Below are 72,089 nucleotides of genomic sequence, written 5' to 3'. Positions count from 1 at the left end.
TGCTCCAACACGGGGCATTATGCGTCCTGGAAGAGCAGACACAGAAACGCTTAATTCTCCTGCCTGTAAAGCCGCGTAGTCAAATAAATGCGCGGCACACATTTAATATTACCGTGTCTTACTAGAATCCCTACTGAGCACAAATAGGTAGTTGCAACGGTGGAGGCTGTCCCGCACTTCTACCGATACCTGGCAAATGACGGGAACTCTTTCGGATTGGCAGTGTGTATCTGGAAACGGATCTGGACGGGATCTGGACGGGAACACTTTCGGGAAACACAGCTTCTTTCTTCACGCTGGAATCCGGTGGGGAACACCATCCGCCATTCCTCTCTCAGGTGAAGATTGTCAAGCACCTTCCCATTGAGGAGGAGGTGCTTATAACCAGACAGCCCCGTTCCTTCCTCTGATTCGCCCCATGACCTTCTGGTAGCTGTAGTTCGTTAGGCCATTCAGTTTATCGAAATGGGTATTTACTGCAGGAAAGGCATGAGAACGGGACAAGGTTTTTATCACTGAATAGGAAAATGTTACAGTACCCCCTCTCAAGGACTGCCGACTCGGCAGTCGTCCAGGCTTGCCAGGGTGTTCAGCATGAAAACGTTCAAACTAGTCAGGGCAATGCAAGTTGGATTCGGGTTCCCATGTCCTATCCTCCAACCCGAATCCATACCAGTCCACTAGATATTGGATACGACCTCTCACTAGTCTAGAGTCGAGAATAGCCTGTACTTCATACTCCTCCTGACCATCCACCTCTACAGGAAGGGGTTTCTCAGGTAACCTCATACTAGGGGGACATGGTCGGAGCAGGGAGACGTGGAATACAGGATGGATTCTCCATGAAGTGGGTAAGGACAACTTCATGGCTACAAGGTTGATAACCTCTTCAATACTATAGGGCCCTACATATTTGGGTTTCAATTTGTTTACCCCCCTCAGATGGAGATGTTTTGTGGACAGCCATACCTTATCCACCTCATGGGAATCCGGTTCCCTTGACCTTCTCTTGTCTGCAAAATGTTTCTGTGTGGTTTGTGCATTGGCAACAGAATGCTTGGCTGCTAGTAGGACTGCTCTTAAGTGTGCATGATGCTCGTGTACACTGGGTAAGGCTGAACGGACAGGCCATTCAAAAGGAAGCATATTCGGGTGATAGCCATTTATACAAAAGAAGGGAGAACAACCCAGCATAGAATGCGTAGCATTATTATAGGCAAACTCTGCCATCCATAACAACGAAGTCCAGTCCATTGCTTTTTGCAAGGTGAAGCAACGGAGATACTGTTTTAACGTCTGGTTTAGACGTTCTGTTTTCCCGTCCGTTTGAGGGTGGTAGCTGGAGGATAGTCGAGCATCGATGTTCAAGGTTTTACAAAGAGCTTTCCAAAATCGAGAAGTAAATTGGGTGCCCCTATCCGTTATCAAAACACACGGTATTCCATGAGCTCGGACCATGTGTTGGAGAAAAATCCCTGCCAATTCCAATGATGTAGGCAGATCGGTTAAGGGGATGAAGCGTCCCAATTTCGTTAAGTGGTCTACCACCACCAGTATGACAGTTTTACCTTCACAGGGCGGCATCTCCACTATGAAGTCCATTGATAGGGTGTGCCAAGGACTTGGAGGTATGGGTAATGGCTTTAGAAGTCCTGTAGGTTTTGCATGGATAGCTTTCCCTTGGGCACAGACTGCACAATTCTTGATGTGTTCTTGGACATCCTTACGTAAACCGGGCCACCAAAAGGAATGCTCCACACAGGCGATAGTTTTGTATATACCCATATGTCCGCCCAACACAGAATGATGGGCCCACTTCAGTGCTTGTCGTTGCAGTGTTTCTTTAGGAAGGTATAATGCCTGACAATGGTATGCGAGGTCGTCTTTTTCAAAGCGGTGATCTGGGTCTTCTTGCATCCAACCTTGTACATCCTCCTCCGCCAAGACGATTTTTAGGTCTTCCAAGAATTCTTGTGATGTCAGCAAGGCTAGCGTCTGTGTAGGAGTTACTGCTTCGGTTAAAATGAGAGGAGGGTCCATGGGAAGAGACTCGTCCTGTTCTTCAGTATCTTCCAGACGAGAAAGGGCATCAGCCTTTCCGTTTTGTGGTCCTGGTCGATACCTGATTACGAAATCGAAATCTGAGAAAAAGAGTGTCCACCGCAATTGTCTAGGAGTCAGGGCCTATGCGGTCTTCAAAAACAACAGATTCCTGTGGTCGGTATATATCTCCACAGTGTGCAAAGCACCCAGAAGATAGTGTCGCCACTCCTCGCATGCTCTCTTTATAGCTAGAAGTTCCTTGTCGGAGAGGGTGTAGTTCACCTCGCAAGGGATGAGTTTCCGAGAGTAAAAAGTAACAGGATGGAGTTGTCCTGTTACAGGATTACGTTGGGATAGGACCCCTCCCACAGCATGCTTCGAGGCATCAGTCTCAAGTACAAAGGGGATCCGAGGGTCAGGATGGCGAAGGATTGGAGCCTGCGTGAACTCATCCTTTAACATCTGGAAAGACTTACCTGCCTCTACGCCCCACACTGAAAGCGGCGTTCTCCCTGAGTAGACTGGAAATGGGCTGGATGATTTTTGAGAAATCTTTTATGAATCTCCTGTAATAGTTAGCAAATCCAAGAAAGCTTTACACGGATTTGACGTTATGAGGTGTCTTCCATGTGGTGATAGCCTCAACCTTCTTGGTGTCCATTTGAAACCCATGGGCGTTGATGATGTAACCAAGGAAGGCTACCTCCTGGACATGAAAAAGGCATTTTTCAAGTTTGGCATATAAGGAGTGTTTATGTAGTTTGTCCAAAATGGTTCTGACGTGTGTTACATGCTCCTGTAGGATGGTGGAATAGATCAAAATATCGTCAATATAGATGATGCAAAATGTTTCCAGGCATCCTCGCAACACCTCGTCCATAAAATACTGAAAGGCGGCAGGGGTGTTACAGAGCCCAAAGGCATAACCCTGTATTCGAAGAGACCCAATTTTGTTCTGAACGCCGTCTTCCATTCGTCGCCTTCCTGTACCCGAACCAAATGATATGCACCACGGAGGTCAAGTTTCAGAGAAAATAGGGAGCACCCTTCTGCTGGTCCAAAAGCACCGGTATCAATGGAAGAGGGTAACGGTTCTTGATGGTTACTCTATTGATGGCCCTATAATCGATACAGGTCCTCAATTCTTCGCAATCTTTCTTCAGTATGAAGAAAAGAGGAGAGGATGCAGGCGAGGTAGAATGTCTGATAAATCCGGTAGCAAGGTTGTCATCAAGGTAAGTTTTCAGATATTGAGTTTCCTTTTCAGTCAACGCATATACTCTGCTGCAGGGAACGTCTGCGCCTGGTATCAAATCGATTCGACAGTCATAGACCCGGTGAGGTGGCAACTGAGTAGCCTTCTGTTTATCAAACAGTGGTTGATACATGTGGTATTCCTCCGGTAAGACAGTGGCACAGCAGTAATGTTCTTGGGGGCATGCAGTTGCCAAATGCGCCAAAGGTGTTTTCTCTTGATTGTCGAGAAGGAATGCTTCCTTGTTGCAATGCTCTGCACAATACTCCGAAGATATGGTGACGGTGCGGGCTGCCCAACTGACTACGGGATCATGGAGTGTTAACCAAGGCATTCCTAGGATGAGTCGGAACTGGGGTGCATCGATGAGATTGAACTGGATGTGTTCATGGTGATTATGGCCATACTTTATCGGAAGAGAATGGGTGTGGTAGGTCACAGGACCCGAAGACAGGGCTGTTCCGTCCACTGCTTTCACCATCTCAGGGGTCTCCTTCTTTTCACAATTGATCCCTATTTTTAGTGCAAACTCCTGGTCTATGTAATTACCGGTGGCGCCGGAATCAAGTAAGGCATCCACCTCTACTACTTCCCGGGAGGATATCCAGAGAGAAACACTGATATTGAGATGGGCCACGGCGGGGTGGAGAGTGTTGGCAAGGGTTGGTGAGATCATTCTACTATGTTGACCCAACTCAGAGACCTCTTCCTGACTTGGGCTCTTCAGTTTCCCGACGACTCATCAGGTATCGTTATCGCTTGTATCAGTGGAACAAAGGGTCTCCCTGGTAAGGCATTCCTAGCCCGGCATTCCTTTATGAAATGTCCTCCTTTTCCACAATACAGGCACTGCTTCAACCTTCGCCTTTTTTCTTTTTCTTCTGGGGTGAGGGGGCCCCTTATTCCTCCAATTTGCATAGGTTCGACCCCGTCAGTGGTCCTAGGGTTTTCTTCCACAGTGTTTCTTGGTCTGGGATAGAGGAACCGATGTTCTCCTCTGTTACTATCCCCTTTCCTCTCTAGTAGTCGATGATCCAACTGGACTGTTAAATCTATTAGTTCCTCACATGTCTGTGGCAGCTGGACAACCTGGACGAGGACGTCCTTGAGTTCTCCTCGGAGCCCCTGATAAAACAAGGTGATCATTTTTTTGGAAGGCCAGTCTGTCTCGACCACGAGCCGATTAAAAGACGTTATATACGACAATAGATCTTGTGACCCTTGGCGGAGGGTAAGCAGTTCTCTATCCAAATTCATTATATGGGATTTCCTATAGAAGAGCTTCCTCAGCTCCAGACAGAAGTCAGAAAAATTGTGCAATACAGGATTGTTTCTTTCCATGAGGGGAATGGTCCAACTGGCTGCATTCCCCCCCATGTAGGACATCATGAAGGCAGTTTTCGAAGCTTCATCGTGAAACACAACAGGATTGCATAAGAAGTGAAGCCTACATTGGTTTAAAAAAGTCTCAAATTTTTTGGGATCCCCATAAAAACGTTCAGGGAGAGCCAAAGGTATACCGGTATTTTGTACCACATGGACCGTAGGTATGGTGTTAGATCATGTAGGAGACGGAGAAGCCGCAGCAAAAAACCCACCCCCTTGTGTTCCTGGGGAAGGTGTCTGAGTTTCTGACCCAGGTGGGGGCAGTGTAGCTGGCCTAATATATGAACCCCCTCCTTGACCCCTACGGGGAGGCCTGCTACCTCACGACATAATGAGCCCACCTCTCTCTGTAAATTCTGATTTTCCAAACATGAGGTCTGGACCTCTTGCTGCAAGGCAGTAAGGCTTTCCAGCAAGGAAGCCAAAACTACATTTGTGTCCATCGTCTGGGCTGGGCGTTAATCTTGGGCTTAACAATCTGTCGGGATTGTCAGCAGTGCAAGAATATACAACGCCACTAACCTTTTTCTTGTGACCAGCAGAGACGATTCCTGATGTAATTCCCCCCGATTCCCCTCAACACAACCCCCTACAGAGGAAGGTAATCCATCTGCGTGACATTGTGCCAAAGGGGAAAAGGGAAGTGGATAAAATAATAAACCAGCCGTATGGTCTGTACTCCCTTCAAGGTCTGGTCTAAGGAGCTGCACGGCCTCAGGAGGGATGCTCATATACTGCAGTACAGGAAGACAAGACAATAGACTGTAGTATACTCAGGGACAGTAATGCCTTTTAACATATAACAATATCCTTTTATGCACTCACCACAAACACATACGGCTGAGAACTTAAATGTGGTGGTGCATGCCTGATATGTCCAGGGTTAGATGCTCCCCAGAGTAATAGGCACGTGATGACCAAACATAGAGTGAAAACATTTGTACCCAAGCTCTTTTATATTTATAGAATCCAGCAATGGGAGTTGTTAGCATCACAACACTGCACTCGTAGCGATAATGCTGAATGTTCAGTCACAAAACGTAAGAAATCATAAATACTCTCCTTCAACGTCGGAAGAAAAGTCAGGGTGAAATATCTGGAGCTTTCCAAGATGAAGACGACCTGCACACTGAGTTCGTGTACAAGAATAGGCAAGGGCAAATAGAATAATATTCAAGCCTTCAGGAATATTGCTCCAACACGGGGCGTTATGCGTCTTGGAAGAACAGACACAGAAACGCTTAATTCTCCTGCCTATATAGCCGCGTAATCAAATAAACGCGCGGCGCGCATTTAATATTACTGCGTCTTACTAGAATCCCTACTGATCACAAATAGGTAGTTGCAACGGTGGAGGCGGTCCCGCACTCCTACCGATACCTGGCAAATGACGGGAACTCTTTCGGATTGGCAGTGTGTATCTGGAAACGAATCTGGACAGGATCCGGACGGGAACACTTTCGGGAAACACAGCTTCTTTCTTCACGCTGGAATCCGGCGGGGAACATCATCCGCCATTCCTCTCTCAGGTGAAGATTGTCAAGCACCTTCCCATTGAGGAGGAGGTGCTTATAACCAGACAGCCCCGTTCCTCCCTCTGATTCGCCCCATGGACTTCTGGTAGCTGTAGTTCGTTAGGCCATTCCGTTTTATCGAAATGGGTATTTACTGCAGGAAAGGCATTGGAACGGGACAAGGTTTTCATCCCTGAATAGGAAAACGCTACACATCCTTGCACCATGGTGCAAGGGTGCCTGCGCCAGCGCATGGCAATTGTTTGTGCACCAGCTCAGTGTTGATATGTTGCATTCCTGTGCTCTGAAAGTGCTGCAGGATGGCGCAATCAAAGGGCTTGCGGTACCGCGCTGAGGCACTTTCTTGTAGACCTGCCCCTAAATGCCATTATATAAGCTCCTGTGATTATCTGTCCAAAAAAATGCCTACACTGGGATACAAACCTCATCAAAAAATAAAATCCTATAAGGTTGCTAGACCACCAAAGCTAGTGGCTGCGGCTCGACTATCCTTTTATTTCTGTGTGTCGTTAGATTAACTATGCACTGTTCCTAATGCTGCTATAAGCTATTACCCGGGGCTTCTGCCCAATGTGACTGTTTTTTGTGTGTGTGTATTGTTTATACATTACATTTATTTCAAGCAAGCAGGACAAATTAGCTTATTGAAAAGGAAGGGGGGTGTTGGGGCTCCAATGATGGCAGCCCATGTGACGTGGTAATGGGGGTCCTCCTCCGTCAGATATAAGAGTCCCGTCAACCCTCACCACATTTTGCTTTTATGAGATAGCAAACAAAATTAACGTCATATAGATGATGCAAACAAATAATGTTTCAAAAGCAGGCACTTGTTTGTTTTTAATCTTCTATTTTTACTTAACTCATATGTTCCTGTAATTAAGGGGCAGGGGCAACATCTCTTCTGGAATCCGCGGTCAGTGCAGGTAACAGCGGTTAGGCCGCGTTGGGAGAGGGGAGGGGGGATTTTGAGGGCCGAGGCAGAGAAGAAATTAATAATTTATTTAATTTTGCCTTCGCATTGTCCCTCGAAATCACCCCGCGGCCCACCACTGTTACCAGCACGAACCGCAGCTGTTTCCAGAGCGGCATGACTTTTTTAAAAATCGGTCGAATATATTTTTTGCCAGCATTTTAAAAGCCCAATCTCTCCACCTGCTCATTCGTTCATGTACAGGGAAACCAAAATTGGCTCAGACAATACATGCCTGTGAGGCTTGCAGTGAGGGGCATCACTGTGTAATGTCTACAAGGCTAACCCTCGATCCTTCGAATGCCCCCCCTCCCCAGGACGCGAATTTGTCCTGCCTGTTTGAGACTCTTCCATTATCTAGGCCTGATTGGTTTCTGCAGCCTCAGACCGAGCCGCTAATTAGCATGCGTCGCTCTCGCGCTGCCATACCTGCCTCTGATTTGGCCACTCGCATGCCGCACCTGGGACTGTGCTCGGCTCCATATTGAGCACTTAGTGTGTCCGCGTGATGCCGGTCTTTGTAGATTAATCCTTACACCTGGAGAATGTGGGCGGCTTTCTCAGGAATCCCAATCACTAGAGGACGAGCGAACAGCGCAACACTTCAGGAATAAAGAAGCCATGCCGAGCTTCTACATAACTCAACCGGCAGCAGCTGAAAAGCCACTTGCATAGTCTCATTTTTTTTCTAACAATTTTTTTTTGGCTGAAAGAAGAGGTCTTGTGCTTTCCGAGGCAAACTACGGAAGTCTAATTCCCACTTATGAAGATAGGTGCATCAAGCCGTTTGCCACTGGGAGCAGCGGGCAGTAAGCAAAGTGGATTTTTAAAATCTATCAGAGGCCCATTGTGTCAATGTGTGAATTATGCCGCTTGGCCCTTTCAAAATAATTGTGGTTAGCCGTTACTGTTGATGACGAGGCCGACATCAAAAATGTGCCTCTGCTTATCTCGATTCTGCTGAAATCCAGTAAATAGTACTTAATGTCAAAAATGAAAAAAGTTCCGAATCTGATTTAAAATAACAATACTTCATTTGTGACTACCCAGGTTTGCCGAGCACCAGACACAATATAAAGTAGTTCACATCATATCATATTATTGGCTGTGAAACAACTAGAATGGTCATTTAAGTTGCTAGCTGTACAGGATCTTCTGGTACATACCACATCCACATCAAGAGCCAACATGCAGCGCTCCATGCATTTTTATTTGACTGGGAGTGCAATAGCAGGTGGGTTTAACTGTTGACATATAATGCATAGGTGAGAAGTGTCCCCAATTCTCGTTAGTCATAACTCAACAGCATGGTGTCTCATTGAATTCCATTTAGGAGAGCTGTACTACAAAAGGCATGGATCCAAATGAGTGTTTACCACAAACAAGGGAGTCAGTGATCATAGTCCCCTTCCAAGATCAGGCCAATTGCCCCTAACCCAAATAACCCGATCTTAATCTTTCTATATTATGATTCCCTCAAATTCACTTTCTGAATTATTTTGGTTGTGTAGATCTCCTCTTTGATCTCCTCTTGCTTATGTCTTGAGGTAACTGCTATTATTGGCTTGAAGTTGGATTAAACTGACTATCAATTCAAATAAATATATTTGATTTGACAAAGCAAATATATAAAAGTACAATAAAAAAAGTAAATGATAGCATAAAAACATTTCCCAATACTGCAGTTCAAATTCATGAATGAGTGTGAAACACCTCCGCTAAAAACTGTGCTAAATAACTACACACATTAAGATTCTCTAAAAACTGCGGGGGATATTCTCAAGAACGTGTGACAATTACCGCCAAATTAGCTTAACACAGCTCTTCACATTGCAATCTATTGCGGGAAAATAACGCTGTGTTAACGTCGTATTCTCAACACGGCGGTACCATGCGATAGGCTCAGGATGACGCGTCAAATGTCTGTGATAAAGTCAACGCGATGCCGTAAAAATGCAAAACACGAAAGCAAAAAAGTTGCGATGAGGCAAGCGCGATACAAAAATCAGCAAAAACCAGCGTCAGGCCTGCAATTCCCACGCGTCAAGCGGGAAAAGGCACCATTAAAGCAGAACAAAAACAAAGGGAAGCAAAAAGAAACCGCTTAGCACCATGGATGCACCCAGACCGAGTGCCGAGGTCAACGCGTATCCCACAAACCCAACAGACCACCAGCAAGGAACAACGGGGTCGGGGAGGCCAAGGAGAAGAGGTAGAGGAAGACAGGGTGCAGTCCGCAGGAAAACAAGATCAGCGTCACGGAGGTGCAGTGCTTAATTTGTAAAATATGAAGTGCAGGTGCTGAAATGTTTGCCGGAGGCCACCCCAACTTTTCTCTGGCTCCACCCACTCCCTCTACTGGCTCCACCTACTTACTATATTAGCTCCACCCACATCTTCAACAGGCACTGCTAAAAGTCAGATGTAATACCTGATCTGAATTTCAGAAAGGGAGCCCAGTTCAGAAAGCATGGAAATGTCACACAGAAGCACCCATGTGATAAACCATGGAAATGTGTGTGTCACAAATAAGCATCCATTCCAGGACGTAAACCATGGAAATGTCACACATAAGCACCCATGCCAGAACGCATGGAAATCTCACACATAAATACTCAAGACAGGGAAGCATGGAAACGTCCCACAAAGGCACCCAATCATGAAACCAGCACACAAGGGCACCCAGGCCAGAAAGCATGAAAATGTCAAAGAAAGGCACCTAAGCCTGTAGTGCTGGAACAATTTTCAGAGTGTTGGTGCTGCCCTCAATGTTACATCACTGAAGAAATCATAAGATTGTGAAAAATCTAATATCACACTAAAGACAAACACAGCAAATTAGCCTTGCCCATTCCGGCAGAGGTGGTGAGAGTGTGGTATGTTGCAGTGGAGCATTTTGAAGCCCACTGCTTGTTGTGGTGTTGGTGAACTGTATGAACCAAATCTCTCCACAATCCTAAACTCACCAACGCCTCAACTTCCTGCTCTATCCAGTGCTGTGGTAGAATTCCAGCATATCGGCTGATGCTTTGGACCGCTGAGTAGCTACCAGACATCGCTAGTTGATATTTGATAATGATATGCATGTAGGAATAGGCTAGCTCTATGAAACAGAAGTGAAGCAAAGTTAGTCCTGTGAGCAAGGCAGGTTGTATAGGGACCTACTCCTGCCGTCACATTCGGTATATTTACTTTGGTACCTCTAGTGCTTGGCACTTTAACTTCAAGCAATCGCAGGAATGGACTGGCGAGGTGAGCTCACCTGGCCTCCCTGGAAATGGGAAAACCTCACTTACCCAGATCGGAAAAGCAGACCCGTGCCTTAGGTTAAGCAAGGCCTCAAGGGCACTTTGCAGGCAGCATGTTGGCCAGGCCTGTGTTTAATAGTAAGAAGAGTGAAACTGCAAGCTATCCCAATTCCTGAGCCTATCCCAGAGATGCAGTGCTGGCAGGGATTCTTTGCTGAGCTTCCTGCAACAGCTGTGTGTTGTAGCTACTATTAGGTGTGTATCAGTGAGGGATAACTTTACATCTATGTTCGAGCATGAGCACCTGTACAGACTAATTTAACACATCAAACTTACACATTTGAAAAATAAACTTCAATGCAATGACATTCGGGAGTGGGAATCCAAGGCCTAAAGTATTATAGATAATTTGGACTAGAGTTTTGTTGCGGGCCACACTAGAGAAATATTTTTTCTATGCAGCAAAATAGAGTATATTTTTACCACAACCTTGTTGTCCTAAACATTACAAACATCGCTCAAAGTTGTTGAACAATCACAGACGTGTAACGCTCTGTATTCTTTCACTCTCTTACTTGCTTCTATTTTTCTCTCTAACCCCCACACCCTCTATCTACCTCTTACACTGATTGTCTTTACTTTCTCTCTACCTATTTTTCCCTCAACACCCTGTCTTCCTATATATATTTCCTTCTCTCCTCACCCATCTCTTGCTCCGTCATCTCTCTCTCTCTTGGTATCTGACCTCATGGCTCACTCCTCTTTACCTGTGTGTCGATCTCAGCTGCCTACCCTTCCCTCCCTACCCTCTTCGAAGTTATTTTTCACCTCAACTCCCTCTTGCTACCATGATTCTGCAGCTGTTAGTAATAATGAAGTGAAGACAGTAGAAGCATAAATAAACATCATTAAGCCCAAGGTATTTCCTTAGTAGACACATACTGCAGCTCTGAGGATCTCCGCAACACATAAAAGCAAACAATTCTTAGGAAATCTAAATCCGCACAAACTACTCAAGTAAGTTAGTAGCACGAAGAGTCTACTGGACGGTCCGCCTGTTTTAATCAAATGCTTAGGTTCTGCGCAAAGCACGATATAGATTGCTTCGAAGTTCGAATTAAATTAATGGAGGATACTGCGAGGGCGGCGGATGCTTACCTACTCCTGTCACTTTTATTTGCACATAATCTTTAATACATACTTAAGGCATGGCAAAATTACAGTACAAATTTACAAGCACAAACCATGGCACGCTGCACACTTAAAGAGCCTTTAAGACTATGGGCTCATTCATTAGGTGTGCAACTACTTACTTACTTGTAGAAAAAAAGGCAACCAGTTTATTTAACATCCTGCTTTTCATGATACTCAAGGAAACTGGAGCTAAAAGTCTTCCAAGGCAGTGCAAGCAGGAACCTCAATCGGTCGGTCTATAGGCCTCTCACTGATCTTTTAATATATAAACCTAAATATTTGGATTTATACTAAACCTCTCAACTGCTCAAATTTCAGGCAAAGGAGCCATGGCCGTCACACATCACCCACAGTTAGAGGTTCTAATTTCCTGTCTGTGCCATCCCCGAAAGTGGGAATTCCAGCCAGGACTGCCAGAGCAGCGAGACAGGATGATGGCACCTGTACTGGATGGCATGGCACTGGTCCAGGATGCTGACATCTGTGAACTTATGATGTGGGGGAAAATACCATTTTGGAAAGGAAACCTGATCAGTGTGATACAGATAATAATACATTCCTTGACATCCCAAGGCTTTCCATTCAGTTATTCAATCGTTCATAGGCTCAGGCTAGAGGTAGATTGCATTAATGTGCACGAGTGATAGGCAATTTAGGATTTGCATTGCTAAAGATCGGCCAGAGGGATATTTATTTTGGTAGCAGTCGGTTGTTGAAAAAGTCTTTTAGTGCACTTTTTAATTGTTGCAAATTATGCAGCAAATTTGCCATAACTGTCTCAAATTGGTGTAGTTTGGCTCCATTATTGCAAGTTGGCCTTTGCCTACTTGGCACAGTGGGATTGCGGTCTGTGGGCGAGAAGTGAGCATGGACAGGAGTATTTTCCCTAGTAAAGGACTAGAAAACTCTCAAAAGAGTGCATTTGCTCTTTTGAAATGTATTCTTCAAAACGTCCCAAGGTGCCAAGGCTGTGCCTCATGTGCACTAGAAACTCCCTAACTTTCTTATTAGATCATTTAATGGGATCGTTGGTAATCCAGTGGGATATGCTTGAAAATGGAAATTTAACACAAAATAAGTGTTGGTAGCAAATCATCATGGGAGGGCCTCTTACAAACTCACAAACACTCGACACCTGTCAAACCTTTCTAAGACTGTACATTTATTTTCTTTACACACATTTATTAAATGAATTACTTTCTCTGTTGATATTTTATTTTAACCAGTTTCACAATTTGAAGTACCTGCCTTCATGCACTGACGTCTATCATCCCGTTCATGAGATCATTTTTCCCTGTTAATTATTGCTAAAATATGCATGCTAACATTGCTAAACTCTTTAGTATGAGCTCCACTGCAAAGATACTTAGCCACAGAGTGCTTTCTCCTGCTGTGTACTCACAATAGTTGCTGAAGCACCAGTACTGTGTCTGTGCTGCATTTCATCTATGCTCAGTCAGTCCCATGCTTGCAAAAGTTTTGCAAAAAATGCTTTCACAACGATGGGGTGACAGACTGCCGGTGCGTGCACTGTCCTTGCACAAGTTTTCAACTTTAAAGCCTAGAATCAGTCTAGAATATGGCCGGTCAGGAGGACTGCCAGGAATCAAGATGCCGCCAAGCATTTGAGCGAGTCGCGAGTGAGGGCAAATTATTCTTTAATAAAATTCTTTTGGATGCACTCAAGTTGATTATTCCAGTCAAGGTGTGTGTGACGTGACGCCTCAGAAATTCGGACGGAGCATTATTTTACAGTTCATGATTAGATTTTAATAACTCAACGCAGACGCATACTATACATAATTGTTTGTTTGTGACCTGATGGAAGTTAGAGGTAATGCCTCTGCTTGCCTATCCTTTAGACAACGCCTGGGGTTACTCAAAGCAGTTTGTTGACTCAATTGTGAGACGATGGTCACCATACCTGAGAAAGTGAAACCAAACTGTGGGAACCGAATTTGTGCGTGGCTGCGCGCCATGTTTGGACAAATCAGTGAGCCTTTAAACTTCAACCTGGCAGGCCAATACTGCGGCACTGGCAGGCTCTATCGAGATATCCTCCAGTCACATAAGTCAGTGTACAGGTAAGGGCGCTGCGCGGCGGCTACTACTAGGCCGGCATTCATTGAATCTGAATCACATCCTATTACTCGTATCTGGTATGAATAATATCTTAGGGAGCCGCCGGACGCAAGCTTCCTGCCTGCCTCCCACCAGTCCGGTTATCTGACAACCGGACAGTCAAGCCACCATGCTCCCAAAAAAACAGCGTTGCTTTCGGCACATCAGGCACGGCATATTATTGGAATTGCAATAAGTTGGCTTAGTGCTACGCTTACTAGTAGTACTAAGTAAGTTTGTTTACTCCTTAAACTTCTTACCTGAGTGATTACAATTAGGCGGCCTGGTCCTTGCTACCACCAAACAGTACTGTACTGCTGGCTGATTGAGGCCCGCAAAGCACAGGCTGCCCTGCCCTCAATGTCGTCCGTTGGGTCGGTACTCGGGCTGACTTGAACAACGATGTTGGGGCGTGGCAATGTGAAAAAAATTCTGCGCAAGCACGCTACCACGCACGCAGCCCCTGCCCTCATCAGAATCAAATAAATCAGTGTCAGTCAGTGTGTGTGTCCTGCCTGCCCGCCCACCTGCAAGTGGCAACAGTGCAACACTGACTGATTTGAAATAAAAGCCGTGGCCGCCATGTTGAACTTATTAATTAATATTATTAATTTATATGAATCTTCTCTTGGGCGAAGCCACAGGGCAGGCTAAGTGACTAAGAAGTCTCACAGCCGCCCGCAACACTGTTCACCGCCGTCAGTTACTAGGGAGATGTGAAAATCACGCTGCGAGTACAGTAATGTAAATTTTATTAAACATCAAGCTGTGACGTGCGTAGACCCGGCCCTGATAATTAAGTGCCGGTGCTAGGCACCAGAAAGCACCGGCACAAATTAAGCACTGCGGAAGTGACAGAACACTACCATCAACTGAACTTCAATTTGACAAACGTGAATGCAGTTGGAGTGTCCAGGAGGTCAATAGAGGAGACCACGAGGCGCAGGCATAATGTGACACAAACCCGCTGCCAACAGGAAGGCAGCAACGGCAACAGGAGATGGGAGTCCTGCGCCACAGGTGGAGCTGGAGGAAATGGAGGCCAAAGTCATCAGTATGGAGATGGTGAAAGGAGTTGGGAGTCCGGAAACAGCTTGATAGGACCTGACACAACACCAACTGGGTGAGTAACGACCAGGGACTGGGGGACGAGGGGAGATGGGCACAATGGCACACATACACAACAATGTGTAGCACACTGCACACCCACAATGACCCTGGATCATGTCCCTGATCCCCGTGGCACACTGCAGCACACACATTGACGAGAATGTGGTACAAAGTGCAACCCTGACACTGCAAAACAGAGGACACAACTGGGTCCGCTCATGCGCAGAAACAGGCCAATCACATCTAACATAGCAGGAAATTTTGAGATGGAAATGTAGGTGTACAACCTCACATCCATCATGTAGTCCAAATGTCCACTGTCCTGCATCAAAATTCAGTACCTCCCAAACAGTCACAATGTGCATTGCCATACAGTCTGCATGTAAACAAGAACAATGCGCCAACATACATGTCAACACAATAACAACATGCATCTCCCCTTCACATTGCAGAGGGACAAACAACATATTCAGCAGAGCAGACCAGACAACTCATCAGTGATGCTGAAGAGGACCACCACCCCCTCGACACTGACGCCCTACAACCGCTCATGGACATCTTAGGCAACCCACCTCCAGGAGGAGGGCCCCCAAGCCACATAGAGGAGACCCCAGCCCCAGCACAGACCACACAGCAGGAAGCACCCGCCAGCACGGCTGGCTCCCAATACTTCACCGAGGCACACATCACATTCCAATGCCAGGTGTCAGAATGCCAAAAAGAGGTGGCCGAATAGGTTCAGGTGAGGTCAGAGCTCATGGAAGCCAAATTAGATCACATATGTGGGTGTCTAAGTCCCATCAGGGATCACCTACACCCCACAAAGGAGACCCACACTGCAACAGAGACACATTTGAACATTTCCCGTACTGAACCACGCCCAGAGCCCCATAGTTATTATTCACACACCCACGCTGGACCTGCGTACGATGGATCCAGTCAACTCCTCTTAAGTAGTTTCCGGGTGATGACAAAGCTACATGTCCATGGTCTTACCCGCTGCCTGCGGTGACATGGCTGCATCCACTGTACACAGCACAATGTAATGTTGTAGGGCCTGGGGCCCTCATGTATACATTGCGACCACACAGACACACGCAGATAGTTTGTGGAACTGGCTACGGTCATGTGCAACCGGTCCCTTTATAGGCAGCATCACACGTACAGTGATGCCTGTCCTGGATGTGTGTGGGGTGAGTGTAAGCCAGCCCTCACAGAGTGGTTGGTGCTGGCAACAACTTGAACAGTGATCACTATTAAAGTGGAAACAACAAACACTAGTATTACAGAAACAACTGTGAAGCAGCATGGTTATTGCCGGAGCAAGTACAGAGGTCACCCAAAATGCAAACAGAAGTGTCCGTGAGCTGCAGTGCACTGAGGTTGGGGCACTAGAGCTGAACATGCTCATGTGAATAAATTGTCTAGGATTATGTCCCTTCGGCATATTCCTGATGCAGCTGCAGTGGGGTGTGTCACACATGCATCATCTCCCTCATCATCGTCCCAAGTCTCCCACACTGCCTGAGATGACATTGCTGCGTGAGCTCTCCACAGCACAAAACTCAATCAGAAATGGTCCATGAGTTGTGGTGCACTGAATTAGTGGCACCTGGACTGCTGAGCAGGGTATCAGGCAGATAATGGCATCCACGACAGGTGTGAGCAACTCTGTTAGTCTGCCAGTTTCGACTCTGGCAGTTGTTGTTTGGAAGTGGTCCTGGCGGCGACTTGTGATGCATTGAGGTAGGGCCAGGCGGAATGAGCGGGTCCTCGTCAATGTCGAAGGTGAATGTGGTGGAGGGTTGCGGGGGACAGTGGAAGGTGTCCTCCAGGGAATGATGCAGAGGGCAGAAGCCATCCGGAAGCGGCAAATTGAGGAGTGGAATGCTACAGCCTTGTTATTACTACCAAGTCCGTATCAGCTACATGAGGATGAAGACAACCCCAGTCCATAGACTCAGACGCCACCAAAATTCAACCATAGAGTGTCCATTAATGTCGGGGAACAGACTTGGTGGCAACGGATATGAGAGGGGATGCAGTCTGCGAAGATGCTTGTACAATGATATAAACTCTGCCATGAATAAATCAAGACTTAGTCCCAACTGTGTGACCTACTTGAGCGCAGTGTAGGCCGGAGGCAGTGGTAAGCAGGGGCCCACAGCCATGAGTTATTGACTCGCGTTGCACAGAGTTAGTGACACCAGGGCAGTTGTTGGTAGTGTTCAATCACCTCTGTAACAATGATCCTTTTTTCCTCCTGACTGAAATGCGTCTTCCTCCTACACCTATTCTTGTGTGCAATGATATGAACTCTGCCATGAAGAAATCAAGACTCAGTTCCACATGTGTGGCCCATTCGAGTACAGTGTGGGCCAAGGGCAGTAGTCCACGAGGGCCCACACACATGTGTGGTTAGAATGCTATACACAAACTTGGTGGCACCACATCTAAGGGTGTATAGTGATATAAACTCTGCCATTAAAAAATGTACTCTGCCATAGTGTAATCAAGACTCAGTTCCAAATGTGTGACCTACTTGTCTGCTCTGTATGCCAGTGGTGTAATTCAAGGAGAACGGAGAACTGTGGGACTTGCTCGTGGAGGCCGTGATGGTGTGAGCAGGCTGCCAAGGTCACGGGCCTCGGGCTTGGAGCTTGCATCGGCACGTGGTGGGCCCTCTTTGACACACAACGGTATCAGCAGGTGAGCAGTGAGGCCTGGGTGCGCAGGGGCGGGCAAGACGGGTTCAGGTACCAGCGGCCCGGAATGCAGCAAGCGCACAGGATCGCAGGCAACACCGCTCACGGCGACGGCCTCATGGCGGGGTGAGAGTCGCTGCCCTGGCAAAATCGTTGTGCATTCCGGAAGAGAACCATGCTCAGAGCTATGTGCTTTTTATTCACACCCCTACGCTGGCCTGGTGTACACCGGTTTAGCCCACTCCGCTCACGCTTACGGGGGGGACGGAACAAGCTACATTTCCACGATCTTCCCCACTGGCTGGGGTGACATGGTTGCATCCACTGTCCACTACACTCCATACACCAGCGGTATATGTCGAAATGGATATGTGTGTGATATGCATACTGCTCACTGGCAATCACATCCACGCCACACTTGGCATTGTGTACATTCTTATTAATGGATCACTTGCTTCCTTCGCACATGCCTGGTACCCACCATTCCCCACAATCTGCTATTGTGTGGCTGAGGTGCCATGCCATTGATGGCTTATGTACATGGCTGGCCCAGGTTCCCACAGTAAGTTGTGCTGTTGTGTCTGGTGGGTGGGCATGTTGTTTGGCATGTTGTATGTGAGTTTGTAACATGTGCATTCCCAGTGTTGTGAGTTGCGTAATTGTGGAGTTGAGGTGTGTGGTATGTTCATTTGGTCCTTGCCAACGAGCAGAGCATATCCGTAGGTGCCATCCTGGTAGCGCTGGTTGATGATGGCCTGTCGGTAGATGTAGGAATCATGCATACTGCCTGAGTGGTTGGCAACTACGATGGTGGAGATTCCCTGGTGGTACTCTATTCCCTGCACATTGATGGAATGTGTGTGCTTTCTGTTGTGGTATTTGTGTGCAGTGTTGCCAGGGAGCTCAAGTTGAACATGTGTGCAGTCAATTGACCCCTAACAGGTGCGGGAAGCCAGCTATGGTGTAGACGCCTTGCTTGGTCTCCAGCTGTTCCTGCGCAGTATGGGGGAAGTATAGGTACTGGGGTACCAAGCTGATGATGGCATCCAAGACAGTTGTGAGGAACTTGGATTGGGCTGGCTGTGAGACTGCTCCGACTCTGGCAGCTGTTGGTTGGAAGGTACAAGCAGCCAACAAGTGCAGCACGGCCAGCAGCATTGTCTGAGGTGGGATGTTGGTTGTCCGCTGTGTTGGTGCCGTCAGCCTGTGGGCAATGATGGTCAGGATGCAGAGGATGGTTGTGCTTTTGAGCCTGTTGTGGGCAATTACATTCTCTGATGTTGGGTCTGTGAGGTTGGTGCATTTTCTGAAGGTCCGCTGTCTTCGTCTGCGCTGCCTCTGTGGTGGTCCGGGGGGCGGGCCTGGGGGTGGTGGCTGGCGGTGTTTTGACCCTGTTGGGGCTCCAAGCTGCATGATCAGTGGCTCCATGGCATCTGTTGATCTTCAGGTGTGGCTCTGGGCTGGGCTCCCTTTTGTAGTGCAGGCTGTCATCCGACTTTACACCAGGTCAGAGCAGGTGTTAATTTCCTGCTGCTAACGCGCCTTATCGCCTGTTTTGGGTTCTTATCGCCGATCTGGCTGGTTGCTATGAATGTTGCGGAGTGGTGTTGTCGCTGCTTTTTGCATGGGAATGCCTAATCTACATCTCATTAGCGATTATTATTATTATAGGGGACTTAAAAGCGCATGGATACCCATGGGCTTCCCAGCGCTAGCGGTTGGATGCTAAGTACAGGCAGGCCAGGCCTTAAAGATATTGCTTGAACAGCCAGGTCTTAATCTCTTTGCGGAACTGAAGTTCCCTGTCAATCTGTCTGTATTCCAATGGTAACCGGTTCCACAATTTTGGGGCCAGATGGGAAAAAGATCATCCTCCCCATTTTTCTCTCCTAACCTTTGTCTGTTTTAAATGGTCTTCCGTGCTGGACCGCATCTGTCTCTTCGGGATATAGGGCAAGACTAAGTTCTTTATTCTTTTTGGGCCTTCATTATGCTGTGCTCTGTGAGTAATGACCAGTGTCTTGAATTTTATTCTGGCCTCTATTGGGAGCCAGTGTAATTTAACTAAATACTTTCCCACTGATTCCTGTACTGGAATGTTGCATAGCAGTTTTGCAGCTGCTTTCTGGGCCACCTGGAGTTTCTTGATGACATATTTGGGTGCTCCCAAGAACAATGAGTTACTGTAATCCAATCGCAAAGTGATGAGAGAGTGCACCACTTTCTTCCTTAATTGTATGGGAATTCTGTCTAGGATTTTGCTTAGGCTTTTAAGAAGTCTGAAACACATTGCTGCGATCTTCTTGGCTTGAGTCGCCATAGAAAGATCCGTTTCAAACCAGAAATCTAGGTTCTTTACTGTTTCTGCGGGAATAGGTGGTTTGCCTAGACATGCAGGCCAGTCTATGATAGGTCTGGGTATTGCTTTATTCCCAATAACGATAGGTGCCGGTGTCTTCTGTGGCGATGTTTTTCGGGGCTGCTTTCGCAGGTAAACTGGTGATATGGGCTATTATCACCAGCTTGTGAATGGGGCGATATTTTTATCGCCACTTTGGCTGCAATAAAGTGCCAGTAACTCTGCGATAAATCCTTGAGAATATGCCCCTGCAAGTACAGTTAAGCTGGCTTGACTTGTTTAAAATTCAGAGGCAACTGGAGGGGGAAGATATACTTTTATCGTAAGCTCACCCATTTTGAACAAATGAGAGTAACGCTTAAAGTGTCTTGTACAGCAGCCATATCACATGTACAGATTAGGGGGTTGGATGGCTTATGCAACCCCCTAAAAGTTGTGGAGACACATTTAGCTGAAAATACATAAAACTATTTCTATGCAGAACCGGTATGTCCAACTCAAGATAACAGTTCAATTTTACTCAGGTATTTCAACATTGTACGGTGAATGCATATTCTTTGGACAATGAACCTTTATCCCTTTCTTCTAGCTTGTAAGCAAAAAGGACCCTTGGCCCAAGCAATATCTGAGTTGGAAATCAAACACCGAATATTATACAGTTGTGGTTTGGCCAACTCTCCCAGAGAGGTCTTTATGTACCTCAGCTATGGTATCTGTAAACTAAGGTCTAAAGCCAAACAATCCTTTAGAATCTTCCTATTGAGTTCTAGGTTACTGTTTAGGTAGACCAGCAGTTCCCAAACTGTGCGCCGCGGCACCCCAGTGCTCCGTCAAAAAAAGCCTGGGGCGCCACGAACACATTGACACCAAGCACATGCCAAGATTTAAAAGGCTGTGTTTTTATTGCATTCTTTACAACAGTTCTCATTTGGTGGCGAGGGAGGTGCCACATAAATCATTCGTCATTCCTCTGGAAAGCTGTCAGCTTATTGCGGTCTGAGCAAGAGTTTGTCATTCGGAGGCTCCCAGATTTTCTGGCTGTCTTGGAAAACCAAAACAATCTGGACCCCATACACAGTAACATTTAAAATAACACATTTTATTCATCAGTGATATGCAGTGTTGCACTGAATAATGGTGAGAACAGTCCGTTTTCAAAACGTTTTGGGCACATTGCGAACTCTGGCATGCTTTTAAAGTTATCAGGAAGCCATTTTATGAATAGCTTTTTGCATATACTTAATGACGCAGGCTGTTTTTGGATTCATGCTTAGTTTAAAAAGAGACGCTGTACAAATAATTGCATACAATGCCATGTAGAATAAGCAACTTCCTTCACGAACAATCTGTGTAAGCACTCTTTTTGTTGGTGAAAGACTTGTATTGAATACAAAGTATAAAACACACCGGTGCCTGAAAAATGCTCTAACGGCTTCTCGCAGTGACACCACAGACTATCATCTGACACATTTATTGTTCTGTATTTTTTGCAAGGGCAGATATTATATTGGAAGTCTGGGACAGTTCATTTCCAGTCTCCCACCAGTATGCTGCTGCCTAGTGCCTTATCAGAAGGACGCACTGTTCCTGCCCAGCCTAGCACACACTACCAAACACTTACTTGAAACAGAACACACTGAGGAGAACTGTAAATAAAAGGGAAAGGCCTGAATTTAAAGCGGTTGTCCTTAGTCTTTGCAAAACTAAATTAGAAGGCATGAAAGGGTTGTAAGTAAACTTCTGAAACCATGAATTTATGGGTTCTAAGCATTTCCATCACTATGCACCTTTTACAAGGCTAACATTGCCCCTGGAAAATGGTATTAGTCCTTAAAAACGTTTTAACAAACACACAAAACTACATCATGCACACTCTTGTGCAGGCAGAAATTATGCAGGCGCTCAATGAAAGGGTGCACCCAGCAAACACATTCGACATCACCGTGAAGTGTTGGCTGCCCTGACAAAGAAACCTCAAAGGCCAGTAGTATTTACACATGCCTATTGCATCTCAGCATAAATGAGGTATCCAGCTCCAGACCAGCAGACACTGCATGTACAAGCACAGACATAGCAGAAGCTTTTGGTGGCAGAGCAAACAATATACTTGCTACAGCAAAACCAATAAGGTAAGTGGGCAACAGAAAGGAAACCGAAAATAAAAAAGATCATTCACATGGTAAATATCATAGTACAGTGACAAAATCCCCGAATCCTGACGAATATACAACACGTGCAAATGTTTTTTGGAACATAACAGTGTGAACTTCCACTTGCGGCTGTTTCTTAATGGAGTAAATATTTCTGATGACCCATGAAAATAACACCAATCACATCACGGATTATGTTATCTTCATACTTGAACTTTAGTGCAAACTGCTGAAAGTGCTTCTCAAAGAAGGCGTGCCCGAGCAACCCTGTTGTATTTTTATTTTGTTACATCTATGGCTATAATACCTTCATCGGCTTCATCCCATTTATTTTGAGAGAGAGAAATGGAAGTACTCACAAGGCCGGGCTTACATTCCCCACACTGACATTTTTTTTAACATAATGGGGAGCCGCAGTCATAGGGCAATAAGTCAGAAGGAGCCCTGGGTCGAAAAAAGTTGGGAACCACTGAGGTAGACTAAGAACCAAAAAAGTATGGGACGTATTCATATGAAATCAGCTACAAAACCAATACCCAACTCTTCATGCACAATCTCAGCGGGAAAAATCCAGGGTAACTACAAAAGTTTCATAAAAAATGTATTTTCTGCTTTTTGCATCTGAGTGCTGGTCTTATACCCCCACATCCCCGCCCAGAATAACACAGTGTGGACGCACTATGCGTTATAAAAATTTAACATAGAGTTGATATGACTATAACCTAGACATCTGGAAAAGGTGTTAATGCTGTGAGCTACCATATTAAATGACTGAACATGTGCCCTCATCAAGGGGCCCCAATGCATTTTGCTATCTAGCAAGATGCCAAGATGACAAAATGTATCCACTTCTCAATGTGGTGAGCCTTAATGAAATTTGACCTAGTTTTAAAATTTTCCAGGCTGAGAGACATTGTATATGACTTAGAAAAATTGATTTTTAATTTCAGAGTATTCATGAAATCGGCCTAATAGAAACTGTAGACCATTAGCTGTGCATGCAATTGAAACAGAATCATCCGCTGGTTCTTTCTTGATCTATCTGTCTATTTCTTACACTGCTACGCAAACAAATGATGGACGGAATGCTGAATAAATCATACATTCACCACCAGTCAAAAGATCTGGGTTAAATCCATTGTTCTTTTGCTCACCATGCCTCCCCAGTTTAGACCCAACCATATGTAAATCAGTCTTGACCCTGTGCCTCATGGAAACAGTACAGAACAAACTGCCAAGCCAGGTCCTCCCTGGACCGGAAAGATGCATCTTGGGACAGGTTTCTGGACATTACCCTTCATCAGCCAGGCTAGCTCAGCCTCAGGATCAGTTTGGGGCACCGACGGACAGAGCGGGGCCTCGTATACCTGAGCACGGTCCAGGTGAGATGAGGTCCAGTCCCCTGTCACTTTGGATCACGTTGAGTATCCCGGTGACCAGGAGGATGTGTACATATATGTAGGTACAGGTTGTATCGTTCCTACTTTCACTTGTATTTTGAGTTTCATTTCCACTGACTAATTTAGAGTGAAATGCTTGTTTTATTTTTCACAGATTTGATACAGTAGCAACACGTTAGAGCAGTGGCCCTGATGAAAGCCAAGGGACGTTTAGCCCACTAGGCAGAAACATGTCGGCCCTATTAGCGACAGTCATTTTTTCCATACTGTCTTTTGCACTGTTCCTGTTGTTTTAGTTAGAGGATGTGCCTTGTTTTCAATAAAGAGTAGTTTTGACATATCACCCTATTTTAGATTCACCACTTTTGTGTTATTTTGCAATGTTTTTCACCATTTTCAACCATCACTAACTGGCCAACAACTGGTGGCTCACAACACACTGTGGACCTGGTCCAGTACTAACATCTTACTGTGTGGCATGGGGTCTAGATGATCTAAAGACCGGCCTGGTCATAGTGTGGACAATCAAATGATATGACTGATCACTTGGTTTGTTTGATGGTTATCCACAACAAGTTGCTCTGGATTTTGTTGACCAGTTCGCGATTACATTTGCTTCTCACACATGTGGTTCTCACTCTGTTACCCTGTTTAGTGGCAATTATAGCACTCACTGACATAGTGTATTTCATGCCAGTGAACAGTCCAGACCGAACTGCCAAGCCAGGTCCTCCCTGGACCGGAAACAAGAATCCTGGGACCGGTTTCTGGGTATTACACTTCATCAGGCAGGCTAGCTTGAATCCAGTGGCGCAGAGAGCAAGGGACCCACGTCTGGGCATTCCCATCCCACTTAGGGTGAAAAGTGCTACGCAAACAAATAATGGACGGAATACTGAATAAATCATACATTCACCCCCAGTCAAAAGATCTGGGTTAAATCCATTGTTCTTTTGCTCACCATGCCACCCCAGTTTAGACCCAGCCATATGCAAATCAGTCTTTACCCTGTGCCTCATTGGAACAGTCCAGACCTAACTGTCAAACCAGGTCCTCCCTGGACCGGAAACAAGCATCCTGGGACCGGTTTCTGGGTATTACCCTTCATCAGCCAGGGTAGCTTGATTCCAGTGGCGCAGTAAATCATACATTCACCCCCAGTCAAAGGATCTAGGTTAAATCAATTGTTCTTTTGCTCACCATGCCACCCCAGTTTAGACCCAGGGTCAAGACTGATTTGCATATGGCTGGGTCCAAACTGGAATGGCATGGTGAGCAAAAAAACGATGGATTTAGGCCCACATCTCTGTACTGGGGTGAATGTATGACATTGTTCAGCATTCTGTCCATCAATTGTTCTTTTTGCATTTGTCACCCCAAGTGGGACGGGAATGCCCAGATGTGGGTCACGTGCTCTCCCTGGCATTGGAGTTCAGCTATCCTGGTTGATGAGGGCGGAAGCCCGAAACCAGTCCTATGATGCTTGTTTCCTGTCCTGGGAGGACCTGGCCTGGCAGTTCGGGCTGGACTGTTCCCATTGGGCTCAGGGTCAATACTGATTTGCATATGGCTGGATCCAAACTGGAATGGCATGGTGAGCAAAAAAACAATGGATTTAGGCCCAGATCTCTGTACTGGGGTGAATGTATGACATTGTTCTGCATTCTGTCCAATAATTGTTCTTTTTGTTTGTCACTCAGAGTTGGACGGGTATGCCCAGACATGGGTCCTGTGCTCTCCATGCCACTGGAGTCAATCTATCCTGGCTGATGCCAGAAACTGGTCCTAGGATGCTTGTTTCCAGTCCAGGGAGGACCTGGCCTGGCAGTTCGGGCTGGACTGTTCCCATTGGGCGCAGGCTCAAGACTGATTTCTGTATGGCTGGGTCCAAACTGGAATGGCATGGTGAGCAAAAAAATGATGGATTTAGACCCAGGTCTCTGTACTGGGGTGAATGTATGACATTGTTCTGCATTCTGTCTATTAATTGTTCTTTTTGCATTGTCACCCGAGTGGGACGGGTATGCCCAGACGTGGGTCCTGTGCTCTCACTGGAGTCAAACTGTTCTGGCTGGTGAGGGCTGAAAGCCCGAAAACAACCCTAGGATGCTTGTTTCCAGTCCAGGGAGGACCTGGCCTGGCAGTTTGGGCTGGACTGATCCCATTGGGCGCAGGGTCAAGACTGATTTGCAAATGGCTTTGTCCAAACTGGAATGGCAGGGTGAGAAAAAAACTTTGGATGTAGGTCCAGATCTCTGTACTGGGGGGAATGTAAGACATTGTTCGGCATTCTGTCAATTAATTGTTCTTTTTGTATTTGTAACCTCGAGTGGGACAGGTATGCCCAGACCTGGGTCCTGTTCATTCCATGCCACTGGAGTCAAGCTATCCTGGCTGATGAGGGTTGAAATTCCAAAACCGGTCCTAAGATGCTTGTTTCCAGTCCAGGGAGGACCTGGCCTGGCAGTTCGGGCTGGACTGTTCCCATTGGCACAGGGTCAAGACTGATTTGCATATGGCTGGGTCCAAACTGGAATAGCATGTTGAGTAAAAAAACAATGGATTTAGGCCCAGATCTCTGTACTGGGGTGAATGTATGACATTGTTCTGCATTCTGTCCATCAATTGTTCATTTTGCATTTTTCACCCTGAGTGTGCCGAGTATGCCCAAACGTGGGTCCCATACTCTCTATGCCTCTGGAGTCAAGCTCTCCTGGCTGATGAGTGCTGAAAGCCTATAACTGGTCCTAGCATGCTTGTTTCCAGTCCAGGGAGGACCTGGCCTGGCAGTTCGGGCTGGACTTTTCCCATTGGGTGCAGGGTCAAAACTGATTTGCGTATGACTGGGTCCAAACTGCAATGGCATAGTGTGCAAAAAAACGATGGATTTAGGCCCAGATCTCTGTACTGGGGTGAATGTATTACATTGTTCTGCATTCTTTCCATTAATTTTTATTTTTGTATTTGTCACCGAGAGTGGGACAGTTATTACCAGACGTGGGACCCAATGCCATGGGAGCCAAGCTATCCAGGCCGATGAGGGCTGAAAGTCCGAAACCCGTCCTAGGATGCTTGTTTCCAGTCCAGGGAGGACCAGGCCTTGCAGTATGGGCTGAACTGTTACCATTCGGCAGAGGGGCAAGACTAATTTGCAAATGGCTGGGTCCAAACAGGAATTGCATGGTGAGTAAAAAAATGATGGATTTTGGCCCAGATCTCTGTACTGGGGTGAATGTATGACATTGTTTTGCATTCTGTCTATTGATTGTTCTTTTTGCATTTGTCACCCCGAGTGGGATGGGTATGCCCAGACGTGGGTCCCGTGCTCTCCATGCCACTGGAGTCAAGCTATCCTGGTTGATGAGGGTTGAAATCCCAAAACCGGTCCTAGGATGCTTGTTTCCAGTCCAGGGAGGACCCTTCCTGGCAGTTCTGTCTGGACTGTTCCCATTGGGTGCTGGGTCAAGACTGATTTGCAGATGGCTGGGTTCTAAACTGGAATGGCATGGTGAGCAAAAAAACGATGGATTTAGGCCCAGATCTCTGTACTGGGGTGAATGTATGACATTTGTCTGCATTCTGTCCAATAATTGTACTTTTTGCATGTTTCTTACACTGCAGCAAAATCCTTCAAAACGAGATGGCTTGGTTAGTTACAGAAGTGGAGTTGTTCTCTAATGCTTGTCCACTTCCTGCTGCCTTCCATTGACTACTGTTAAAGAATGGATTTCTTTTAAAGTTCTGTACAACATAAAAAAGCTTTGCACTGACGCTCCCCGATATTCATTTGTAAGATTTTTTCTCTAAAACCAATCATGTGAGTACTGAGGTCTTCTTGCTGCAACTTGATTCTTTTCTTTAGATTCAGATGTGTTCCCTTGTTGGGGATGTAGCTGCTTTGTCTAAGATGCTAGTAAGTGGAACCAATTACTTCTAAAACTTTGCTCACTCCCAGCACTAAGATGCATTAAAAAGGTCTTACATTCTGGCTGTTTACAAAAGCTGTGTCAACTTACAGAACACAGATTCACCCAAGTGGCTCTAGAATTTGTTTTGGTTGGGGGGCTATAGGAAACAAATAAGAGATGCACAGGAAGTGTTGGAAACACATATGAACTGGTGGGATGATGCATAGTGGTGCACGCATGTACTGAAAGGGTGCAGAGATGGCTGAACAGTGGGCAAACCAGGGGCAGGATGGCCCTAGGGCTAGTGCAGAGAGGCACACAAAAGGACTGTCAAAGGATGAGGGTCACAGGGTATGAATATAAGGGGAAGAGAAGAGATTGATTGGGCAGAAATGGTGGCAGATGGAGAGACAGCAGGAAGGTGGAGGAACATCCACCATCACACATTCACACAATCAACATCAAATACCAAAATAACCACCCTACATCCACACAATCATCATCTTACAGCTACACATACACTATCAGGCAGCAAATGTTGAGCCAAAAAGCCTTGCATAATATGGACCTTCGTTTTAAGTACTATGATGACATTTTACTCTAATATCTGTTAATTTATTAATGTATAACATTTATTTGTATTTGTATGTGCTTTTATGGCCATGTGGCCGAAATAAAGCTTACTTTGATTGACTATCATATATCAAACCAAGCAGCATTATTCACCAACACATTCAGCATCATACATCAGCTCATGCCTCATCACACATCCACCACCCACCTACCACACATGTCCAAACATACTACCAGCATATGCCAATACACGCACCACCATCCATCTGCACAGCCTCACCAGCAGGCCCATGTTCAGACACACCATCATACATCCATAGAACCAGCATGATATGCCAACACACAAACATTCATACACTAGAGCACCCACCTTCCTACAGCCACACAAGCAGCTTCATACACCTACACACACTATCATAAGCCAACACAAGCAAATCATGCTTCCACAAAACCATTCATTTGCTAACACACATACTGTGATCCACACAAATAAATTTGCCAACACGACGACAATCCTACATCCACTCAACCAGAATAATGCACCAACAAATCCATCATACATCAGCATCATATGTCCGGACAAAACACATCATAAATCAACACAAGCAACACCATATGTTCTTCCATCCTTCATGCGTCAACACAATCACCATAATATGCCAACGCACCCATCATACTGCCACAAAACCAACATCACATGACATCATACACAATATTTTGTGTACATGCACACACCATCATCATCCATAAAACTAACATCAGAAGTCTACATAGACATCATCATATATGAACACAATAAGCATCATACATTAACAGAAGAAACAGCATAAGTGTATATTGGTATCCTTTTCAAGGTGATGGGGTTGTGGTTTCTTTGCTTTAGTTCATTTCAAAGTGTGTTTAGTCAATGGAATGCATTTCAGCTATGATCATTGTCACTATTCTGAGAGGCAGACTAGAGTGTGTATCAGTCGAGTTCAGTTTGATCTTTCCTATCCGCTCATGGACGTCTAATTCAAATAAACAACACTATTGTTTATTTATGTTTTCACGTTTACATGCTGTTGTTTCTCGTACTTTGCACCCCTACACTTTGCCATCTACATTATTGTCTGTATTTCTCCAGTCCATAAAACACGTGTTTCCCTAGCTAGAGCCAGGGTATAGGAGGTGCCCAGAGACACCAACCACCTAGCAACAGACATTTCTCTATGTTTAAAGCACAGCTCAACTTTGATTCCCCTGGGTTTGAGCAACAGTGAAATAGTTCCTAAAGGCACTGGCTCAGAAGAACTGTCTGCCCAAAATGGAAGTGTGTATCTGCTTATCAAAATAAAAACTAGTATACACTTGTTACTCAAACACCAAGTATGAAGTATATGAATGCTTATTGTGAGGAATTGTTGTGTATTATATGGTGTGGTTGTGCCACCTCATCGCAGAATACACTCATGAATCCAACTTGGGCTTAGTCAGGCTCCCTGGCCAAGCCTTAGCTCAACCCTGGGTAGCTGTGGTTTCAAGCATTCAGAACTATACGACGGAGCAAGTGTAAAACATTTAGAAGTACTAAACCAACAGAATAAGAAGGTCACACAACTTTAAAGTATCCAGCACCAATTTATAAAAAAATTATCATATTTGTATGAATTTTTAGACCCCCCAAACAAACAAAATCTACTAGAGTATTCCTGAGATATACAATTTTTAAGTGAAACATAAATCTCAACGTCTTACTCCAAAATGTTAAAAAGCAATGGTAATCGCAAAGTTTGGAAACTATTGGAAGCTTTTAAAGAGTTGTATTTGATTACTACAACCCCAGTTGGGTGACAAACTCATACAGGGGAAAGGTCAGGGGGCTATTTAGGAGTAGTAGGACAATTACCTTGGCATCAATGCATTCTCAAGTCCAGTTCAAGGCTTTATGGGTAAACCACCGAAGACTTTAATGGAGTGGTCCTAATGCAAGGGATACAGGATGCTGTAAGATGCTGAGGCTACTGGATGCTGTAAGATGCTGAGGCTACTGTGCGTCGATGGAGGTTTTCCTTGGGTTACTTCACAGTCCATGGTTCAGGTGGGGGTGAATTTTACCACCGGGTCGATGTCCCTCAAAGTCCTCTTTGGTCCAGCAAAAGTCCATTTGACACTGGAATACTGGGCCGGGTGCTGTAACAGGGAGTCAGCCAACTGACTCTTGGAGCTCACCTCTTCTATCTGGACCTCGGGAGCAGCTCTTCCATGAGCCAGGCGCCACAGGCATGATCCTCTCTTTGCTAGCCCAAGAATCATCAGGTTTAGTCCAGCAGTTAGTGCAGCTTCTCTTGCCAGATACAAGGAGCAGGAGGGAAGTCCTTCTTTGCTCTTCTCTCCAGTCCAGATAAGATTTGAGGTCTAGGAGCCAGGGGTGCCATATTTATTCCCAGAAAATACTCAGGGTATGTGGCGGTCACTAGCCAATGGGCTAGTAGGAACTCTCCCACCTGATGAAGACTTCCTGCGAAGTTTGGCATCTAGATATTGCAGAGTGTACTATTCTGCCCACTCCCAAGATGGCAGAACCCATCTCGGTTGTGGAGCTTGGTAGCCCACCCTAGAGGTGTGGCCACCTGAGGGCTACATGCCCATGGACAAACAAGTTTGGTTCTAGTCTCCCCTCCATGTTCCAAATGCCAACCCAGCTACCTCAATAAAAGGAGAGCACCTTTCGCGTGTGTCCACCATTGGCCTTTAGAATTCAGCTGCTCCTTTGAAGCTTCCCTTTTGGGCTCACAACCTTTGTGGCTTCCTGCCAGGGAGAGGAAAAACCTCTTCCTATGGCAGGCCTTTATTCTCCGTACTCCTGGAGTCATTCACACTTCTCCCCAGGAGGGCAGAAGGATGTCTTGTTGTCAGCATCCATGTCTGGCCACTGCAAAGATTGGGCAACAGAATAGCAACCTTCTACAAGTGTTATTTACTCAAAAGTTACATTAAATTCGACTCGGCAGTCAAGTTGGGGTTAATGTGATGGTTAATTTAAGACCTTGAAGCACCAACTTTAATAATCCCATTCAGAAGTTAGCACTGCTGAGTTGTCAGTATCTAACTCTATACTTGCCAATGGGGCTACTAACGTTTCTACAGTATAATGAAAATGGGGTGTTTTTACTGTTACGACATATAAAAAGCAGATCCTACCATTTATTATACAACAACCTGCCTTAGGAACAGATAGGCCTACTGTAGGGGTGCCTTATATCTATTAATGAGGGAGCTTTGGGATTTGCCACTGGGTTTAATGGCAAAATCAAGTAGCAGTTAAAACACCTCTACCAGTGAGCAGTGGCAGGCTCGGAGAAATGTTTTCACGTTGTCCCATCCAAGGTGGCATAATAAGTACTGCAGCCCTGGTGGAACACTTTAATTTTCAAGCCCTAGGTACCACGGTTACCATATACTAAGGACAAATAAGTGAGTAGACTTATACCACTTGGATGTAGGCCAAGCAGATGTATACTTTGTAGAGTCAGAACACTGGCACTGAGGTCTGGTTATCAGGCCTCCGTGCACCCATAGAGTGGAAAACAGCAGCATTTGTCCAAAACCTTGGGGTTGATCATGCAAAAAGTAGCATTTCCTTATATGGCCCTCCTCTAGATGAAAAGTGATCAACTTACCTACACCCTAGTAGTTCTAATCATCTAAGTGGAAGAACTTACAAAATTCCATACACATTGGCATTGTTAGTTTCAAATCTGTGTTACATTGTAAAGTCCATACCCTGTAGGGGAATGGACTACCTCGTCAGTTTGTGGTTTTCTCCTCTCATCTGAATAAGCCCCCTAGATGCCTGTGGTCTGTGTTAACTACAAAGTAAGTCCCAAACAGGTAGGGTCTCAGCTTTCCCAGAGACCAGAGCAAAGGCTTCCCTCTCAATGGCACTCCAATACTGTGCTGTGGGGAGTGGCTGGCTACTGATAAAGGCAACTGTTTGATCCTGGCCCAAAGCATTCAGCTGTGACAACAATGTCCCAATCCCATATTCAAAAGCATCTGTCAGAAAAGTAAACTCTTTGTTGAACTCAGGTGTCTTTAGGTGGTGCTGAGCACAGTGCTTCCTTTGGGATGTCAAGTGCCTTTTGACACTGTGCAGTCCAGACAATATTTCTGGGTTGTTTCGTAGAAATATGTTCTGTCAGTGGTGCCACTATGGCACCATAACCTTTTAACAAATCTTCTATAGTACCCAGTCATGCCAAGAAAGGCTCTGACTTGGGTTTGGGTTTTCATGGCCTCCCAGGCCAGAATTGTCTATATCTTGAGTTGGAGAGGCTGTACATGGCCTTCACCTAATTGGTGACCTAAGCACACTACAGAACCTTTCCCTAGCTGGCAATTACTTGCCTTGATAGTCAAATGTGCCTGCAGCAGGGTCTGAAGCATTCCTTGAGGTGGACCATGTGTTCCTTGAAGGTTGAACTGAATGCAGCAATATCAACCATATATGCTGCACTGAAACTTCCCATGCCTGCAAGAACTCTGTTCACCAACCTCTGGAAGGTGGCAAGGGCATTCTTCAACCCAGAGTGCATTACCTTAAACTGAAAGTGGTCATCAGGGGGAGTAAGAAAAGACCCCTACTTTGGTAAAGTAATTGAATAAAGGAAAGCCATGATTTTCCAAACTACTCCATAGGTCACTGAATGCTATGTGTGAGGGGGGGATTATGAAAATATGGTGGGGCAGTTTTGACCTGCCTGCTCCTCTGCAGCTAGTTGCATTTGAAATGCCACACAGGAGTGCTTACAACTGTCCCAGCATGTTGTTTACAACTTGAAACAGGGTGCAGGGGTGGAGCAGCTCTGAGAAATTCTGTTCATTTTTGTTCCTGACTCTTCCTTAACCTATCAAATGGTGCAGTCCATGAAGGAGCTAAATGGCTCACAATTAATCCAGGATCTGGTTTGCAATAAAGAACAGAGTGCTTGGATGGCTGTGTGCCTCTCATTCCTCTTATTGTATTGCAATCTCCTCTCATTCTTGGGAAAAATTGAAGGGTAAGTGTATCTACTGCCATTCAGCATTGTGGGTGTTGGGAGAGGAAGTTGTGCATCATATACCCACCTTGCTCAATAGTTACTTAAACATACACTTCCTGATCATGGGCAGTAGAAGGTAAATTCATAAATCTTTCAACATGTGGTAGGACAGGGGAGTGATGTGCATACTGGAGAAGTGTGGCTCAATGGTTAGAGCGGCAGACCCTGGGGCAGAGGTCTGGCCGGGACCAGGGTTCAATCCCCGTCACGGCAGGATCTTGGGCTCAATTTCCCCGGACCTGATAATTCTCGCCTTGGTGCCTATTCTAATCATGGGTCCCACTCTGCAACTCTGGGCAATAGCTTGCTTAATCTCCACACCGGCCCCAACAACGCTAGGATGCCTGGCTTCACCTTGGGGGTGCCCAGGAGTGGACACCTCACAGGAGCAGGCCAGGAAGGGTTCCACTGCTGTGCCTCTGAATTTGCCTTTCATGACACTGCCAGAGGAACCTCCCCAGGAAAGGGGCATTGAGTGGATAGTCCAGGTGCCTCAATTATGTCACTTGGAGGGGTGGGGTTGGTATTGGGAGGTGGGTGGATTTAGTTTTGGGAGGGTTGTCTTGATTTTGGGAGGGGTGTTTTTGGTTTGGAAGGGGTTTTGGTCTTCCTAGGGGTACAGCTGGGCTTAGTGGAACGGGGATTAGGTTTTTCAGGGGTGGATTGGGATGTGGAAGGTATGGGTTTGGGAGTGGAAGAGTTATTTTGGCTTTGAAGGGTTGACTTTGACAGGGGAATGGACAAGGGCATATAATAGGCTTTCACAGGGAAAAAGGGCAGGTTGTTTGGGAGGAGTAGGGGTAGGAGGGAGTGGATTTGTCAGGAGTCGGTAGGCATGTTGTTGGTGCAGGTGTCTGAGTGCCTGCTGTATCTTCTTTGTGTTTTGTAGGTGTCTTGTGTGTGGGTTAGTGTGGGCGTTTACGTTTTATGGGTGTGTGTGACAAGAACATGCTGGGTGTTGAGGATGGGTCTGGTGGTGCATGTGAAAAGTTGGCCTGGTGTATGATGTTCAATATTCTAGTGAGCACCTTGCACCAGTCCAAACAACCCTTATGGTGATGGTTGTAAAGTCAACCTTATAGACCAGCTATCCTAGTGGTAGCATGGACAAAGCAGTCTTAGGCTAAACTCAAGAGGGCATGTGAAGCCAGCGGTTTTACCATATGTAACCCCTTTAATACCAAGTGAAAGGACACCACACAGGTTGTATATCAAAATATATATGTATTTATTTCTAACACAATCCTCTGAACTCTTTATGAGGTCAGAGGCACAAGCACATAACAAGATACTCAGTTATAATACAATAAGTTGCCCAAAATACAGTAATGCCCTAGGGGCACTTCGAACCATATACTAAAATAGTAGTATAAGAACCACGTCATGAACAAAGGATAGGCCTAGGGCCTGGAGAATCGCTGGGGCTATGCTGTACTATCAAAGGATAGGGAGCAGGAGGCCCACGGGATGCGCGTGCAGTGTCTTTACACGCACGCATGTTACCATAGAGTTAGAATGGGAACGAAAGAATTGGAAACTAGTTCTTTTAGGTCACTTCCGGATGGACAAGGAGAAAGCTACTTGAAAGTTAGACACTAGGATAGTAAATACCCACAGGAGCACCGAAGTACTCGCGTTACCTCACCCACAGGAAGCGGGTGCATAGGTGTCAAAGTGTGTCGGGTTTCATTGCTGAATCCTATGAAGCCTTGAAGAAAGATGCTGCAGGCGCCCAGGAGGGAAGTGTCCGGGTGGATCCAAGGGCGGATCGAGGATGAAGAGTACCTGAAAGCAGAGGGGACAGAGTCTGGGTCACTAGCAAGTGACCAGGAAGGAACCAGGAAGGAACTAGGCGATGTCGCAAAGCAATCAGGTGATGTCATGAAGCTTGTCTCTGCAGCCACGTGGACCAAGAGGTGTCGACGATGACCAGAAGCTGGATACGGAATGTCCCATAAAGGCTCTCGCAGTCGGCGGTGCCAGCTTCCAAATTGGAGTCAACAAGCCTTGGCAAAGGCAACCCACACAGGAATCAAAGATGGCTTTTTAATCAGACCAGCAAGGTCTGATGGGCTTCTCCTTTTCAGGGAAGCAAGGGCCAGTCCGGAGCAACCAGACCAATAGTGTATATTCAAGGTTTTGTCGTCACAGAGGCCACTAGCCAACGGGCAAGTTACCGGACAGACGCGTCAAGCAGGAAAATGCAGAAGGGCCCCACGCAGAACTCGTGGAGTGTGGAGGGCTGATCTTCGGTGCAGTTGGTGCTCGGGGCTGGGACTTCTCAATTCCCAATGCACAACTTCGAGGGTGCCTCTGAAGTTGCACGGAAAGCAATTCTCTGGCTTTCCAAGATGGCCGGTCTCAGGTCTCTCGTCGCCTCCACGGGTCTCAGCTCTGCTGTGACTGTGGATCGGGCTGTTGGAAGTCTGGAAGTCTGAGTCTTGTCAGGCTCTGTGCCCAGGCTCCGGCAAGAGTGTCGGCAAAACAAACCGTTGATCGCTTGATGGTGCCTGCTTGCACAGGGTGGTCACTCCTTGACCACAAGGGAGATTCTTCAGTCTTCTATGTCGAGTAGAATGTCGAAGATCCAGAGTATCGTTTCAAATTTCAGTCAGGATAAATCTAAAGTCTTGGGACTCAGCTCCTACCTATATACCAAATATAGGGGCTGGATTTCCTGCTAGGTCCCTCCTATGGGTGGGACCCAGGAAGGGGGTGGTAACACCCCTTTCCCTTTGTCCAGTTTCGCGCCAGAGCTGTGGCTTGAGTGCCCCAGCTCCGGTTTGAACTGGACTATGCATGGGACACCTTGTGTGCCCCAGGCAGTGTCTCATTTCATTCAGCCCTCCCTGCCCTAATACACTGTGGCCTGTCTGGGGTGGTGCTAGTACCTCCCAAGACAGGAAACCTATTGTCCAAGCCTCCCTCGCTGCAAGGACTCCCAGCAGCAGGAGGTCAGACTTGTGTCTGTGGCAGCAGCATCCATTTTGTGATGCTGAGGCTCTGGTTAGTTTTAATCGGGATTAGTAGGAACAACATGTCTTCTCCCTCTAGAAGGGTGGAATGCTACCCCCGTCGGCAGAACTGGTGAGGGGGTAGTATTCCAAAGCGTATGACACCTTACATGACATGTTTTGATAAAGCCAAACCAAAGTTAGCATTTAACAGCGAGATTCATATTGCACTTAAGAGTATATGGTATGGCTATATCCTAGAACAGCTATAAGAACATGGTTCCGAAAGCGTCAGACAGGCTCAGCTCATGCTAGAGCACCATCTCACATAAAACCAAGCACTCTGCCTTCAGGATTGTTAACGCCTGCCATAGGAGTGACTTATAGGTGCATATGTGTCTATATATAAGGTTAGATATAGGAATACTATATCTAAGCAAGGGGTGATTACACGACCTTGCCTCAGCTGAGTGATCAGCCAGTTGTGTCAGTTTGGATGGCCAGCCAGGGGTGGCAAAATATATGCTGCAGTCCCTGGTAGGCCTTGGGTGCACTTATGCCCTGGGTACCTATGGTACACTGTACAGGGACTCATAAGAGTGACCCAATTCCCAATTGGTGATGTACCTAAAGTACATGGTGTGAATTTAGAGAGAGAACAGCAGGTCTGTGGGTCTGATTAGCAGGCCCACAGCCACATCTAAGTCGAAAACCAGTGAAACAAAAAGCAAAAAGTGGGGTGACCATAGGAAAGCAGACCCTACTCTCCTACAGTGCCGGTATGTTGTCTGGGGTAATGCTGGGAGTGGTTTATGGGTCTGTGGGTGTGGTGTCTGAGTAATTCCTGGTGTGGTGGATGGGTCCAGTGGTGTGGGTGTGGTTCTGGAGTAATGTTGTGGGTAGTGGATAAGCCTGTGGGTGCGGATGGTATCTGGGAGGGTGGTTGATGTGTCTGTGGGTATGGGTGCAGTGTCTGGGAGAATGCTGAGTGTTTGAGATGGGTCGGTGTGTGCAGATGTGGTGTCTGGAGGTATCTTGAGGGGCTGGTGAGGGGTGAGTGTCAGGTTAAGTTGTTGCATGCTTGTGTTTTTTCTTGTGTTTCTGTTTGCGTGTGCTGCTTGGGACTGTTGAACTGTATGTATGTGTGAGTGTGCTTGCAACAGTCATGGGTATAGGTACTTAGCTGGGGAAGAGGCAAGAAGTGGGGTGGGGTGGAAATTTGGGATGGGTGGAAGGCTGCCATGAGGGAGGAGGCCAGAGCCTTGAAAGATCTCTTTAGGTAAGATATAGCACTGTGGATGCCTTCCAGGTAGGCCACCATCAGTTGTAGATGGCTGCCTTGCACCTGGATGCCATTCAGTAGTGCCGTCTGACCCACAGAGTTGTTTCTCACGCGGTCAATAGCCTCCTCACTCAGGGCAGTGGAGGTAATAGGGGCTGAGATACCTGGAGCAAGGGAGACGGCTTCCCTCTTAGAAGAGCTGGCCTGGCAAACAGGGTGGGGATAAACAGGAAGGGCTGAGATGAGTGTGGCAGACAAGGATGGTTGGGTACATGTCCTGTGTGTCTGCCACCCCTAGGGAGTGTCCACTGGAGGTTGATTCTGAAGATGATGACGTTGAGTCTGTGTCTACCCTGAAACTTCCCTCACCCTCTGGGCCACTTCTTCTTCAGTGCTTGCTGTGTCATGACTGGAGCCACTGTGGCCAGCTGCTTCCCCCATGATGGTGGCCCTGTCTCCTCCGCTTGCCTTGGATGATGCTAAAATGACATTTAAAATAGTTTTATAGCATGTGCCAGAGTACACTTGACCAACAGCTTTGATCACAGAACAATAATAAAGTGTACAGAAGAGTCCAGCTGCAAGGCCCACTATAGTGGCTTCAACAGTATCATGAGAAAATGCATTCATGCACATGACCTGTAAATATTTGCTCACAGTGAAGTCATACCACAGGAAGCTCCAATTGCATGAGTGAAGACGTCAAATATCCATCCTCATGTATCTAGTAGGATACTTGATCACCTTGTATAGTTTAGCTCTTGTAGTATACCTTAGTAACCAGATGTCATCAATTAGGATGGCAAGTGCAAATTCATTCCTACAGATTCCACACAAGGCTTGCAATCAGCAAATGGTCATATACTTAATACCACATCTTGATGAAATGATCGTCAAGTAATATATCTATATTGCAGCAATATGTACAGAAGCAGACAGAAGGTGACATGGAAATGCTAATTTCACACTGTTGACACTTCCTAACAGAATCCTCCTCATATGTCCACTATCAGAATAGTCTCATGTAAGCTGTACTTAAGTAACTTTGCTGTGTATTACATATAGCAGTGAAAAGTAGACTGGAGACAATCTGACCAAAATATCTGGGAAATGTGTCTACAAATATCCAAAAATATTTACAAGGGGGTGGTGACGGACAGAGTATTCTGAATTAAGCAGAACACTCCTACCCAGTCCACAGATCAGGGCTTGATCCATCACCGTTTTTTAGCTCACTGCACCATCCCAGTTCAGAACCTGGCTATATGCAAATTAGTCTGTCCCTGGCCCAGTGCATCATGGGAACAGGGCAGACCAAACTACCAAGCCAATTCTTTACCAGAAAGGAAACAAGCTTCCGGGGACCGGTTTCTGGCATTACAGCCGTCTTCGGCCCGGCTTGCTTGAATCCTGATGGTGCAGTGAGCAAGGGACTCGCATCCGAGTATACCCTTCCACGCTTATGGTGGCCAAAAATATTTACAAGGGGGTGGTGATGGACAGAGTATTCTGAATTAAGCAGAACACTCCTACCCAGTCCACAGATCAGGGCTTGATCCATCACCGTTTTTTAGCTCACTGCACCATCCCAGTTCAGAACCTGGCTATATGCAAATTAGTCTGTCCCTGGCCCAGTGCATCATGGGAACAGGGCAGACCAAACTACCAAGCCAATTCTTTACCAGAAAGGAAACAAGCTTCCGGTTTCTGGCATTACAGCCGTCTTCGGCCCGGCTTGCTTGAATCCTGATGGTGCAGTGAGCAAGGGACTCGCATCCGAGTATACCCGGATGCCAGAAACCGGTCCCCGGAAGCTTGTTTCCTTTCCAGTGAAGAATTGGCTTGGTAGTTTGGTCTGCCCTGTTCCCATGATGCACTGGGCCAGGGACAGACTAATTTGCATATAGCCAGGTTCTGAACTGGGATGGTGCAGTGAGCTAAAAAACGGTGATGGATCAAGCCCTGATCTGTTGACTGGGTAGGAGTGTTCTGATTAACTCAGATACTCTGTCCATCACCACCCCCTTTTTGTAATTATTTTGGCCACCATGAGTGTGGAAGGGTATGCTCAGACAGAGTCCCTTGCTCATTGCACCATCAGGATTCAAGCAAGCCGGGCCGAAGACGGCTGTAATGCCAGAAACCGGTCCCCGGAAGCTTGTTTCCTTTCCAGTGAAGAATTGGCTTGGTAGTTTGGTCTGCCCTGTTCCCATGATGCACTGGGCCAGGGACAGACTAATTTGCATATAGCCAGGTTCTGAACTGGGATGGTGCAGTGAGCTAAAAAACGGTGATGGATCAAGCCCTGATCTGTTGACTGGGTAGGAGTGTTCTGATTAACTCAGATACTCTGTCCATCACCACCCCCTTTTTGTAATTATTTTGGCCACCATGAGTGTGGAAGGGTATGCTCAGACATGAGTCCCTTGCTCATTGCACCATCAGGATTCAAGCAAGCCGGGCCGAAGATGGCTGTAATGCCAGAAACCGGTCCCCGGAAGCTTGTTTCCTTTCCAGTGAAGAATTGGCTTGGTAGTTTGGTCTGCCCTGTTCCCATGATGCACTGGGCCAGGGACAGACTAATTTGCATATAGCCAGGTTCTGAACTGGGATGGTGCAGTGAGCTAAAAAACGGTGATGGATCAAGCCCTGATCTGTTGACTGGGTAGGAGTGTTCTGATTAACTCAGATACTCTGTCCATCACCACCCCCTTTTTGTAATTACAAATATCCAAAGCATAATTATTCAGCTACGCCTAGGGATATCCCCAGGCCACATTGGTACAGGTGAGAACACCATTCTTACTTTGCATACCTAAAAGTAGGGGTGGGTGGTAGTCGCGTAAGGGAGTTACGTGGAGAGGCATGGAGATTTAACTAATCTCCGTGCCTCTCTGCATATTTCCGTTACACGCCGCCCGCCTGCCGCCCTCTTCCCGCCCGCAATATTAAATGAGATTAAAAAGCCTAAAATAAGATTTAAATAAAACTTACTTTATTGCGGGGTCATCCTTGTCCGTCTAGCCTTCTTCTTGGAGCCTGCGCATGCGCAGTTCCAAGAAGAAGGCTAAATGGACAAGGATGACCCCGCGATAAGTTAAGTTTTATTTAAATCTTATGATAAGCTTTTTAATCTCATTTAATACCGCGGGAGGGAGGCGGGCGGGAGGCGGGCGGCCAACTTCCGTTACACCCCAGAGTGTGCAGAGATTTGCCTTGTTTCTCCGCCTTCATTGCGAAAGGCGGAAGGGGCAAATCTCTGCACATTCCGTGGGTGGACGGAGATGTCCGCCCACCCCTACCTAAAAGCCAATAGACCACTGAAGGTTGTTGAGGTGCAGGGACTCTTCATTACATGAAGAGGTGGTTTAGCCTGTGTCCTAATTGGAAGGCACATCACGGTAAATTTTTGTATTGCAAACACAAATTGTATTACTGAGTGTAGACATTCACATAGGATCCCTATATTTCTGCATGTTACTCCCTGATGCTGGTCGGCAGTCAGTGGATGAACCTTGACAAATCAACATGTGCAAATCACAACACTGAATCACTCCCATATAAATGACATGCAAATTCGCATTTTGAGAAATTACAGTAAGTCTAACTGTCATGTCCTTCATTGCTTCATCAATTGGACCTGACTAATGAAATTGAGTAATGACCTAGTATATGTGACCCATCCACCAAGGTCTACACACTCCTGTCTGTGGTAACACAGGAAATGTATACCCATCACAAAATCTTTCAAATACATATTGGCTTGCACACACATTTGTGAAGCAATCAGACATCAACCTATGAAGACATGTAGATCATGTATGAAACAGTAGAGCAGATGATAGTACAACAGTGAAAGGTACACATGTCAACATGTAGGCGCGAATACCGATGGCACCAGCGATGTTTGCTGTTTCATAATACTATGCATTCTCTACTTACCAAGGGGAAGTATTGCTCATTGACTGTGTCCAGAGGGCACTGAATCCTATTTCATTTGTAATAGGGCCACCACCACATGAGATACACACAGTAGTGAGAGTGAGGAAGCATCACTCCTGACACACTGAAGACAAGTGGCCTGTTCGGTACAATTGTCACCCACAATGGCAAACAACATGAGCACATTACTCTGCCATGTGTCTGCTCAAAATAGTGAATTGGTAGGAAACTGGACTCTGCTGTGTTCTTAGCCAGAAAGACAATAGCACATCAACATGCACCTATTACCCGACCTACACAACCAATAACTCTTCTTGTGCATCGAGAAAGTTGCCTGTTCCTCCGGTGAGCCTTAGAGCTGGCCTTACAAGTGACGGACCTCTTCAACCACTTTCTCTAGATCGTCTGGAGAGAAGGCACAGGCCCTCTCCCGCTGCTTGGCCTCTCATGATTGCTCCCAGAGGTGGAAAACATCAGCTAAAGTGAAGAAGGTGTCAGGAGGCAGCAGTGTCAGGAGGCAAGTGAGTTTTATTTCAAACCAGGGCATACATGTATTCCACCTACGTGGTCAACAGCATAGACTGACACAGCAATTGGGCTGTGACCATCACAATCACCAACCTAAGCCTATGGCTGTGTCCACCATGGATGAATCCACCCACCGCATAGTCGACTTCTACTGACGGCAGTAGGTTCCGAATGTCCTATATACGAGGTCAGGCATCTGCCCTTTTAGCGGTTGGAACTACAGTATTGGTGAAGGGAAAGTCTGTCACCACCACAAAAAATGTGTTGTCAGATATTTAAATATGTATTACTCCATTGCCCTGTAATATCCTATACACAAACATCAATGTAGTGTGTTACTGTTCATAAATGCAACATTACTGTGATGCACTGCACAATTGTGAGAACAATTCAAACTTTACAATATTAAGGTGCTCGTGATACATTTCTGGATGTATAATATGCACATTTTTGTTACAGACACATGTGAAGACCACAATGAGGATTATAGGTGGATGTTGGACTGTAGACAATCATTATGTCAATTATGTGTAATGCTTTCTGAAGCAGTTATGTTTGTCACATTACTTTTGGCTTTCCTCTTTATATATGTTACTCTGAAAATTGTGACCAATATTCAAAACTGTTTTCACTTCACACATAGGTACCATGGGAGAAGGAGGAGATGCCAGCCTCCAGTGTATAGCCCATATCCGGACCTTTAGACCATGGAAGAAAGGGATGTCATCAAGAACCTTTGTTTGAATAGGCAAGCAATACAAGATTTATGTCATCTGTTGGAGCCTGATTTCCTCCCTCAAAACACTAATCCCACATTGTATCCCACCTGCTGTGAAATTTATTGCAGTACTGCATTTTCTGGCCATCATTTCCTTTCAATACACTGTGGCTATATCTGGTGGTATGACAAACCAATGTTCAGTGGTGTACTACAAGACATGCTTACATCAATGATAAGACACATTGACAGCTATATCCAGTTCCTCAGATGTGAGGTTTTAGCCAAAATATAAAGATTGATTTCTCTGGAATTGGTCATATGTGGATGGAGCCATTGATGGCACCCATATTGCCTAAGAACCACCACAAGCCAGAGAACAGGAAGCACTTCCATTCTATCAACGTGAAAATTGTCTGCTTACCAGATTTGTATTTCTCAAATGTCTGTGCCCGGCTCCCAGGAGCAGCCCATGATTCCTTCATACTGTGGGATAGCACCATACTCCAGCTGATGTCACAACTGCTACGGAAGAGGTCCTGGCTTGTTTGTAAGTTTCATCTGTCCTAACTTTGTTTGGGTGATGTTAGGTAGTATGATCAGAAAGTGTGTAACTTATTGTTGCATTTATGTCTGGATTCCATCTTGGAGACTCAGCGCATCCCAGCTGTACATGGTTGTTGGAACCCCTGAGGAATCCAACTATGCCTGGGGAGGTCTTCTTCAATGAGGCCCATGGAAGAACACTGTGGCTAGTGGAACAGGCTTTTGGGCTCCTGAAGGCCAGATTCAGATATCTACAAGACTGGGGAGCCCTCCCCTACTCACCAGGAAAGGTGTGTCAAATAACCATGGCCTGCTGCATGCTCAACATCATCACTCTGTGACAGAACATCCCTTATATCACAGAGGATGGAGACCATGAAGTGCCTCTGGGTCAGGATCCTGAAATGCCAAATTATTATGATGATAATGGTAAAGAGGAAGTAGATGACTTACGTCAAGATCTGATCGACAACTCCTTCTCATGAGTATAAGTATGTGGTGAGATGTCATGACTTTGAATGTTAAAGCAACTCATATTGTGTTGATGTGAGGAGTATTTGTAGGGAAAATATTAGGAAGCTAATTCTCTGACAAATTCTGGTGAAAGGTCATTAACTAGTGCAGACAGTCTGCTGTTAAGATAGTACTTATCAAGCAGTTCACAACAATTGTTGTACAAAAACAAACCTTTCAATCTGCTCACATGGGCTTGCTTTTGTTGCCACATGGTTTTGGAGATATAGGGTCAGATGTAGGTCGCACTCCTCACCTAATACAGGGCACAATTTATAACCAGTATTTTTGCAACCAGTGCAGTACTTTGCAAATCGGCGTATGTACTAATAGGTCGTTTGCAAAATACTGATTCCTAGTGGATCTCAAATCTACCTACTTCCTGATTGTTAATGAGGCAGGCCACAATTTGCAACTCACTCGGAATCACAGCCATAACAGGGATGGTGGTCTGCTGAGGTAAGCTGGCCATCATGTCCGTGTTTGCTTTTGAATAAAGCAATCCTTTTTTAGTTTTTAAATGCAAGCAAAATGGAATGCATTTAACAAAAATAAAAGTTAAAAACACATTTTATTTAGAGGGTAGGCAGCGATCCAATGGGCCACTGCCTACTCTCTAAAAAAACATTTTCTATTCATCATTCACCAAATAGAAGGGGTCCTTTAGTGAACCCTTCCTGTTTGTGAATGGGTTACCACTGCATATTTGTAGTCAGTAAAATATGAATGTTTGGTGACTGAATTTGGTCGCTAAACTTTATTAAATTTGTAAATGCCTACAGAAACAGGAAAGCTAATAGGGTCATTCTTGATCTTCAAACCCCAGATGGGTCAATCTATAAGACAAGAGTTTGCACAACAAAGAGCTCCTTGTATATTAACTGTTGAGGTGACTATTCCAACCGGCCATTGTTCACTTCTGGCATGATCTATTGCAGAGTATTCAGGATGTTTCAGGGATTAAATAGAGACTTTATATTAAACAAAATGTGTGAAATTCCTCTTAAGGACGCACATGTAACACTGATTCAGGGCATCAATAGGAAGAATTTGATGTTTGAAGATATATATTATAAGTAATTACTAGTAATGATAGTGACTACTTCAATACATGTGAAATCAATAATATTTTGTAAGAAATTGGGTTGTTGGTTGAGTGGGGTGTAAGCCTGACTTGAGCAACGAGTGCTTAACCCTCTGGTAGCTTGTCACAAAGCAGTCAAAGTTAACTTGGGGGAAATGTGTTATGAATTTATGCAGCACACAAATAGTAATAAAGTGAAATTACAAAACAAGAACACTCCCAACCCAACCTAGAAACACAGAGTACATTTTAATGAATAAAATCATCCCAGAACAACAAAAATGTAATAGGTAGAGCTGAAAATATTTAGTTTCCAAGTTGTAGGTAAGAAAAGTAACAGGAAGCACAAACCAACAACTGTGGTTATTTGGTCGCACTGGACCTGAGCAAAGTCACAAGTTCAGGTCAACATGAAGGAGTACAGGCCTGATACAAGGACTCGGTTAATCCTGCTGAGAATTGTACCTTATTCCCTTGATGCGAGACATCGCCCTGCGCGGCACCTGCTCTGATGAGGTGCTGTGAGGGCTGTAATGATAGGTCCTGCGTCGAGTTGCATTGTGCTGCGTTGGTTTTAATAAGGCCACTACCAGCAGCAGAGATGCGAGGTCCTGCACCAAGTTGCCATACTGGGTCGGTTCTGATGGAACCCACTGTTAAGTCCACTTTTATGCCAGCCAAGGGTCTAGGACCTTGGAGGCACCATCCTTGGATCAGGACTCACTCAAGAAGAGTGTCATCTGATCTACTAATTTTCCCGAAAACCCTTGTTAGATTTTATTTTCCATTCAAATTTATTGTGATTTTAAATGATTCTTGGATGTAATGTCATTTTGTATGTTACTTTTAATATGTTTTTGAAATAATGATTGTTTTAAACAAAATTTCTTTAATACAAAATAAATGTCTATTTTTACAATTCTGTTTATAAATATTCTTTTTGTTTGTCGGTTCACTGAGGCTGTACATACATTGTGTGTGCTTAACATGATTTCCAACAGGGAAGTTGTTGCGTAGTATTTATATTATTTAAAAAACTCACTCAAGAAGAGGCCAGTAGCAGGGATGAGGTAGATCCAGTATCAGGTAGGTTAGGCCCAAGTTGCAGCAGGTCGTCTGTGCAGTTAGAGGGAGGCCCCTGGAGCATCTTCTGCCCTGTAGATCAAACAAAAGGTAAGCTAACTAACCCTTGTAGTCACTCAGGTTAGTTTGGGATGAAGGTAAGCAGGTCCAGTCTTCCTTCTCAGACAGCAAGACAGTCCTCAAGCATCAGTGCAGTCCTTTTTGTAGTAGCAGGGTAGTCCTCTGGGGGTCCTGGCAGTTCTTCCAAAATAGTTCACAGGTCTAGGAGTGAAGTGAACAGGTTGCCATATTTATAGCCAGCCTTTGAAGTGTGAGGACATTCTAGCACACCACACATCTGGTTCTGGAAAGTTCTTCCCTTTTCCTGCCAATTCTCTGGCTCACATAAAGAAGTTTGAGTCCATTAAAGTGCAGGTGGAACTGGCTGCAGTTGCTTCCAGTCATCCTCTAGAATTGCTCATCTGATCCAAACCTACTCCCCCTTTGTGTCACTGTCTGGGAGGAATACACAAACCCCAAACGCAGGTATATTCACATTCATGTGCCCCAGGGCACTGGCAGAAGGTACAAGTGGATTGGACAAGTGTCAGAACTCGAAGCTTGTGTTATGTTTGGCTTACCGGTTCTTAAAAGGGAACAGAGATGCTAGGTCCCAAATCCCTCTTGGCAATGCTAGGAGGTCTTTTAACAGAACCTCCAAATCATTACCTTGGGGGGCGGGGGAATTGGATAAAATAACAAACAAATAAGAGACTGGCCCAGTATTGGTTCCTTCCGTCAGCTACTTGCAGACGTTCTCTGTTCTTTCAATGGAACCTGTAAATTAATACACCATTAAGAAACTAACCAACTCTACTCTCTTTCTAAATCTGCTCTACAGATATGTATACTTATCTCACCCACCCTGGCTATGCTGGACGTTTGCTTCTCTTCTGTTCTTAGTTGTAGTATTATCTTCCTCCTCTGATTAGTTGTTACTATTTTAAATAAATGACAAATTAATACTTCTTTTCTCATTTACCTACACTAATCTCTAGTAGGTTAATATAAGTAAGTGCACTTACTTCACTAACTAGAAGAGTTGTTCTCTAAATGTGGGTTCTGTTATCTCTCTGTACTTTCTTGTGCTGCCTTATATCTGCAACCACTTCTTTTGACTCTATTCTTTTGTCTCTTACAGGTTGAGAAATGTAGTCAGCTATTAGACAGTCTCAGGTGAGTATTTACATATTTACATTGCTTTTAACTGATTGACATTCTGTGGTTTATTCCCTTTTGACTGCTGATACTTTCTCTTAATTGTCTGTTGTCTTTTAGCTTGGGGTCGTTTAACGATAAACTCTGTGCTCAGGTAAGTTCAATAATTTATTCACAATTCAATACCTAAGGAGTTTTTCACTTAGCTCTTTCTTTCGAAATTCGGCTCCTCTGCACGAGCGCTGTTTTCAGAGAATGCTTCTCTCAGCGTTGGACTGAAAAACTCTGTGACTCTTCTCCTCAGCAAGACGGCGTCGCTTCTCTCCAGCTTCCGACACCTTATCTGTAAAACACACTGCCGCCTTCGACTCGCGCTCGGATTACGCGCCAAGTCTTCTTCAATAGCGCACCATAAAGGTTTACCAAAAAAGAAATACAAACTGTCTCTAAAATACTAGGAAAACTCTGTTATTCTAGCGCTACTTCCAGAAACGTCTACTCAGGCTACTGGTTAAGGTGAAGTTCGCAGTTAGCAGAGCGCTCGCGCATCACCTAGCCTTCTCCACAGCTGTGTACTGGAGTCTAGACTGCCAACCCATTCCGTGACTTGGGAACTTGGACGGCCATCTTGGATCTCCTGAATCTTATCAAATCGGACCAAGTATAGGCACTATGGCCCCCCTTGGCATGCTTTGACCGAATTAATGCTGCAAAGTGCATGAGCTGATGTTAGGGTCCTGACTGTACCCCCCCAACAAAGCAGGTTCTCTCTCCCTGGGTTTCATGGGAAACCGCTGATGAAATGACTTGATCAATCTTAGAGCATGAACATCCTCACTTAGTTCCCAAGATCGCTCCTCCGGACCATAACCCTTCCAGTCTATTAAATAGTACAATTTTCCTCTGGACCTTTTGGAATCCAAAATTTCTTTTACTTCAAACTCAGTTCCTGTTTCTAACTGGATTGGTTTTGGGGGTGATTGGATTCTCAAATCTGTGGAGGCTTTCTTTAACAAAGAAACATGAAAAACTGGATGGATCCTTAACCTAGTGGGTAACTTCAATCGATAGGTGACCTGATAGACCTTTTCTTCCACTGGATATGGACCAATAAAACGGGGTTGAAATTTTCGGTTTCCTTTTAATCTTAAGTTTTTGGTGCTTAGCCAAACTCGATCTCCTGTAGTCAAAGAAGGTCCTTCTCTCTTTTTCGATCTGCGTAACTCTTGTACCTTTCCTTGGCTGTCTTGAGATTGTCTCCTGCCCTTTGCTGGATTTAGCGTAAATGTGAAACTACCTCTTTAACTGCGTGGACTGATATATCCGTTTGTCGAATGGTAGCATTCTGATGTCTGCCATAATTTAAGTAAAAGGGGGAGTAACCGGTTGAACTATTTTTCGCATTATTGTGAGCAAATTCCCCAGTCCACAGATAATCCGACCAATCACCCTCCTCCTTCAAAAGAATCAGTCGCAGATATTGTTCTAATTCTTGATTAACCCTCTCTGTCTGCCCATCAGTCTCGGGGTGATAGCTAGTGCAAAATCTAACCTCTGTACCTAATCCTTCCATAAAGGCCCTCCAGAAATGCGACACAAACTGAGAACCTCTGTCTGAAATCACAATCTTAGGTATTCCATGTATCTTGACTATCTGGGAACTGAAATGAGCTGCTAATTGTTTGGCATTAGGGACCCCTTTTAATGCTGTAAAATGGACCATCTTAGAAAAGGCATCCACTATTACAAGAATGGTGTCATAGCCCTGACTGTTGGGTAAATCTGTGATAAGATCTAGTGTTACTGTGTGCCATGGGTAAGGCGGTGTGGGTACGGGCTGTAACAGACCCTTCGGGGCCTGCCGTTCCGACTTCCCCTGAGCGCAGATCTCACATGACTTAACATACCTCTCAATATCTGAAGTCATCTTTGGCCACCAATAGTGTCTCTTAATCAACTCCTCGGTTTTGGCTTCTCCTTTATGCCCGGCCATTCTGTCATCATGGCATTCACGCATCACTTGTTGTTGTAACTCCGTAGTGGGGATATACAAGGCATCTTGGTAATAGGGCAGTTGCCCTATGATCTTTCTATTCGGATCTTCCTTCACTCAATCCTGCATCACTTCCGGACTCATAACTTCAGCGATATCTTTTTCCAAGCTGATTGAGGTCGTGGCTCTAATAATCCTTGTGCTTGGAATTATTGGTTGGTTCTCTGTGAAAGTTTTCTGAGCTTCCGTGCCTATTCGGGATAATGCATCCGCCTTCCCATTCTGAGCTCCAGGACGATACGTGAAACGAAATCGTAGTCTGCAAAATACAAGGACCATCTCAATTGTCTGGGTGTAAGGGTCCTGGCTGTCTTTAAGAATTTTAAATTACGATGATGCGTAAAAAACGTCACTTGATGTTGGGCTCCCATCAAATAACGTCGCCATTCCTTAAAGGCATCCTTAATAGCCAATAACTCCTTCTCCATGATGGTGTAGTTGATCTCTGCCTGGTTTTCTCTTTCAGAAGACCCCAGACTGTTGTTTCTTCTCGCGGTTAGAACCGGTAAGTTTACTGGCCCTCTAGTAAACCCTCCTTTAATACCATAGCCCGACATTAAAGCCTTCGAGTACTGAAGGCCTAATAATTACTATTATTCCCCTTTTTTTAGGGAGTCTGTTTCCAACAAAAGACTTTGAATCAAAGTGGTGACTGTTCGTGTTTTTCTCACTTGGTGAGTGTTTTATTTTGACCCTAGTAGTAACCATTGGTTATTAATCTTGCAATACAGCTTTAGTTTTATGGTGATCCATATATTTCATGCCCCCCACAGCATCACCTCAAAATTGCCGGTATCCGTTATAGATTTTGAAGACTCCACTGTCTACCTTATCCGAGGTTATTCAGGTGTGTAGCCATGGGAGAGGAGTTGGCCTAACGGCTAGGGCGCTCGACCTCGGACCTGGGGATCTGGTTTCGAGTCTCGGTAACCACGCCAAAAAACCTCCTGTGATTCTGGGCAAATCACTTAATCTCTCCATGCCTAAAATGAATGTGTGTCCTCATGTAACGTAACTGGTGCTATGTAAAGTGCTCTGATACCTGATTCGGTTCGGGTCTAGTTCGCGCTATATAAAACTCTGCAAAAAAATATTAATAATTAGATAACATTGAAGGTGTGCAGTAGTGTTTAGCCACTACATTTCACTAGTTTCCTTTATTGAATGGTATCCCCATTTGTGTTACAGAAGGTCTCCCCACAGGACAGACAGGTATTTTTATAGTACAGGGGTCTCTTTGCAGTTATTATAAGGTTTACTTCCACACTTGTTTTCTCCAACCCACAGACTTTAGGTGAAGGGTTCTATCCACTTTTTTTCCCGTGTCCCTTTACTATCATTATTTTTATTATCATTACGTTTTTGGATATGTGGAGTACATTGGTTCCTTCTATATGTTCTACACATGGCTGTTTTATAGCATTGGTAATTTCTGATCACAATACCATCATTTAACCACGGACTTTTATGTACTTACGTGCAACTTTCTGCTGTTTTTTCCTCTCGCTGCGTATTCACGCAATTATGTTAAGTGATATATGTTCATTGTTTTCTTTGTAGATTGGCCCCTGAAGAAGGGATTCTCAGGTCCCGAAATGCATCAGGCCCGCGTTTAAAAAATGCTTTCGTAAACAATTGATTATCTGTCTCTTTGTAAATGTTCTCAAGATACATGTATAAGGAATTCATGCTTTTGATTTCTATGTGAATGCAACTAAAAAATGATATCAATGTAAAAAATATTTTTGGGGGATTTCAACTATTACCTGTAAAGATTTACATTTACAAGTATGTTTGCTATTCTTGTGATTCATTTTTGATATAGGGTTGTTAAATTGCATTCAATGACCTAGAGGGTCACTTTGTGACCATTTGTGGATAGTGCGCAGTGTTGCGACCGTCTTGGTAGCATTTTTCCACTTTTGTCTATTGACCCCTGTTAGACAGCGAGGGTTACACTGCTGCACCAATTGTGTTAAGATTGTTTATTTGTTATCAATATTGGATTACCTTTTGAGTACCTTTAATTGGTGTGCGCTTCCAACCCCACTTCTTTTCTCAAATGACTTCTGTCTAGTGGAAGCTGCACCCACTACTGTCAACATGTCATTTGATTCCATTACGAATTTAACTGAGAACAGAGCTAAAGTTAAAGCATACACACCTGATGAAGCAAGTGACATATATGCTCTTATTCAAGAGGTTAAAACAGCAGATACCCATGGTGGTTCTGTCTCACAGCAGTTACGACAACTTGAATTCATAACAAGACGACAATTGAACCAGAAGCTTCATGCTTCAACTCTTGTCCAATATCAAAAGGCCAAGCGCATACCCCGAGGCTTACGATTAGCCATTAAACCGTTGTTATTCCGGTTCCATTTAAATTCTAACTTTATGGATAAATGGTACGCTATACTTAATAAGTGCAGCTTGGATCTGATACTCCTAATCATTGAGGAATTGTCCAAAACCATTAGGGAACTAGAGGAAGAAATATACACACTTAAAGGGGAACTTGAGACTAGGCTTGAAACTAATGCCTGGAAACTTCAACTTGAGGTCCTTAATCAGAAATTAGAAATATATGAAAAAGAACTACAGGAGGGTAAACTACGCAAATATAAACGTGATACAATTGACTATAAACTGAATGAAGTCTATACTTGGGCTGAAATTTATTCCAAAAGACGTTTTGTAGCACGAAAAACCACCACAGCTACTAACTCCTCAGAAGAAAGCCTAGTATCTGATACTTCTGCTCAACAAGTTATACAATCTCAAATAGCAGGACCTTCAACCATTAGCATAGAAACATCTCAACCATCGGTTACTGCACCTTTTTTAGTACAGGTACAGGATCTAGACAGAACCCCCACCAGTCAGGCCGAAGGTGCCACATCATCAACAGAAAGACTAGGCGAGGACAAAGAAAAAGTCGGACGATCATTGCGCAGCGGCAAGATCGTGACTTAGTCATGAATATTTCCTCTCAACAACTTAATTCCCAACAGATTGCAGTACTTAACCGTGGGATGTCTTTCGTACCCCCCAATACCACCACTCCTTTGCAAGTACAGACCGACATGTTTAAGTTCATGAGACTATTAAAGCTACGACACTTCTTCACTAATGTGGTTCCACCAGACCCCCATCTTCCATCCACAAGGGTCAGCCCATTCAAACCTAAAAGCACTTTCATGCCTCCAGTGTCCCACAAGACATTGGACACATTTGAGACACTTATTCACAACGACATTACGAAACTGTCTTTTACTACAAAAACACACGATAATCTCAAGCCACATGAACGCAAGATCATTACAGCCTTAGCTAATGATCCGACTTTAACCTTACAACCAGCGGACAAAGGGGGTGCCCTGGTCGTGATGGACACCCAATATTATGAATCCAAAGTTCAGGCTCACATCAATGATTCATCTACGTATATGGCACTGTCTTACGATCCTACTACGCAATTACAAGTAATGCTTGATACTCTACTTTTGGAAGCTCTCAACAATGATTCGATAGATGAGCCAACCAAAGCATTTTTGGTTACAACACATCCTAGACGCCCCAGAATCTATATGATTCCTAAAATGCATAAAGACGCCCAGGATCCTCCATTCCGACCCATTGTGTCGAGTTGAGGGTCCATTTTTGATCCTATCGGGAGATTTTTGGACTTTTACCTACAGCTTTTTGTTAAAAAATGGCCCACTTACTTGAAGGACACCACCCATTTCCTGCAAAAATTAGCTGGTCTTGATATTGACCCCCAGGCTCAAATTTTGCTATGCACAATAGATGTGACAGCACTCTACACCTCGATCCCACACTCGGCTGGGCTAGAGGCAGTAGAGTGGGCACTACTCCAGACTGACAGTATTGAGGTTGATAAAATCTTTATTTTACAACTCTTGAAATTTTGTTTACACAATAGCTATTTTCAATGGCAAAATAAGTTTTTTGTTCAGCTCACGGGGACATCCATGGGCTTTTCTGGAGCCCCGGCGTATGCTAATACATACATGTCGCAGTATGAGTTTGACCATATCATTTCAAACAAAACATGGTGGGATAAAATACCCCTTTACTCCAGATATATTGATGATATCTTCTTGTTATGGCAGGACTCTGAACAATCACTCATTAACATGATCAACACACTTAATGATTTGAATCCTCATATACGTTTAACGTTTAACATCAGCTCGGATTCCATTCATTACTTGGATGTTCAAGTCTTCAAAACACCTTTTAATCAATTTCAAACATTAATATATTCCAAACCGACAGACCGCAATAGCATGCTTCTGCATACCAGCTTTCATCCTAGGAGTTTACTTAAGAATCTTCCATACTCCCAATTTATCAGAATTCGCAGGTTCTGTTCAGATTCTGCAATATGTCAGACAAAGATGCAAGAATACACACAGAAATTCCTCAATCGAGGTTACCCTGAGCAGATTGTGCAGGATTGTTTACAAAAATCCCTTCAGAAAACACGTGATGAGCTATTACAACCTACTATTAAACAGGACAATAAACGCATGGTTTATGTTTCCAAATATTCAACTGTTTCTTAGGCTGTCAAACAGATCATTGTTAACCGTTGGGACCTTTTGCAGACTGAGCAAGACTTTCAGGGTATCTTTAATGAGAGACCACTGTTCGCCTACACTAAAGGGCTTAACTTACGCTCACTTCTAGGAAGACCTACCATCACAGATAAGACAAGGCTCTTTACAGGGACCAAACGTTGTAACAACTGTACCCACTGTCACAACGTGACCATTGGAAACACCTTAACACATCCCACATCAGGCAAAAAGATACACCTCAAGCAAAATACAGATTGCAATTCGGCCAACATAATATACTGCATCAAATGCCCCTGTGGCAAGGCCTATATAGGTAACACCACGCGTAAACTTAAGGTGCGAATCACCGAGCACAAGAGCCGGATTCGAACTAAAAGTATCACCTCAAGTTTGGCAAGACTTTGGGATGAAGCCCACCACATGATATCCCAACTGCGAGTACAAGTGGTTGAGCAAATCATGGTTACAACTGGTCTAGACATTGACAAATTATTACTACAAAGGGAGATACATTGGATTCAATTTCTAGGAACCATGCATCCAGTGGGGCTCAATGATCGGCTCGATATGATCTGTTTTTGTAGCACAAGCATCTTAATTGATCACCAGCACTACATGTGTTCAGCGCTCATACTGAGGACCAATTGTATCAATCTTATGTAAATGTCCACTTTTTTTGTGATATATAGATTGTATGTACTTTTCTGTTATTGATAAATTTTATCAATTCCGTTGTTTTCTATGTATCTTGAATGTCCATATGTCATTATTTTATCATCACTGTATGCATCTACGGAGTTAATTGTTGTTTAAGGGATAACCATGTACATTTTCCTGATTCTTCATCTTAACATTTTCTTACCTTTCTTCTCTGACACACTTTCGGTGCATGTCACCTTTTCATTATTTTTTGTTATAGGTTCTTTTCACATTTTTATTTCATATTTATGTGGCACCCAATGATATATTTTGATCTGCGCGTTTTTCATTAGTTATATCCTTTTTTCCGGTCTGTTTTGCACCGACCATCACATTATTGACTTGCAGTTTACTTCATCATCCTCCTAAGCAGCTCCCTTAGGTCCGCCGCGCATTTGGTTCTTTCTGCAAACGCGGTTTCTTTCTCCTTTGCATCCCAGTATCCTATTCCCATTTAGAATGTTTTTTCCTCTGTTTACACACCATTCCAAGATGGCGCTGCCTCATTTTTGGCACTAGTCCTATTTCCATCTCCAAACACCATTCCAGGATGGCGCTGCCTCATTTTTGGCACTAGTCCTATTTCCATCTCCAAACACCGTGTGGAATGCTGGTTAAGTATTGTGCAAGGTGGAGACCAGCAGCGTTTCTCTTTCAGAAGACCCCCAGACTGTTGTTTCTTCTCGCGGTTAGAACCGGTAAGTTTACTGGCCCTCTAGTAAACCCTCCTTTAATACCATAGCCCGACATTAAAGCCTTCGAGTACTGAAGGCCTAATAATTACTATTATTCCCCTTTTTTTGGGAGTCTGTTTCCAACAAAAGACTTTGAATCAAAGTGGTGACTGTTCGTGTTTTTCTCACTTGGTGAGTGTTTTATTTTGACCCTAGTAGTAACCATTGGTTATTAATCTTGCAATACAGCTTTAGTTTTATGGTTATCCATATATTTCATGCCCCCCACAGCATCACCTGAAAATTGCCGGTATCCGTTATAGATTTTGAAGACTCCACTGTCTACCTTATCCGAGGTTATTCAGGTGTGTAGCCATTAGATAACATTGAAGGTGTGCAGTAGTGTTTAGCCACTACATTTCACTAGTTTCCTTTATTGAATGGTATCCCCATTTGTGTTACAGAAGGTCTCCCCACAGGACAGACAGGTATTTTTATAGTACAGGGGTCTCTTTGCAGTTATTATAAGGTTTACTTCCACACTTGTTTTCTCCAACCCACAGACTTTAGGTGAAGGGTTCTATCCACTTTTTTTCACGTGTCCCTTTACTATCATTATTTTTATTATCATTACGTTTTTGGATATGTGGAGTACATTGGTTCCTTCTATATGTTCTACACATGGCTGTTTTATAGCATTGGTAATTTCTGATCACAATACCATCATTTAACCACGGACTTTTATGTACTTACGTGCAACTTTCTGCTGTTTTTTCCTCTCGCTGCGTGTTCACGCAATTATGTTAAGTGATATATGTTCATTGTTTTCTTTGTAGATTGGCCTCTGAAGAAGGGACTCTCAGGTCCCGAAATGCATCGGGCCGACGTTTAAAAAATGCTTTCGTAAACAATTGATTATCTGTCTCTTTGTAAATGTTCTCAAGCTACATGTATAAGGAATTCATGCTTTTGATTTCTATGTGAATGCAACTAAAAAATGATATCAATGTAAAAAATATTTTTGGGAGATTTCAACTATTACCTGTAAAGATTTACATTTGCAAGTATATTTGCTATTCTTGTGATTCATTTTTGATATAGGGTTGTTAAATTGTATTCAATGACCTAGAGGGTCTCTTTGTGACCATTTGTGGATAGTGCGCAGTGTTGCGACCGTCTTGGTAGCATTTTTCCGCCATTCCTTAAAGGCATCCTTAATAGCCAATAACTCCTTCTCCGTGATGGTGTAGTTGATGTCTGCCTGGGTCAGTTTCCTGATTGGTAAGCAACTGGATGTAATTGGCCTGTGGTCTTATGTCGCTGGGATAATACTCCACCCACGGCTTGGTCCGACACATCTGTCTCAACATAGAAGGGTTCAGTAGGATCAGTGTGTAACAGGGCAGGCGCCGTGGTGAAATCTTTTTTCAAGGACTGAAAGGCTTCCTCCGACTCTTTTGACCATTCGAACTTGATTCCCTTTTTCAGCAGTTTAGTAAGAGGAAGGATCTTTCTAAAAAACTCATTATTAAATCTCCGATACAAATTAGCAAATCCAATGAAGATTTGGACTTCTATTACACTCGTTGGAGATTCCCTGTTCGTCACCGCTTCCACTTTCCGCTGGTCCATCAGAATTCCGGTAGGCGAAATAACGAAACCCAAGAACTCTACTTGCGAAACATTGAAAGCGCATTTTTCCAATTTCACGAACAACTTATTTTCTTGCAGCTTCCTCAAAACTCCTTTCACTTGTTCGTGATGTTTTGCAACATCAGATGAGTATATCAGAATGTCATCAATGTACACGATTGCACATTGGTCAATAAATTCCTTCAAGATGTCATTGATGAAGTGCTGAAAAGCAGCGGGCGCATTGCACAATCCATAAGGCATTACCTGATATTCAAAAAGCCCAAATCTAGTCCGGAATGACGTCTTCCACTCATCACCCTCGCGCATTCGAACTAGATGGTACGTGCCCCTCAGATCCAATTTAGTGTAGACTTGGGCTCCTTTTACTTGATCCAGGAGCACCAAGATCAATGGCAGGGGATACCGGTTCTTCTTAGTGATCCTGTTGATGGCCCTGTAGTCGATACACATCCGTAAGTCTCCCTCCTTCTTTGGCAGAAAAAATAATGGAGAAGAGACAGGGGACTGAGAGGGCCGAATAAACCCGTTGGCCAAGTATTTATCCAAATACTCTTTCAAGTGAGATGCTCTTTCCCTGTCAATGCATAGACACGACTACAGGGCAGGTACAAACCTGGTTCCAACTCTATCTTGCAGTCATAGACCCGGTGTGGAGGTAATTGTTCAGCTTCCACTTCATTAAACACTTCCCTGAACTCATTATACTCTTCAGGAATTTCCTGGATGTGTATTACACACATAGAATGCCCAGATGAACACAGGGATAAGGCCGGATTGCTCTCTAAGGGTTTCTCTTTTGTACCAAAACAATTTTCGTGGCAATAGCTTGAGTCCATTACAATGGTTCTAGAACTCGATCGTGGGATTATGTTCAGTAAGCCACGGGAGACCAAGAATTAACTGAAACTGTGGAGCATCAATTAAGTTGAACTGAATCTTTTCTTTATGCCTATCGCTTGAAATCAGTTGAATTAGTTCCGTGTGGCTCACTATTGGCCCTGACGAAAGGTTTGTTCCATCCACTGCCCGGACGGGCTCGCTCCTAATCTTCTTGAGGCCAGATGTAGGAGCCATTTACCGTCCGGTAACGGCCGATTTCGGGCGTTACCGACCGGTAAATGGGTTTTCGGTATGTAGGGGCACTTTTTTACAGAATCGGTAAATTTACCGATTCGGTAAATTTACCGATTCTGTAAAATACCGAATCGGTATTTTTACCGATTCGGTAAATCTCAGATGTAGGTGGGACTCTTCAGAGTCCCAAAGGCCCTACAAATTCGGTATTTTACCACCCAATCCAATTGGGTGTTAAAATACCGAATTCAGGTGTGCATGCACATGCGTGCATGCACACCTATGCCATGTGACAGACAGACATGCCCTTAGGGCATGTCTGTGTGCCACATGGTGCACATGTCAATTTTCGGAGTGCCAGAGGGTGTCAAAGTGACACCCCCTGCACCCTTGCTAAAATCGGTATTTACCGATTCTGTAATTACAGAATCGGTATTTCCCATTGATTCCTATGGGCTTCACAGCCCATAGGAATCAATAGGAAATACCGATTCGGTATTTACGGCATCGGTAAATACCGAATTTTAGCGATTCGGTAATTCCACATCTGGAATTACCTACATCTCCCCCCCTCTATTTTACCACTTCTTAAATACCGAATCGGTAAAATTTGCTATTTAAGAAGTGGTAAAATACATTTACCTACATCTAGCCCTAGATTTCTTGAATGCCCACTTTGGCCGCAAACCTTAAGTCGCAGAAATTACCGGTGGCTCCTGAATCTATCATGACCAATACATATGTCAGAATTGTCTGCCTGAACCTCACTTCCATGGACAGATTCAAATGTGGAGCCGCCGATTGCAGTGTGTTCGCTACCTGATGTTCTGTTGGAGTCTTTTTAGAGATCGCACCCGCCTGTTCAACTCCGTCCACAGGTGGTGCCGTTAGTTTTCCTTTGGCTTGAAGGTGTTTTTGGGTTTATTCAGGCAGTTTCTAACGAAATGCCCATTGGATCCGCAATACATACACACGTTACTGGCTCTTCTCTTGTCCTTCTCTTCCTTGGATAGAGGCCCTCTTATTGTTCCAATCTGCATTGGTTCTGATCCGGATTGGGTTTCTGAACTTCTTGTGCCTTCAGATCGAGCTCTATCAAACCTGGGGGTTATAGTTCTAAAGTCTTTTTTCTTTTCTCCTCTTCTTTCTCCCTGGCGGAAATCAATCTCTAAGACCAAGTCTATGAGGGCTGAAATCTCTGTTGGTCGATTTGGAATTTGGGCCAACGCATCCTTTAATTTGTCTCTTAAACCGCGGTAAAACACTGCCGCTCTCTTGCTTTCTGGCCAGTCAGTCTCCACCACCAGCTTGTTGAACTGGGCCAGATACGCAATCAGATCTCGATTCCCTTGCCGCAGGTCGAGTAGTTCATTATCCACCACTTGAGATATCCTCCGTCTGTCAAATATCCGAAAGGAATTCTTGTTTGAATTCATCAAAGTTTCTCAACAAAGGATTATCCCGGGTGACTAGGGGCATAGACCATGAAGCTGCATCCCCGCTCAGATATGAGAGTATGAAAGCCACCTTGGACTGCGCGTCAGGGAATATCGAAGGGCGGCACATAAAGTGTAAGGAGCATTGGGAGAGAAGTATTTGCACCTTCTGCGGATCCCCGTTAATTCTTTCTGGGGCTGCCAATGGTATAACAGGGGATAGAGAATGAATGACTTGTGTGGTTGATCTATTTGTGGCTTCTAATACAGGATTCATCGCCTCCCTCTCTAGACTACTAGACTGTCTTAATCTTAGCGCTAGTTCTGCAGTTTCTTTCCTAGCGCTGACTACTTCTTGTCTAAGGGTAAGATTTTCTTCCCTGACTGCTCCCAATTCTTTTTGTATGGCGTCTAGAATGGTTCCTAAGGATTGTACATCAATTCCTTCCATCATCTCTGTTCAGGTGCGAAGGCAACTTGGGCACTTCACTCTGTCAGAATTCGAAGCTTGTGTTATGTTTGGCTTACCGGTTCTTGCACGGGAACAGAGATGCTAGGTCCCAAATCCCTCTTGGCAATGCTAGAAGGTTTTTTAACAGACCCTCCAAATCATTACCTTGGGGGACGGGGGAATTGGATAAAATAACAAACAAAGAAGAGACTGGTTCATTATTGGCTCCTTCCGTCAGCTACTTGCAGACGTTCTCTGTTCTTTCAATGGAACCTGTAAATTAATACACCATTAAGAAACTAAGCAACTCTACTCTCTTTCTAAATCTGCTCTACAGATATGTATACTTATCTCACCCACCCTGGCTTTGCTGGATGTTTGCTACTCTTCTGTTCTTAGTTGTAGTATTATCTTCCTCCTCTGTTTAGTTGTTACTATTTTAAATAAATGACAAATTAATACTTCTTTTCTCATTTACCTACACTAATCTCTAGTAGTTTAATATAAGTAAGTGCACTTACTTCACTAACTAGAAGAGTTCTTCTCTAAATGTGGGTTCTGTTATCTCTCTATACTTTCTTGTGCTGCCTTATATCTGCGACCACTTCTTTTGCCTCTGTTCTTTTGTCTCTTACAGGTTGAGAAATGTAGTCACCTATTAGACAGTCTCAGGTCAGTATTTACATATTTACATTGCTTTTAACTGATTGACATTCTGTGGTTTATTCCCTTTTGACTGCTGATACTTTCTCTTAATTGTCTGTTGTCTTTTAGCTTGGGGTCGCTCAACGATAAACTCTGTGCTCAGGTAAGTTCAATAATTTATTCACAATTCAATAACTAAGGATTTTCACTTAACTCTTTCTTTCGAAATTCGGCTCCTCTGCACGAGCGCTGTTTTCAGAGAATGGTTCTCTCAGCGCTGGACTGAAAAACTCCGTGACTCTTCTCCTCAGCAAGACGGCGCCACTTCTCTTCAGCTTCCGACACCGTATCTGTAAAACACTCTGCCGCCTTCGACTCGCGCTTGGATTACGCGCCGAGTCTTCTTCAATAGCGCACCATAAAGGTTTACCAAAAAAAGAAATACAAACTGTCTCTAAAATACTAGGAAAACTCTGTTATTCTAGCGCTACTTCCAGAAACGTCTACTCAGGCTACTGGTTAGGGTGAAGTGCGCAGTTCGCAGAGCGCTCGCGCATCACCTAGCCTTCTCCACAGCTGTGTTCTGGAGTCTAGACTGCCAACCCATTCCGTGACTTGGGAACTTGGACGGCCATCTTGGATCTCCTGAATCTTATCAAATCAGACCAAGTATAGGCACTATGGACCCCTTGGCATGCTTTGACCGAATTAACCCTGCAAAGTGCATGAGCTGATGTTAGGGTCCTGACAACAAGAAAATGCCAACTTTCTAACAGTAAAACACACAAGATGATGGACGGAATATTGCACAATGGCAAACCATTCCACCCCAGTCACAGATCTGGGTTTAATCCATCGTTATTTTGCTCACCAAGCCACCCCAGTTCAGACATGGCCATATGCAAATCAGTCTTGGCCATGTGCCTCATGGGAACAGTCCAGCCCGAACTGCCAAGCCATGTCTTCCCTGGACCAGAATCAAGCATCCTAGGACCGGTTTCTGGCTACCAGCCATCTTCAGCCAGGATAGCTTGACTCCGGTGGCATAGTGAGCACGGGACCCACGACAGGGCATACCCTTCCCACATAGGGTGAACAGCAAAACACACATGATTATGGGCGGAATGTTGCACAATGGCAAAACATTCATCCCCAGTCACAGATATGGGTTTAACCCATCGTTATTTTGCTCACCAAGCCACCCCAGTTCAGACAGGGCCATATGCAAATCAGTCTTGGCCCTGTGCCTCATGGGAACAGTCCAGCCCTAACTGCCAAGCCATGTCTTTCCAGGACCGGAATCAAGCATCCTAGGACGGGTTTCTGGCTATCAGCCGTCTTCAGCCAGGATAGCTTGACTCCAGTGGCATGGTGAGCACGGGGCCCACGTCTGGGCATACCCTTCCCACATAGGGTGAACAATAAAACACACAAAGTGATGGACGGAATGTTGCACAATGGCAAAACATTCACCCCCAGTCACAAATCTGGGTTTAACCCATCGTTATTTTGCTCAAAAAGCCACCCCAGTTCAGACATGGCCATATGCAAATCAGTCTTGGCCCTGTGCCTCATGGGTACAGTCCAGCCCGAACTGCCAAACCATGTCTTTCCTGGACCGGAATCAAGCATCCTAGGACCGCTTTGTGGCTAGCAGCCGTCTTCAGCCAGGATAGCTTGACTCCAGTGGCGTAGTGAGCACGGGACCCACGTCTGGGCATACCCTTCCCACATAGGGTGAACAGCAAAACACACAAGATGATGGAAGAAATGTTGCACAAGAGGCACATCATTCACCCCCAGTCACAGATCTGGGTTTAATCCATCGGTATTTTGCTCACCAAGCCACCCCAGTTCTGACATGGCCATATGCAAATCAGTCTTGGCCCTGTGCCTCATGGGGGCAGGCCAGCCCAAACTGCCAAGCCATGTCTTCCCAGGACTGGAATCAAGCATCCTACAACCGGTTTCTGGATATCAGCCGTCTTCAGCCAGGTTAGCTTGACTCCAGTGGAGTAGTGAGCACGGGACCCACGTCTGGGAATACCCTTCTCACATAGGGTGAGCAGCAAAATACACAAGATGATGGACGGAATGTTGCACAATGGCAAAACATTCACCCCCAGTCACAGATCTGGGTTTAATCCATCGTTATTTTGCCACCAAGCCACCCCAGTTCAGACATGGCCATATGCAAATCAGTCTTGCCCTGTGCCTCATGGGAACAGTCCAGCCCGAACTGCCAAGCCATGTCTACCCTGGAGCAGAATCAAGCATCCTAGGACCGGTTTCTAGCCTTCAGCCGTGTTCAGCAAGGATAGCTTGACTCCAGTGGCGTAGTGAGCACGGGACCCACGTCTGGGCATACCCTTCCCACATAAGATGAACAGCAAAACACACAAGATGATGGACGGAATGTTGCACAATGGCAAAACATTCACCCCCAGTCACAGATCTGGGTTTAATCCATCGTTATTTTGCCACCAAGCCACCCCAGTTCAGACATGGCCATATGCAAATCAGTCTTGCCCTGTGCCTCATGGGAACAGTCCAGCCCGAACTGCCAAGCCATGTCTACCCTGGAGCAGAATCAAGCATCCTAGGACCGGTTTCTAGCCTTCAGCCGTGTTCAGCAAGGATAGCTTGACTCCAGTGGCGTAGTGAGCACGGGACCCACGTCTGGGCATACCCTTCCCACATAAGGTGAACAGCAAAACACACAAGATGATGGACGGAATGTTGCACAAGAGGCACATCATTCACCCCCAGTCACAGATCTAGGTTTAATCCATCGTTATTTTGCTCACCAAGCCACCCCAGTTCAGATATGGCCATATGCAAATCAGTCTTGCCCTGTGCCTCATGGGAACAGTCCAGCCCAAACTGCCAAGCCATGTCTTCCCTGGACCGGAATCAAGCATCCTAGGACTGGTTTCTAGCTATCAGCCATCTTCAACCAGGATAGCTTGACTTCAGTGGCGTAGTGAGCACCGGACCCACATCTGGGCATACCCTTCCCACATAGGGTGAACAGCAAAGCACAGAAGATGATGGACGGAATGTTGCACAATGGCAAATCGTTCAGCCCATGGTTCGACCAAGGAATTGATGGAGTTCCATCAGTTTGGAAACTAATTGTAGCAGAGGAAGAGTGTGAGTATTAATAGGGTTGCTCATTTGCATTGCTTATGCTTAGTACGCGTATTTTGCATTTGCTGTGTTGTGTTTTGCAGAAATGATTTAAGTTCAGTGTGAATATGGTGCTTAATGCAGGGAAGTGGGTATCGGTACTGTCGTGGCCTAAGATCTCAGGCTAGAGAGACTAAAAGTCAAGTTGTCAGTGTAGAAGGCACTGGGTGGAGTTTCTGCTGTGTTGTGGTGCTGGTCGTGAGACGTCATCAACAGCATTATTAAGATAGGGACTTTATCTTTGTGTGATCATGAGGTGTGGTTGATATAGTTGATTTCAGTGCACAGGGAAGAACTGTATCAACCCAAGTGTGATCCCGCTGGTCGAGGTTTCACTTGAAGTGAGTGTCATGATCAGTCAGAAAGTGTTGCTCTGGACTCTCTCTTGTTTGTAGGAATAATTTTTAACTTCATTAGAGAAGCAGACAGAAATTGCTTGCAATTGTTTTGTGTGTAAATTGCTGGGAAAACGTGCTCATAAAAATTGTAAGAGGGTGAGCTGCTGCAAGGAGTGAGAGTGACATCATAGGTCGGTTGGTGTAGAGCTGCGCCGGTATTGGTTGTGACCTCGGCACAGAAAATTATGGGTGAAAAATCATTTCCTGGATTTAACAATAAGTAATTTGTGAATACTGCATATTGTTGTTCGAAAATGAAATTCTTTGTAGCATTACAAAGTCTAATGAACGGAAATGTGACTGTTAGAAAGGGGGAAGAGGCATCCCTTGAAGGTACACAAGGTTATACCATGACGATAGATGTGGGTATTCACACATGTTTTACCCGCAAAATGGTATAAGATCACTGAGAAAGATGGTTCTTTGACATTTCCTAGGTATGGGACATTTAGGGTCTGACTGATTAGGATGTTAGTCAGTTGGGCCGTCGATCGCTATTGCGGCAGTCAGGAGACCACCCACAAGCATGCGGGCAGTCTGACTGCCGTATTGTGAATATACCTATTGGTGAGACTTTAGATGGGCCTCTAGCACAAATAAATATGAATCCTAATTAATTGGGAGAATATTCAGGAATGGGAAACATCCTTTACGACAAAACTTTTACAACGCGGTACCGTTACCATGCAGGTTTTACAACGCAAGTCGTTACAACGACTTGCGCTGGAGGGCGCTGTAGGATAGGGAATAGTTTAATTTACTATCCAACACCTTCCCTACTATCCACGGGGACTGGAGTTGGAATAGTAAATTAAACTATTCCACTATCCAGCGTCCCCCAACGCAAGTCGTTGTAACGACTTGCGTTGTAAAACCTGCGTGGTAACGGTACGCATTGTAAAAACACACGTTGTAGCGTCATACATCCTTCAGGAATAGCATCCCCTTTGAATTCACTTGCTCTGAATGGTCCAGATGCATTGACCATTCCTGTTACAATCAGTCCTTTAGTGACTTAGTATAATCCTGGATTATCAGGATTACTGGAACGAATGCCACAGCTATCAACTCAGTGGGCTTGATGATGAGACCAATTCCTCAGATTCCTATGGTTCCGACACAAATTAATAACCCATTTGCTGCCAGTGCAGATCCTACATTTAATCAGACAAGGTTTAATGCAGCTAGGAGATTTCCTCAAAGATCACCACCCTTTTTCATGCCTAAAATGGATGAGCTTCCGAATGTGAACTACAGTACTCCTAGGCAGCGATGCCTATGGGAACGCCAATTTCTGACATGTCTCTTTTGAACTCACGACCTCATGCAAATAGTGATACCTATAGCTGAGAGATAATTCTTAATACTCCATTAAAACAATCAGGTCTTACTGCACGAGAACTCGATGATTGGCTCAGAGGTATAGATACCCCAACTGGTAGTGGGAATCCTGGAAATAAATAAAGAAATATTCAATTTCCAGAATGAAATGCTCACGAAGATGATGCGCTATTGTTGCTGTGTAAAATGTAAATATATTACTAGACGTGAAGGACAGGCTCATGAAAGATTATCCGAATTGGCTACCAATATGGAATTGACTTGCAGAGATCCAAAGCTTTGCAGAGAGGTTATTGTTTAAGCTTCACTGACAAGGACCTCATAGATATGACACTGCCTGTAGTTGTGTATGGATTGAAGCCTGAGGTTTGTTCCTTGATTCAGCAACATTTGATTTGTTGACAGAGCAAGCCCATTGATGAGAAATTGAGATATGTCAAGTATTGCAGTGATGAACTAGAGATGAAGTACAAGAAATTGAGGGAAATTTTAATGGTAGCACAAATCAAAGTTGGACAGCGAGGTCATAATCAGCAGTTTGATGGGAATACTAGTCCCATTCAAGGGATGTGTCAGCAGGGAGTTCCGATGATGCATGGTAGAAATGAATTTCAAGTGCAAGGTAGAGGGTGTGGTGTCCCAAATACAGGGATGATGTGGCTACTTTAAAGAAAGCATATCTGTGCAACATCTGCGGTAGGCTAGGGCATTGTAAGCACACATTTCTATTTAATGCTGGTAACAGGGCTAATGGGAATCAGGTTGAGAATGGTGGATTTGTGTAGTCTGAGGGGAATAACATGGTTCAGACACAGCAATTACAGAGACAAAGGGTTCACAATCCCAGTGTATCCCAAACTCAGGTAATGCAGATTCGACAAACCCCAACGCAACAAAATGCAAATGTTCAAAGATACAACATGAATCAAGTTTCCAATGTGAAAACCAATCCTTTTGTGAACCAGAGTACATTTCAACAGTACTCAATGATATAAACAGATTATGATTTCTCGCAGGACCTGTCAAAATAACGGTGCCTGAGAGGGGTGGAGTGTTACGTACTTGGTGCAACCTTGGTTGTAGACATGAGAGGTTCATTTGTGCATGGTGAGGTAAACGGAAATCTCGTATCATTCTTCATTGACACTGGTTATACACGCTCTGCTGTGAGAACAACAGAGGTTCCCAACCCACCCCTCTCGGGACAAAGAATCCAAGCTGTAGGAATTGCCAATAGACAAATGACTAGTCCAGTTTCAGCAGTAGTGCCTGTCAAAATAGGATCCTTTGAGGAGAATCACTGATTTGTGGTGTGTGATTCGAGTCCTGTGAATCCTGTAAATCTGCTTGGACGAAATCTCATGTGCAAGCTGAGGTGTTCTGTTTTTTGTACCCCCAACTGGAATTTTGCTTCAAACTCATGATGAAGACATTTCCTTTTAAGCTCGTAAGACAGAGATCACAAATTGGATTCTACCCCATGTTGACAAAAAGTGATTTGCCACCAGAGCTGAGAGATATAGTGTTACTTGAAGTCTGGCACTTTTCATGGAAAGACATATGTCTTATCAAAGGTGTTGAACCAGTCAGGATTACAGTGAAGATTAATGCTGAGTAATCAGGAATCCCACAATATAATATGGCTCCTGAAACTGTTGCTGGGATAACTCTTGTGACCGACTCACTGATTGAGCAAGGCATTCAGAAGGAGATTATGGAGAATTGATGTAACTCACCCATCATGGGTTTGAAGAAACCCAATGGAAGGTACTGCATTGTACAAGATTTGAGAAAGATTAACTCGATTTCCTTGTTGTCCTATGGTACTAAATCCAGCTATGATTTTGTTTCAGATTCCTTATGAGGCTGCGAGGTTCTCTGTCACTGATTTGCGCCAAACCTTATTTTCTATACCATTGCATGAGGATACCTAGTTCCTTTTCACTTTTCATTTCGGTAGTCATGTTTTGACATGGTGCCGAGTCCCACAAGGGTATATGGAGAGTCCATCAATTTTCAATTAGATACTCAAAAAGAATATGGAGTCCCTGCTGATGCCCTATCATTTAGTCCTAGTCTAGTACATTGATGACCTATTGTTGTTGTCAAGCACACAGGAGGCTTTCAAATGAGACATAATTGCTCTGTTGAACCACTTAGCTGAGAATGGGCATTAAGTGTCTCAGACTAAATTGCAGTATTGTAAGATTGCAGTCCTGTACCTAGGACATCATATCGAGAAAGGAGCGATGAAGTTGTCACAAGAGAGAATCTCGGCGATTCTAAAAAATAATCCACCACAACACAGAAAGAAGTTAGGATGTTCTTCTGAATGGTGGGCTACTGTTGACAGGGGATTTCTAACTTTTCTCTAATGGCTAAGCCTTTACAGAGGCTGATACATAAAGACATATCACATCCGGTATCATGAGATGACAGTTGCATGCGTGCTGTCTTAGAGCTATGAGAGTATCTCAGCCATGCCTCAGGCTGGGAATGACTGATTATAATACATGTTTTGCTTTGTTTTTCAGTGAAAGGGAGGGCTGTGTTCTCTGTGCTAACCCAGATGCATGGGAATTCTTCCAGACCTGTTGCATACTTTTCTGCCACACTTTGTGCAGTAACTGCTGCTTTGTCTCGCTGTCTTAAAGCCGTAGCCTCAACTGGAGTCAGCACTGAGCAGTGCGAGAACACTGTCATGGGTCATCCTTTGACAGTTTTTGTTCCCTATTCTGTAGAAGTTTTATTAACTCGTACCCTAACCCAGTATTTGATCAACAGTCATCTCACCAAGTATGAGCACTTCATACTTGGCGCCAAAAACGTCTCATTAAGGAGATGTACTGTACTAAATCCTGCAACTCTATTATCTATACCTGGAAATTAATCTGTTGAAGGTGAAGTTGAACGTGACTGTCTTGATATTACTGAACTATGTACCAAGCCGAGACCTGACATACAAGATATGCACCACCCAGATCAGATTATGTGATTTTTGTTGATGGTTCCTACTTACAAGACCATGATTGAAACCTGAGAGCTGAGTTTGTACTGCCTCAGGTGTGGTCGAAGCCTCCTGATTTCAAGGAGTATTTTCAGCATGAGTGGCCAAATTGATTGCTCTTACTAGGGCATGCTGTGTTTCAAACCAACTGAGAGTCACAATTTTTACTGATAGTCAGTATGGCTTTGGTGTCCTTCATGACTTTGGATTATTGGTTATGGTCACAACGGGATTCACAACCTCTTCAGGGTCTCCCATATGTAACGGTGACATTGTTGATAACCTTCTGAAGGCACAGGTGCTTCAACCAGTCGATCGTGACCTACCATTAGCTCACAAACACCTTCAGCATAGCTTAGAGTCTTTAGTTCATTTGTAAATAAGCACAAGGTCCCAATTTCCTTTTAAACTTAAGGGAAGGCTGTATTTATTTTATATTATCTTCTTCAGGTTGCTGGTAGCAGGGCCTGATAGTGAACAGTGCTGGAGTCTTTAGATTTATGAGCCAGGGCACAGAGGTGAAAAACTGAAGAACTGAGGTATTTAAATATTAAATACAAATTCTTGTCAACTCAATATTGCAACATGAGAAAGAAATGATGTTTCTGTATGCTTTTAAATGGGAGAAAAATAAAATGTAGAGTTAACTTAATGATTAAGTTAATTCTTCATTTTAGTTTTATCCCTTTTCAAAGTGTTGCATTTACAAACAGCAGGCCTCTAACTCCCAGTGGCTCGTAGACAATGTGACATATTTATAACTGAAAAATACTGTTATTTGTTTCAAATTGGAGAAAATTAAAGCGGATAAAATGTTGTCTATGAAACTTTGAGTCAATGTTTTTATCTACTTTCAATCAGTCCAATTATGTCTTAATATTTTATGAAACATGTTTCTTCATTTTAAAATCCTCCTATTTAAAAAAAATTGCTGTATTTTTCTGTTATAATTATGGCACTATGTCTACAAGCCACTAGGTGCAAGATGTCTGCTGTTTGGCAATGCAACCCTTTGAAATAGGAGAAAATGTAAATGTTGAGTTTTATGGAACCTATATAAACATAAGGTTAACTCTTCAGTTTATTTTTCTCCCATTTCAAAGTGTCTCATTTATGCACAGCAGGTATCTTTCTTCCACTGGCTGGTAGACGTGGTGTCCTATTTATAACCGAAAAAAGAGGCATTTGTTTTAGTGGGAGAAATTTAAAGTGCACTTTTTTTCCTCCATATTATGAATATTTTTTTGTGGAACATGTTTCTGCACTTAAACTTTCTCCCTTCAAACGAAAATGGTTGTATGTTAGTGTTATACATGTAACAGTGCCACATATGACAAAACATGTCTGTGCCGCCAGTCCATACAGCATAGACTCTCATTCACCAATACACATATACCCCATTTATATGCACACATGTTCCTATATCCTCTAATGACCACACTCTCACTGATACGCATGGCAGTCCTGTCATGCTGCCCCTAGTCAAAGTATTTTGTTCAAACTCTAGTGTTTTATGGAGTTACATGTATGTCATTAGAACATAAATGTCATTGTTGGAATGGTATCTATGTCATCACTCTGTTGCCGGGTGAGGGAATTGGAATGTGAGGGTTGTGTTAGATGGTGTGGAGTTGGTTGGTTGAGGATGGGCTCTGTTTTTCCTCACTAGTGGGTTTAATTGTATTTCGAAATAAATTGCTTTCTTCACTAACTCATCGGCTGTGCATCTTCATTACACCTAGTCTTTGGCTCTATGGATATTAGACTTAAATTCAATGAAACTGGGAGTGGGGGGGCTCTGATAATTTTGATCAAGTGCCTTGGCCTTCGGTAGCTCATTATGATTTTCACTGATCAGAAAAAGCTCTCACTACAGAAAAGATTGGTGATCCCTGCTTTACGGTTACTAGGGGTGGGCGGCAAATTCCGTTCCGCTCTCGGAACTTGCGAAATTTTGGCTTTTTTGCATTCTGAGCGGAAAACAAAAATGTTGAAACTTCCGCGATCTGCGGCTGAGCAGAATTCGGGCCCCATTAGGTATTTTGAAACCTCACCAGGAAGAGCTTGCAGGAGCCCGAGTGTCCACTTCTCTACCTTCTTCCCGCCCTCCCTTCCTCCATCCATCCCTCCCTCCCTCTCTCTCTTACTTTCCATCCGTCTCTACCTCAAGCTCGATCCTACTGATTTGCTGGCAAACTTCCTCCATTTGTTCCACAGTGAAATGGATCCAAAATCAAATGAAATGGATGGGATTCCAAGATGGTCTAATACCCTGTATGTGACTGATGAGAACGGTTTGCGATAGCATGTGCGTGGTTTCTAACTCTGAAACTGAATCTTTCCTAAAATTTTGTCTTTGGTGATTTCAAATCCTAAGTGACACAAGACCAGCTCTAATCACATCCTCAATTGTGTGACCTGGGATTTTGTCGTGGTTTCTTATTTTAGTCATTTTTGATGGATTGTCACATTTCAGGGAAGTACATAGCCGCAGCACAGCGTCCTGATGGGACCTGGAGGAAGCCACAGAAGGTGAAGGATGGCTACGTCCCACAGGAGGTGGTACCGGTGTACGAGAATAAATATGTGAAGTTCTTCAAAAGCAAACCAGACCTTCCGCCAGGTCTTATCTCTGATGAAGCTCCTGCTGGTAAGACAGTCCAGAAAGCAGAGAATGAGTCTGGACTGTCCAAGACAGCAAAGAGGAACCTGAAGCAGAGGGAGAAACAAAAGCAGCAGCATGACAAGGGGGACCAGATGATGTGTATCAGCCCTGCCTGGCAATAGGAAGGGCTTCTGTCAAGGCAGATGTTGGTGTGCGGCAGTAGTGGTGACGGCGATGCTAAATCAGCAGCATTTGTTCCCCTGTGAAATGGATCCAAAATCGAATGAAACTCTGTTGCTGGAAAAGCAGTCTGTTTCTTTAATTTTTCTCTTTCAAAGTGCAGCGTCTAAATAAATAAATAAAGCACGGCACGTTGGCCGCAAAGCAGCAAATGAATAAAATAAATAAAGCAAGACACGGTGACCAGGTTGGTTTTATTCTCACGCAAACACAGTAGCGCCACTTTACAAGCGATACTTTCAACGGGCGCAGCAAAATCACCGCGAGCACGCGAAATTTCGCGTGCTCACGGAGATTTTTTGCAGTTCGCAGAATTTTGCGAAAGGCAACTTCGCAAATTCTGCCCCCTCCTAATGGTTACCTGCCCCAATTGCAGTAGTGAAATGTGCCACATAACGAAATGGCACTGATTATGTGAGCACTGGCAATCGGTATGCCCATGAGACTACAAGATACTGTGCTCTGAATGTTTGCACTTTTAATGAAATAATGAAATAAAAAATTGGATGCCATTAATTGTAATCTGTTGTTGACTGCAGTGGATACTTGGGAGGAAGTTAAGAGGTTCCAGGAGGAAGTGTCAGAAGCTGATCAGCAGGCTGGATTAGACCAAGTTGTGTCAAAAGATATGAGGATGATATTTGGGTTTCGGGAGATGGAAGACATGTGTTGGCGGATAGCATGTTACCTCTAATGGAGACTGTACTTGTTCAGGCAAACATGGTTTAACCCAAGGTTCATACTGATGGCTGAAGGACTGGGTTACTAATGTGTTGTGTGCCAACAGCAGAATGTAGGCAGAAGAACAGCAGTAACACTGAGTCACATAGGGACATCAGGAGGCCCCTTCAAAAGGATGCAACTGGACTTTATCGAGATGCCTGTGTGTAATGGGTTGAAATATGTCCTAGTGATTGAGTGGATCTTTTCACAGTGGGTTGTATCTTCCCCAACCAGATGAAATTATAGTCTAACTGTGACTAAGTTGTTCTTGAGGGAGTTAATAACAATGTTCAGTTTCCCAAGTTCTCTGGAGTCAGACTGAGGAACTCATTTTAATAATGAGGTCCTGAAAAGGTTGTGTGCAGCATTACAAGTTAAACCATGGCTAAATTGCAGTTACAGA

This window comes from Lissotriton helveticus, chromosome 5_1 (genome assembly GCF_964261635.1).
Source record: "Lissotriton helveticus chromosome 5_1, aLisHel1.1, whole genome shotgun sequence".
NCBI lineage: Eukaryota > Metazoa > Chordata > Amphibia > Caudata > Salamandridae > Lissotriton > Lissotriton helveticus.
Note: the sequence above shows the minus strand (reverse complement) of the source record.